Source organism: Diadema antillarum, unplaced genomic scaffold, assembly GCF_040938485.1.
Source record: "Diadema antillarum isolate AM-2024a unplaced genomic scaffold, OU_Dant_1.0 scf00000017, whole genome shotgun sequence".
Lineage (NCBI taxonomy): Eukaryota > Metazoa > Echinodermata > Echinoidea > Diadematoida > Diadematidae > Diadema > Diadema antillarum.
In genome coordinates this window covers 5176028-5248116 of record NW_027270906.1, presented here as the reverse complement: position 1 = coordinate 5248116, position 72089 = coordinate 5176028, and the positions used below count along the sequence as shown (strand labels likewise).

At 38.8% G+C, this 72089-nt stretch overlaps 4 protein-coding genes across 5 annotated transcripts in view; 2 read left to right on the top strand and 2 right to left on the bottom strand.

Annotated features, from left to right (window-relative positions):
• LOC139726843 (deoxynucleoside triphosphate triphosphohydrolase SAMHD1-like) overlaps window positions 1–4941 on the bottom strand; it is a 7646-nt gene extending 2705 nt beyond the window's left edge. The window contains exons 1-4 of the mRNA XM_071637839.1: window positions 4421–4941; window positions 3781–3988; window positions 682–783; window positions 58–168 (exon numbers count right to left, since the gene is read on the bottom strand). Coding sequence (XP_071493940.1) covers window positions 58–168; window positions 682–783; window positions 3781–3988; window positions 4421–4464 — 465 coding nt within the window. The 5' untranslated portion in view covers window positions 4465–4941. The remainder of the gene's footprint in view (window positions 1–57; window positions 169–681; window positions 784–3780; window positions 3989–4420) is intronic.
• A 2293-nt stretch (window positions 4942–7234) lies between these two features.
• LOC139726831 (deoxynucleoside triphosphate triphosphohydrolase SAMHD1-like) lies at window positions 7235–14858 on the bottom strand. Its single transcript, XM_071637829.1, has 5 exons — window positions 14702–14858; window positions 13580–13757; window positions 12767–12916; window positions 9697–9906; window positions 7235–7541 (listed from the first exon to the last, which is right to left on the bottom strand). Exons 1-5 carry the CDS (start codon window positions 14809–14811, stop codon window positions 7446–7448), a joined length of 744 nt encoding a protein of 247 aa, XP_071493930.1. The 5' UTR covers window positions 14812–14858; the 3' UTR covers window positions 7235–7445.
• Window positions 14859–41305: 26447 nt separating this feature from the next.
• Window positions 41306–46086, top strand: LOC139726814 (S-crystallin SL11-like). Of its 2 annotated transcripts, XM_071637811.1 has the most exons (5): window positions 41306–42649; window positions 44152–44247; window positions 44538–44642; window positions 44833–45037; window positions 45988–46086. In XM_071637811.1, exons 1-5 carry the CDS (start codon window positions 42439–42441, stop codon window positions 45995–45997), a joined length of 627 nt encoding a protein of 208 aa, XP_071493912.1. In that variant the 5' UTR covers window positions 41306–42438; the 3' UTR covers window positions 45998–46086. The 2 variants fall into 2 exon arrangements, with proteins under 2 accessions (XP_071493912.1, XP_071493919.1); XM_071637818.1 differs by lacking the exon at window positions 44538–44642.
• Window positions 46087–54857: 8771 nt separating this feature from the next.
• On the top strand, window positions 54858–67939 carry LOC139727383 (S-crystallin SL11-like). The gene is made up of 6 exons (XM_071638345.1): window positions 54858–54993; window positions 55423–55610; window positions 62101–62196; window positions 63390–63508; window positions 65751–65849; window positions 66866–67939. The coding sequence occupies exons 2-6, from the start codon at window positions 55472–55474 to the stop codon at window positions 67031–67033; spliced, it is 621 nt and encodes a 206-aa protein (XP_071494446.1). The 5' UTR covers window positions 54858–54993; window positions 55423–55471; the 3' UTR covers window positions 67034–67939.
• The last annotated feature ends 4150 nt before the right edge of the window (window positions 67940–72089 follow it).

Genomic DNA, 72089 nt, shown 5'->3' with positions numbered 1-72089 from the left:
TTGCCTGCGCTTTTTGCATGTCCCTATTATACAAACCGATATCCCTAACCCCTTTACCTTTTTCTCCGGCAAGCATTCGGCCTTGTCTCTGTCTGTGTGTGACTTCGTGTAGAATGGGATGTGCTCAAACGGGTTCTTTGTCTGCATGCCATATGTGAAGCTCGACACCTGTTGTAATATAAATTGATCGCAGTGCGCATAAGTTAAAATGTCTCTGTCTGGCAGAAAATACACATTCTACATAGAACATCAATGGGACATAATCATTGGTCAAATTTCCTGCGTCATAATGAGTGTACAGTAATGAATAAATGAAAATCTAAGTAATCGGTGGGGCACGGCATTATAATACCGGAGGACAACAGGAAGGGTGCCACATGTATATCAATTTAATTCAATTTAATTCAATCCATTTCATTTCAATTCAATTCAATTCAAACTATATTTTCACTTTTTTCAACATTTTCCTTGAATGTCAAAGTGGAAAAGAATAATGCAAAATTCAAATGAAACTTTTTACCACAAAATTGATTTCACTTTCTTTTTCTTATTCATCTTATTCCATATCATACTATAGAACGCATTAATATGCATTAGAAGAAACGCAGGATCATAACAGATGATAGAATTTGAAGAAAAAAGAAATGCCAAGAAGACGTTCGCAACATAAGGCATTTTTACCTCCACGACAAGGTTTTCTTTTTTCCAAATTCTTTCATCTGGAGATATGTCGTCGTCGTCTACTTCGATGAGTTTCTTTATTTCCGCTCTGTCTGTCAAGTACTGCATGGAGAAACATTATTGAACTGGTCAGTGGGATTTACGATCAACCGTACAATATACAAGTGTAGTGTAAAGGCCGTGTTACACCTTTCCGGGCAAGCTACGCGGGTTTGTTGCGAGGAGGAATTTTCCAGTACGCAGGAGAATTTTCCGGGGACGGACAAGAGTGTTTGCGAGTTTCGCACGTGTTTCTTACCTGCTGGACGCGTGCTACTTACCTTCTACTTGCGTGTATTCCGTGTTACCTGCCTGAGAGCTTTGAAACCGATCCGTTTTCTGTTGCGAGCGACTTACAGGTACTGAGAAGTACCTGCGTTGGAGTTGCCTGAGAGGTGCTGCCGGTAAGGGTCTCCTGCTGGTGTTCCGCGTGTACCTCTGCAAACGAACCCCCACGACTCACTCGGAACAAGTTTTGAGCATGCTCAAGGCCTTGTCATACCGTATCTGGGGAAGTTTTGCGGCTTGACTTGCGGGGAAACAAATTTGCTACCAGGAGCTCTCCGCAGTTGGTCTGCACCTGACAGTACCTATCTCGCCTGTAGTTGCCGGGAGGTACGCACGAAGCCCGATTTAACCGCAGCCAAGTTTTGAGCATGACCAAAACTTTTCCAGGTACTTCGCAGTCCTCGTATGCAGCCAAGATGATGACATTCTGTGGGACTTCTGTCATTCCTTCACAGGAATTCCTTCACTGAGTTGTCAGCCCCCACGCGCCTGGCACACAGGTCACACAGTATACCCGCAAATAGAATTTAAGTAGAACGCGTCCAGCAAGTAAGACACATGCACTGACTCGCCCAAATCCTTGTCCGCCCTCAGAAATTAGCCGGTATATGCTGGAAAATCCCTACACGCAACAAGCCCGCGTAGCCTGAAAGGCTAGAAAGGTGTGACAGGGCCTTAATGTTGAACAATGCATGGAAGCGTGCTTACGTGTTTGCTCGTTTTGTTTTTGGTGTGTGTGTGTGGGGGGGGGGGGGGGGTTCCACTATATGACACTGTGCATTGTAGGAGTTTTTCATCTTCCACCAACAGCACACATGAACAGTCAATACTGTGTATAATGCACACGCGTTAGTATGTTTGTGTTTTCTTCTTTCAGCAGTATATCAGTAATTAGAAATCAGCATTTGAACACTTTAATTCCATAAAAGGGGACTATCAATTAATAAGGTAATCAATGTCAGAATGCATGGTGTGCATACAACTTGATTACATCAAGACAGAGGGTGAATCCCCGCCTTTGGTTCACATATTTTACAAACTTGTCGGTTTTCTCAGTTACGTGAAGAAGAAAGAAAAGCGTTGCTATAGCCTTTATTTTGGCAACATACAATGATACACTCAAAAAAGTTTGCTCTGAGATAAAGAATCTTCATCCAGCATTTTGAATATAAAACAAATGTTGTGTTCTTCACAAACTTCGCTCTGTTAACTTTTTATACTTCCGCGCCAAGGGTGTATTTTTACAACTTGTCTGTCCGTTCGTCAGTTCTGCCTTATTTTCGTTGTATAGCGAAAAAAATAAATAAAATTATAATAATATTTATATACTGGCAGTATATTGGCAGATTTTCTGAGAAATGACTAAGGGTATGCTATTACACGCACTGATAGCACTTGGCCATAATAAGTCAAAGTCAAACGTTCTTGACCTTTGGTTGAAAAAAGAGAGAGAAAGATTAGCTGAAATGTCATCTGAGAATATCAAGTAGTAATACATGGACCGAAAGATAAAATGAGATTAACAGTATTCATGTACTTTTGGCATTAAAGTGTTAAATGGTGGTGAAAGGTCACGGTTAAGGTCGAAGGTCACTGAGCTTTTGCCAAACGTGTCAAAAATGTATCCAGCCATGGCTTCAGCCACGAATGACCAGTGGTGACGTCAGCTGGTGGACAGGATAAAAAATAAACTGAAAATTATCTATATAGTTGTAGGACGTCAAAGGTCAAACGTTCAAAATCATCTGTACTGCGGTTAAAAGAAAGTGTTTTTTTCCAGCCATAACTTCAGTCTAGAATGTCTAGCATTAATTTGAATAATCAGGAGGTTATAATTCTATATATCCGATTTGATAAGTAGAAATAGATCGGAAAATATGTCCCCAGCTCAAAGGGTTAAAGATTAATTATTGGTTAGTGGTAAAGATCAATGAACCTCATCAGAATAAAATGGAGGACCCAGTACTCATTGCAAGTGTAATCATAAGGATTGCCTCAAAAGCTGAGGCACCCTTGTAGATTGCGCAGCAGCCGATTTGCTTCAGCTTTTGACTGTCCGTTTTGTTTTCGTGCGTCATGCGTAGTCCGTTGTCTCTATGGCGGACGAAATACGTCATAAAAAAAGCACAACTATGCAAGTGTACAGCCACGGAAGAATGGATGTCAGGTTTTAATGCGTCTGTCAAATATACAGTTTCGTCTCCTATATACTTGATTTGATTTCTGCATTCCTTTTTGTTGCAAGAACATAACAAAAGCCAATTAAACAAAGTTATTGAGAAATATTTGGACAGTGAATATGCATGGAAACGGGTGAATGATTGACTTAAATGTACAGCACTGTTTTCTTGGTGATACAAAATAACTAAAACGAGCAGGTGTCATTATTTCATGCAACAAACAAAAGCAATATTTCACGTACCTGCTTTTCAAGAGACAAATCAAGCAAATGTAAATGGCATATGAGGTAGTATACCATACCATATTGGATTTAGATTCACTCAGAAAAAAAAGAGTATAACTTGTTCAAGACGGTGGTACATTATAGGTATAAAAGATAGAACTTGTTCAGGACAGTGGTACATTAGGCATAAAAAGGTGCACATTTAGCAGTAAACCTTCTGAGGGAGAATACCAAAAAATTGTTTGAATTCATTATTCACTTGGAGGTCCCACATTACAGAGGAAGAAAGAGAAGGAGCGCGCGCGCGCGAGAAAGAGAAAAAACAACAACAAACAGATAAAGACAAGGATAGAGCGGGGAGAGGATACCTCTGTCTGGGCATGAGGGAGCTCGATGATGCACTGGTAGAGCTTCCTCTCATGAATCCTCTTGACAATCTTGCGCGCGTCCCTCATGCCCCTGTCTTGGGACGCGGAACGGACAATTTCATTGATGACGCAGTCGGTAACCTGGGAAAATGCTTCCGGGTCTTTCACACTCTCCAGAAGGTTGTACGCTTTTCTGGCACCACTTGGACTGTGGATGCATAATAATTGGAATGAATAAGGTGTGTTACAGTCATCTCATATGTCTCAATGAAATAATATACATTCCGACTTTGTACTTTGTATTTGAGAGGAAATTGTCATGTCCGTAATTTCAACTGGCAAACTGAAGTAATGATTAATTTCATAATAATTCTACATAGGCAGTTATATTTAAAGCTGTTTATACTTTTTCCGTAAGTTCTTTTTTTTCAGCTACACACACAAAAACAACACCACACACACCCACGACGAAAAGAGATATTTGCACGGCTGGTATTCTTCATAAAAATTCTGATGATTTGCCCTTTAGCATAGTTTAATTTAAATTGCACAAGCACGCCCTACTGCTGAAAATTTCTGTCAAACACAGCTCGCCATCTATAATGACGGTGAACGGATATCTCTCTGTATCAACACTCACTCCTCTACGCCTTCAAATATGATATGCTCTGCCGCCGCCTCCATCGCGTCCTTGTACCTATAAAATAAAATATATAAAAATGTATAGTTTGTCCTGACATTTCCTTGTTTTTATATCTAAACATATCCATTTCAAGAATTATTGCGGGGGTACATCGAAAACTAATAGATGTCAAAATGACTACACATAAGTATAACACTCTGCAAATTAACATGATTGCTGTAAAGCAAGATGCACGTACATGGGTTAAGGAAACAACTCTCGTATGGTATTAATCATTAATCCCTGAAATACATAATGCATGGAAGTCTGTTGGGTTCGACAATGACGCCCGTGACGTCGGAGCTGGGAGCGGATTTCAAAGGCGGACGAGCAGACGCAGCCACATGTTGTGTACGCAAAAGCAGAAGTAAGGTCAGGGATCTTCTCCTTGTGGGCTTTTCGTTTCTGGCTCAGGCTCTTAAGGTGCTTTTCCTCAAACAGTCTAACACCCTTTTGGACAGCTGGACGCTAGGGGCCGTACAGCAGAGAGGTGATGACGAGTGCCTACAAGACTGCCAGCTAGGTGGAAAGTCTGATGCCCCGTTCACCCCACACACGTGTCCAAAGTCTGCCAAACGAAGCTTCTGATTGTGCAAGCCTCTTGGAGACTTCTTTGTCTCTGCAGACTAATGGTCAGTTCCAAGGCTTTTGCTGCTTCTTCAAAACAAGTGGCAAGTTCTTGCAGGTCTGGTTCATGCAATGCTGCAAGCTCACAATTGTCTGCAAACAGGAAGTCTCTCACAAGGGCCTCCAGGACTTTTTTTTTCTTTCTCCTTCAGACGTCTAAGGTTGAAGAATCGGCCGTTACGTCTGTAGCGAATAGTGACACCAGCGCATCACTTGGTCATTGCGCAAGAGAGCATGGTAGGAAACATGAGGCTGAAGAGTGGTGTGAGAGCAATCCAACAGCCTTGCTCACGCCATTAGGGACCGGGAAATGGTGGGAATGGATCAGAGACATCTCCGCTTTCCACAATGCAAGCTATCATATCATCATGAAATGACTGGATGATTCTGACGAGCTTTGTTGGGCAGTCCACCTTGGACAAGATAGCCCACAGGCCCTCCTGGCTGACCGCGTCAAAAGCCTTCGTCCTGCAGGTCCACAAGGAGGATGCAGAGGTTCTGGCTTTGTACACGGCACTTCTCATGTAGCTGCCGTTCTGCGAACACCATGTCTGTATAGTTGTTCCCGTGTTGTTCTGGGTTTCTGCCAGCGTTGGGGGTCATCAAGCGAGGCCAGGACTGCATGGGCGCTGTGGCATACCTTGGATGGCCTATTAGTTGATCTGGAAAGCACTGTTTAGCAGGTGGCTAAAGTGTTTACTCCAGTGCTTATGATGTTGCTCTACACAGTAAGCAAGGTTCCGTTGGCAGAGCGCACATGTGCCTTTGCAATCGGCGTATAGGGCCATAAACGTATTCCAGCCCGACAATGAATCTTTTAGAGTTATGCTCGTCGGGGTACTGCTTTAGTTCTACAGCCATGTTTTTCCATTATATTTGTGTTTTATCTGTCGCAGCTTAGTCTGCACCTTTCCTCTAATGTTCTTGAGGCGGTCAATCGTGCTTGACTTGTGAGTCTGTGTCGTTGAGCCACGCTGTGAAGGCTTCTTTCTTAATTCTCCTGGAAGAGGGTGGTGATCTCGTTGTTATCAGACCAGTCTTGGTGTGTCCGTTTCGTGTGGCGAAGGGTATGACTGGCAGAGTTACACGCATCCTTGAAGTTGGCCCAGGCTTTATCAAACTTTCTCTCTGCTGGCAGATGTGCAAGTGGGTTTGCAAGGTGTGGCAATGAGGGTCTCTTTTGTTTTTGGCTCATTGAATTTCTGGACGTCCAGTTTCTTTTTAACATCAGCTTTCCAGCATCTGTGTCTGCTGACGATGGAAAAGGCCAGTCTGCACCTCAACAGCAGGTGGTCTGTCCAGCAGTCAGCTCCCCTCATTGCCCTCTTGAGGCAAACATCCTGTGTGTCACGGCGCCTGGTGATCACGTAGTCAATCAGGCACCAGTGCTTGGATCTTGGGTGCGTCTAGGTAGCCTTTTGGATGTCGGGAAGTTGGTACAGGTAGGGTGTTGGTGATGATGAATCCCTGTTCAGCGCAGAAGTGAGTGGCAGTTGGCCTTTGGTGCTCTCATGGCCAATGCCATGTGGCCCGATGACATCTGGCCAAGACTGTATGGACATTTCTGTCTATACGGGCATTGAAGAAGCTTGTCCTCTTTAGGATCTGATCGTGTAACACTTTGGCTATAGGTATACTGATAGAACAGTTCTTTTTGCTCCAGAGAGTAATGGAGGGGACGTAAGCATCGATAAGTGTCAGGTGTCAATGTCAAAGCCAACTCCTGCTTTCCTGCGTTCATCCGATGACCAAAAGAAAGTGTATCCAGCCCCAGCCTCTCCCCTGTGATCTCCCCTGTGTCTGCGGGAGGATTTTTAGTTCTTCTTTCGTATTTCTTTCATGTTTCCACCGCGTGGTAGATGACCAGTCAGCTCCGGTATGCTGACGAGGCAAAATTTCTTTTAGGTCACCTTTTCTAGCTCCTTCCCCCTGAGGGAGAACAGTGCGCCATCGTGTCACTGCCGGCAACCAGAGATAGCGTATTGGTAGTGTCGCTACCCGGAAATCAGCAGATGACAGGTTCGAGTCCCGTGATACCTTTTTCTGACATGCTTGTTAAATTACAGATCAGCAGTTGCGATCTTACAAATTGAATTTGTAGAGGGAGACGAAATGAAGACAATTCACAACTCAATACCACTTTTGTATGCGTTTTTAGCATTCCATTAAAAGTAGCTACGACTATAATGAATGAGCTTCACTTTGAATACTTTTTAACCTGATACCAAGGTGGTTAAAAACTAACAACGTTCGATTTTCTCACAAAGCTTTTTGACACACTGCAGCTGATGACAAATATCATTTCTTTCTTTTGAAGCTATCCAGTGCCCAAGTTTCATTTGCACTCATAAATTTCTCACATGATCGCAACTGCAGTGCTGACTCGATGCTGGTAGGCAGAGTAGTGGAGACGACGCCTAGTGAGGAACATGTGGTTCAAATCGGCTGCAACCTGAGAAAAGAAAGTCAAAGAAAACCAGAAATGTTGTTATGGAAAGCGGAATCCCTCCGATAAAGCACATCATTCTCGTAATTGCAATTGTCAAGAAATTGAAATGACATGTTTGAAAGTTCAATGACAAAAATTCCTATATGTGTTGAGTGGTTATAATACATATACATTTACATTTCTTTAACCTACTTTACTTTGGATTGCAAAGTTGGTTCAGAGACCAATATTTTGGGATGATTTATGATTGCGCTGTTTAAAAAAAAAAAATTGTCGATGTTTGACCTCATGACCATATGATTATTAACAGAGAAGCCTACAGTTGATCGAACAACATAAGCGTCTAATCTCCACAAGCTTGACAAATTTCACAGAAACAGGGAATTAGCAAAATTGTACCATCTTCAGCTTTCAATTGTCTCTTATCACCCTTGACCCTTAACCCCTGAGCTTTGATCTTCCAATCATTGGCGGATCCAGGCGGGGGGCACGCCCCCCCCCCCCCCTGACTTTTTTGTTAATGCAAAAGAAATAAAAAGGCAAAATCGGGGCGCGTTTTACCCCTTTACGTTTGTAAAGGGGCACCCCTTTTCACTTGACTTTTAACATCGACCCCTTACTTATGGATAAATGGTGGAAATCTTCCCCTACGAAATAGTTGCGCGGTAATGCATGTAGGTGCACTGATTAATTTCAAATGTATGAAAACAATGTTATTTCAGGAAAAAATAGTGTAAATTTCATCATTTTCACCTGACCTTTGATCCTTGACCATGGGCTTATTAACTTCCAAAGGCAAACATTGCCATATAAGTTTGATAAGCGATTTCGAAAATATGCAGGAAAGAAAAAATAAGTTTTTATAACATTTCACTTCACCTTTTACCTTCTACCTTTGCCCCCATGACCAAAGGGGGAAGAGACTAGTATATAATAAAGTCATATGAAAATACCTTATGGCACTGCACAGATACTGAAGAAAAAATGAAGTTTCAGAAGTTGACCTCGACCTATGACCTTTGACATTTAGTACGTCTGCTTCATTCACTCGTAAATACATTATAATGCCAAGTTTCATTTGTATACCTGGGACGGTTCTTAGTTTACATCGTCCACGAAATCAATTAACCAGTCAAAAAACGAACGAAAGGTCGGACGGACAGTTACAGCTCGTTATTCCGAAGGATCCTTATTCCGAAGGCTCTTTAGTCCGAAGATTCGTTATTCCGAAGGTTCGTTATTCCGAATTTCATTTTCGGATTAACGAACCTCTAGGTATAGGGAATTTGTGTGTTTCGGATTAACGAACCTTCGGAATAACGAACAGCACCGGGACGGACAGCCCAAAAACACGATGCTTCCGTCGACACTTCGTGGTGGACGCATGGAAATGAGTATGTATTATTGTATAAACTACTAGTAGTACCTGCCTGCGGCTTGCACGTGTATTTTGTTTGATATAACTGGAGAGTAGTGTAAGAGAAGAGTCACGTCGTACAGAGTGTGTGATAACACTTTTATTTACCACCATGTAACAACGAAATACGTGGTCTTGTACAGACCTGACGTTTCGTAAAAACGATGAATGGTTTCAGAACTGTGGCAGTGATTGTGATTATGTTCTTGGGTGATCGTTACAAGCCGATAATACAGGGACTGCTAACAATGTACAAGTGGTTATTTCCAAGCCAGCTACAAACTGAGAAATTGTTACACAAGAACATGTTGTCTGAAACCGCGATTTATACATTGTATTGACAAAAATCGTGTACCATGACATTGGTTTCTCTTTGTGATTACTGCCACTAATCATTTCTTCGAATCACAATTGTTTACGTCATACATTACAGTATCTTCGTATCGGTTAACATCCTCATGCAGTTTCTCTGAGTGATTAGTTCATATATAATCTTTGGTAGTTTTGTATCAGTACATCCAGTGATTATTTCCAATTTAGTGTTATGTTAACAAATTGGAAACTGATTGCCACGTGTAGAGCAAGGCGAACAAGTAAACAACAGAGGGGAAAAAACAAATAAAGAAAAACAATTTAATCCACTGTGATAACAATAGCCTTCAATTCAATTGAATGAATAAACTATTGAATTATTGACATAATCTATTGATTTGTATGGGACAGAATGAATGAAACCATCACCTTATCTCTGTAGCAAAGCTCTTTTCTCACGCTTCCATCATTTTGCTCTACCTCGCAGACTTTCACGAAGGGAAGGATTCGCTGAAAGTCGAAGGATGAATTGATAGCAAGGAAGAGAGCGTCTCGAGCCAAGTAGTCCCATTTATCAACGTCGATTCCGTTGACGGTGTTGTTAACGATCTGATACAGGAAGAACTTCTTCTCTCGGATCTGTATAAACGGCAATTTATTTTCACTGTAACTTCTGAATTTGCTGAAACTACGCCAACCCTTTTCACTTTGTAGGGCAACTGCATGTGTCTATACAGACTGCATTTAGCTTATTAGACGTATACTATATCTGTGTGAAAAGCTGTTTATTTCATGATATTTGAATGTTTGCCATTCCTTTATCTTATCTATGTCTGTTCATCTTCCAGTGCAATTTGAACATTACATTTAATGGATTTATCACGGTAAAAATGTAACTACTATTATATTATTAACGATATTCGCATTATATATACACCCAGCAAAAAAAGAAAGAAAGAAAGAAAACACTTTTTCAAGTTTATATTTCTCATAGAATATTTGACTACTATTTAATATACAAATTACCGTATGAAAGGTAATTTAAATGACTATCAACTTGGTAGGTCAATAAAAGGGAAATATTATGCATGAGCGAACACCTTTGTTTATGACTTTAAAACCAAAAAAGTAAAAATTGCAAAATTGAACAAGTTGTTAATCATGAGTAAGTGCTCTTCTAATAATGTAACAAAAAGAACAAAAGACAAATTTGACACAATATTAAGCATGAATTAACATGATCTCTCTCTCTCTCTCTCTCTCTATATATATATATATATATATATATACACACTCAGCAAAAAAAGAAAGTAAACACTTTTTCAAGTTAATATTTTTCATAGAATATTTTGATGGAAGTCATTGTGTCTTATAACATATTAAAGGTTATTTAATTAGCTATCAACCCGGTAAGTTTATACAAAGTGAAACTTTACGCATGAGTGAACACATTCGCTTTTGTTCAGTTCAGTTCAGTTCAGTTTTTATTTCTGCATTTCAAAATCGATACAAATCAACAAATCAACAAAATACTTACATAGTCATTTACACAGCTAATATTCGTAACGTTTTGATCTTACATACATTTTCTTTTTTTCAAGAACGAATATCATATATGAAAGGAAGCAATAGGAAATGATAAAAATGTTCTCCAAGGCAAAAAAGTAAAAATTGCAAAAACTGACATATTGAAATTTATTTGCAAATGCCTGCCAAGATAGCAATTATATCAAAAGACCAATTTAACGCAATGAGAGACATGAATGAAAAAGCAGAAATAAGTTTCCGTTCCTTCGTTTCTCTGTATATTCTAAAACGAAAACATAGTGGGGAAACTGAAGGTGGAACATAACAGATATTCTAACTTTAAATGACATAGGGAGTAAGCCTTAAAGGTGATAAATTCGATGGAATTTCTTCATTTCACCTTTTGATTAAGGAATGTAAGACTGCATAAAACAAATTAGGGAACCAAATATTATTTTGAATTTTCTTAATTTGGAATAACGCATCAAATCTAACTTTCTTTCTTACCATTGCCTTTTCTCTTTTGACTATGGATTTGACAAAAGATTTTTCAATTTCTTCCATTATTTTTTGTCTTTCCTTATCTTTGGAGGGTTACAGACACATTATAGAGATCATAGGTTCAGTTTTGCAAATTAATTTGCATTCTTATTGTGTTTAATTAAATTTATTGTCTTTTGTTCTCAATGTTATATGGAAGAGCATACACGCTTGAATAACAACTTGTCCATTTTTGCAATTTTTACTTTTGTGCCTTGGAAGAGAAAAACAAATGTGTTCACTCATGCGTAAAGTTTCCCTTTTTATTGACCTACTATATTCATAGCCAATTAAATTACCTTTAACATGACATATAAAACACCATTATTAGCCAAATAGTCCACGAGAAAGATCAACTCGAAAAAGTGTTTACTTTCTTTTTTTTGCTGAGTGTATATATATTTTTTTTTCTTAGTCCAAAAGATCAATTAGGGCTTTAAATAATGGGGGAAAATGAAGAATCTTCTGTCGAATCCAAATTCAAATGAAAAGAGAGAATAAGCACTATTAACAAAAGGAATTTGAATTGATTTCTCAAATTAGGAAAACTATGATTAATATTTGCTTCTTGAATTTTTCTCATAAATTCTTGAATTAATAGATTAAAAGAACTAAATAAAAACATCATGTTCATTTAATAATCTTTGTGCCCTTACTCCCTATGCTATTTGAAATTTGAGTTGAAAGAGAATTCATATTCTTCCCCTTTATTTTCCAATTTTGATTTTGTTTGACGTCATAAAGAGATAAAGAGAATGAAAGGTTATTTTTTTCTATTTCATTCACATCTCTCATTGTGTTTACCTGGTCTTTTATCATTGTTATCTTGATGGGCATTTACAAATAAAAGACAACATGCCATTTTTTGCATATTTTACTTTTGGGCGTTGGAGGTCAAAATCGAATATGTTCACTCATGAGTAGACTTTCCCTTTGTAATGACCTACTAGGTTGATAGCCAATTAAATTACCTTTAATATGGTATGTAGTACATTGATTTTTATCAAAATCTCTTATGAAATATAAGAACTCTAAAAGTGTTTATTTTCTTCTTTCTTTCTTTCTTTTTTTTTTTTTTGCTAAGGGTATATAAATTATGCACAGAGGGCTACAGGTCAATACTCGGTATAACAAATGATGGGAAATACACTTCTGGAACTTAACCAAGTTGTATAAAGTAAAGGGTTATTTTCATGGATAGTCATTGCGGCAGGAGGGGAGACATGCCAGTCCACTTTGCAGCAGTCAATATTGCTTTTGTCTAATCCAGGGCTATTGTTCTCTTTCTCTCGAAAAAAAACAAACAAGCAAACAGGCAAGCAAATAAAGATGGAGGTTTCATTTCAGGATTCACAGGTATATTTCCATCATGAAAAGCTATTCATGGTTATCTATAATAGACATCGACGGAATAAATGAATAGCATCTTTACCAGTTTCCCGTCAGGGCGTCTGCTCTTTCCGAGAATGAGTTCACAAATAAATTCCCGTTCATTCTCGTAAACGCCGACCTCGTCCAATTTTCCCTCCAGTCCATTTCTCGTGATCAGGTGTTTAAACATCTTCACAGACTGCTCCTCATGCTTTGAAGTGCATAAGATAAGAAAAAAAAAGTTACTCCTTTTTATCCTTGTAGTGCATTTTTTTTACGTTTTTGTCTATCCCTGTCCTAGCTAGATCACCGTTATAAAGTGAGGTCATATTTTAGATGTGGCGTGTTGCTTGAAAATATCAGTAAATTTGATGCTTTCATTTCCTACAAGCTTGTCTTTCACGTGGGTCCCTCTTTCCATTAACGCAATTATTTTTATTTTGAATGAACTCAATTATTTTGAACAATCAGTTCCACAATGTATGTATTTTTTGTAACATATTGTACGATTTGTTTTCATTGAATTTGTACAACAAACATTTGTTATTAAAAATCAAGTTTCATTTGAATTGAAAAAAAAAAAATTAATTTCCATTCCCACTTCACATTCACATGTGAGTTTGCTTGATTTTTTAAAGGTGCTAAGCAATCCTGCTAAATAAAGCAAGTACAGTAAAATAAACCTGTTACAAGAAAAGTTGAAGTCCCATTAAATATTACGAATCAGCCCAGTTAAGTTACTTACACTATATACTATGATTGTAATATAATTACAAAATATGTTTTAAAAAGCCTAAAAGTAAAAGATAGATCCACAAAGATAGTTCTTATGAGCCCTTCTCCATACGAGAAATCTTCAGCGAGTCATACACACCTTCCATGGATCCCCATCCTGTTTGGGGATTATTTCAGCAAATATGTGCGAGAATGGCCCATGGCCTAGATCGTGGCAGAGAGCGGCAATTTCCACGCAACGGGTCTCTGTTTCGATAATCTCTACTTTGTCTTGAAGCTTTAGACTGTTGACGAGTTTTCGCGCCAGAAAGCACACTCTGGAAGAGAAAAGTAGGCCTACGTAAAAAGGTTTACGTTGCAAACTTTTTCTTCCCGCTTCGTATACACCACATGCAGAGCTTTTATTGTCATCATCATGTATTTTACCCGACCAGATAAAGAGATAAGGATACATAATTATTATCAACATTACAAACATGAAACAAGCCATAGAATGAACATTACAAATGGATACATTGCACTGCATGTAACACAAAATAAATAACTAATCTTAATTATGTACCAAGGTGATGGCTTTTAACGCGCTCATATGAAATGATGCCCAGTTTTTTGTTTTGTTATTACTAAAAAGTACTTTTTGCATGTAAAGGAATGTGTGTTATGCTACGAATAGTTAAAGTTTGTATATACGAAATACTGATATACAAAGTCAGCTGGTCTCTATTTGACTCGCGGTCGGACAGGTCTCATATTTTGTATAGTACAGATATGAATATGTGTCAGAATTAACTTTCTTATCTTTCATGATACACAATTTCGGAGACTCTCTTACACGATCGCTTTATGCGTCAAGTTTCTTATTTCATGACGTAGCATGAAATCAAAGCAGTTTCGGATGAAAGATACCGAATAGATAATTCAAAATTTGCCCTGCTAATTCGCTATGGAAAATCATTTAACCTCCCTGATTTTCTTTGTGGATGGTAAGAAGATTGTTTAAATCCAAGCATTTTGGCTCTTTTCAGTTGTTCATGAATATGCCTATTTGTAATCAAGTACCCTTATTCGGCTTTTGAATGTTAAATGAACCATCATCCGTTGTTGGTTGTAATCTTGATGTACTGACCATAATTTGACATGAGCATACACAGAAAAGGAAGTTCGTTAGACTTAACAGTAAAGTGTTACGAGTCACCCCACGTCTTCTTCATCAGATATAGGGAAGAAAATGTATGAAGAATATTGGTCTGAGCAGCCTTACCCCAAGCAGTGTTCGAATCTACTGTGCCCTGCACTTGGGTAGACGTAGCTCACGGTGCCGAGTTGTTTGATGAATCGCAGCCGCTGGAACTCGGGTGTGTCGATTATCATCTGACAATAGGGAGGCAGTTGTATGTTCCCATACACGGGGTCGTTAATAACCTGTCAAGTGAGATATGCATGTGTTAGTAATAACAAATGAAAAGCCTTGAAATCGCTAATTTAAAAAAAAAATCCAAAGGCTGGCCGTAGGGGACATTGGGACATTTCATGTACATAAACATTTGAAAATGTTGACAAGGTTTTTATGAATTGGCCAACCTGTAATTGATGAGATCGTGAGAGGCCATTGAGACGGTCACATTTTGTTATTCACGAGGTTCGTTATTCCGAAAGTTCGTTTATCCGAAAATGAAATATAGTTCGTTATTCCGAAGGATCATTTATCCGAAAATTTAAAAAGAAGAAGAAAGTTTGTCATAATATTACTTATGTGAGGAAATCTGCTGTCGTCGCCACACAAACTTGATAATGATTTTGACAAAAGCGATTTTGTTCTTTTTTGTTTTCAATATGAGCTTACTCGATGAATTGTCAGGATCATAATCAATTCATATGACATTTTGTTATCAGGAGGACGTCAAATAATTTGATGAGACTTTATTCTCATACTTGTTGCAACTTATAGATTTGACTACGCCACGGAGCTTCCTTTTAAAGGAAGAAAAATACCGAAGTGACTGCACTATTGTCCCCCTGCGCAGCCAGTCTTCCAATAGACATTGCAATTGCTGAAGGGTTCTTACGATTAAAACTGCCACAAATTTGGTTGTTACTGTCATTGAGGACAAACCAAAACAATTAATGTTCATTGGAATACAGCAAATGAGCGATGGTTTACCTGAAATCATTCTCATGTTCACAGTTTAACGGATGTCCTCATAGGAAATGGTCCATAAGCAGATAAGGTTAATAAGGCCCACAAAGTATCAGTGTAACAGGGTGTTGGGCATGCTCCTTTTGTTTTTGTTGCGCACCCTCCATATCCATAATCATACCGTTGTACATAGATTGTATGACATTAATTTGTAATCGTATGCCTGTGGAATCATCGACCTTACCAAATTCATTAAACTGATATAATACACAAACGTTTTAACATGAAGCAGATGACTGGGTTTTCCCCAGCCTCGTTAGACTCGAGACATCGATCGTCAGCCAGGGCCTGTTTTTACACAGGGTACGGTCTAAGGGTACGGTGAATCGTACGGTCAATCTTCATGAGACAGGCCCCAATACAAGCCACCGGTTTGTATTATGTAGTATGTAGGCCTATACGGTTTCATGGATGCATTCATTAATAGACCCCCACCTCTAATAGATATTATCTATTCATTCATTGTTTAATATACACATGTAAATACTGCTATGTGATATTGATAATGGCTTAAATATTGGTCGCAACTAGACATATTAATAAGACTCATTGTATGAAGAACAAACAAAGAAAGTATAGCCAACATTATTTAATCTAGCTTACATACTAATGAAAAGGCAAAATTTATTTATGAGACCACCAAAAACAATGTTTATGAAAACCGGAATAAAGCAGTGATTTAAGGTTTCCTCGAAAGCATGGGTAATTCTCATGTTCACAGTTGAACGGATGTCTGGAAGAATGATCCAGGCTAATTTCCGCTTAAGACTAAGACCCACAAAAGATAATAAAAGAAAAAAAATGATTTCCTTAAGGAATGATCCGGGTTAATTTCCGCTATAGGGATTATGGCCCATAATGGATAAGCATCAAAGGACGGGGAACGTTTCTTTTTTCTTTTTCTTTTTTTGTTGCGCATCCGCCAAAAGCTTGAATTTATTTAAGGACACAAATTGGTAACCGTACAATGATTTTGTCTGTGGAATTATCGACCTCGCCACTTTCATCAGACTGATTTGAAATTTTTATGTAGCCAGACATGAGGCATGCAGGCGACTGGGTTTTCCCCCAGTCTCGGTAGAGTCAATGCGAGACATCACTCTGTGATCCATGCATGACACAAGCCACTGGTACGTGTGTATAATGTATGTATGTTTTCTTGTATACATTCATAAGCAGGGTCCGTGGAACGTTCTGACTGTCTGTGTGTGTGTGTGTGTGTGTGTGTGTGTGTGTGTGGATGGGAGGGGGGGGGGGGGGGGGGGGAGTTGGAGGAGGAGGGTAGATGATGGGCGTCGATGGTGCCTCGAGCCCCCTTCCTGTCAGCTTCGACTTAGGAGGAATCTCTTTCCGGATCCCGTATGGGAGAGTCATGGGTTTTGTGTGATTTTTTTTAAGAATCGATTTTTTTTTTCACTGTTTTTTTTCTAAATAATATGTATAATAAGAGAGAGCAAAGCTTGTATTGGAAAAATCTGAAGTGGACTCACTCGTGGTACAGCCTTCAATCATGTTTAACGCTTTCCAAGTTGTTCCTGTTCAAAGTCGTTCTAAAATCATAACTGTTTTGGTATATTCCATTTGCAGCCGTTTCATTATCTAGGCTCTCACCAAGCTGTTTATTCTGTACATCTACTGGTGATTTCGAAATATTACAATGGTATTTAATGAATACAAAAAGGGTTTCACAGTTTCACAAGTGTTAAAACCTTAAATCCATACTGGAATGTCCATCTTCCCCCACCCCCAACCCCCCCCCCCAAAAAAAAAAAAAAATGAAAAAATGAAAAAATAAATAAATAAATAACTGTCTCTAGAAAATCCATTGCATGGTGTTTGGGGGAATCGTTCCCTCATGAATGTGGCCATTTCTCCAAATGTTTCCGAAGTAAGAAGTACACAAGGGGACAATCTTTCCAAATCTGAGCCATCAAGGCAGTAGGCCTACTACTCATAGATATAAATGCAATCAAGGGAGGTGATATTCAAGTCAAAAACCTTTCAGAAGTCAAAAATTATTTTCATTTTTTATTTTTCATTTCATTTGATTTTATTTCGAGGGAAGAAACATAATGTATTGTGTCTGCCTCGTGAAAAGAAAAGAGAAAGGTTTTATTAGGCCATGGGGTGAAGCTGAAAAAGAGGCTTAGAAAATGGGTTTCGTTCCAGCAACACTGGCACTACTTTCTGAATGCGGAAATGTGATGTTTTGTACATCCTAAATATACTGTAAAAAGTTCTCCTCGAAATATCCTGTAGTTTTTGCGAAAATCCATATTTTATAAACTGCGACCAGCAGCCCAATACACATATCGTAATGGGGCTGTGAACTGTAGCATACAGGATCATGACGGAAGTTTTATCGTGGACAAATATCAACTTAAAATCGGGGAAAAATCTTCAATTTGAAGACTTATTGATAAATCTGAAGTATTGATAACAGAGTTCGTGCAAGGTTTGCTTCTGCAAATAGTTCCTTTCTGTTCAAATTGATGACTAAATGTGACTTGGTCGAGAGGAAACTGGGAGAACTACGCTGAATTGACGGTCAGCGCAGGCGCACACATCACTGCGCACAAATTTCGAATCCATTGACAGGATATTAAGCTGTCTGTGTGTGCATGCGCTGGCCGTCAATTCAGTGTAGTTCTCCCAGTTTCCTCTCGACCGAGTCACATTTAGTCATCAATTTGAACAGAAAGGAACTATTTGCAGAAGCAACCCTTGCACGAACTCTGTTATCAATACTTCAAATTTATTAATAAGTCTTCAAATTGAAGATTTTTTCCCGATTTTAAGTTGATATTTGTCCGCGATAAAACTTCCGTCATGATCCTGTATGCTACAGTTCACAGCCCCATGACGCTATGCGTATGGGGCTGCTGGCCGCAGTTATGCGTATGGGGCTGCTAGCCGCAGTATAGTTCCCATGGTGTTTCTAAGCTGAAATACATATACACATTTGTAAAGCACTGCTTTTAGCCATATACCTAGAAAAAAGTGAAGTTTTGGTTTAATAGTTGCATTATATCTCATGTTTCAGCTTTTCCTGATGCTGGCTATGCAAAGGAAGACAAGAGCAAAGTGGTTCGAGACCATAAGAGAGAGAGCACTGACTGACCGTCAGAGGTCAAGGCAAATGCCTTATATTCTGTTCAAAGACATGTTATTAATCAAATGACTAATCATTCAAGGCAAAAAAAAAAAGGAAAAAATTCAGTGCGTTTGTTTGTGTGTGTGTCCGCGTGCATGTGGGAGAATCTTCTTGTACACACACACACACACACACCCTCACATGCACACACACATACGCACACACATAGTTATGAAGATTCAATATACCCAAGTGTATTAAAATATTATTCTACATGCCTTGGCCATTTATCACATCAGCATCATAAAAAAGATGATCATAAACATGAACACACACAATGATATAATACATGTATTGATCAGTGCATTACACATACACAGGTGCATAAAAACGCTGACATATATACACTCACACGCACACATACAAACTCATTTACACACATGAGACATTACTATTAAACAGATCATATTGTTTATCAGTAAACATGTTTTTCTTTTCTTCTTCTTCTTCTTCTTAAGAAGCTTTAATATACTTAGATCACATAGCAATCACGTTGTTCATGAAATATCATACAGTACTTTAGAAAATTTAATCTTCATAAAATTTCTTGAAGTTTTCATTGCTATCATTAGGTTACAGCATGGTGGGACACTACCTCCTTTCATGTAAGATAGCTCAAAATGATAATCAGTCAAATTTTCTAGTTTTAATAAATTTCCTGGAACATTCCATGGTCCAAATATCCTTGAAAGGGTGTAAAAGTTTTGAAAAATGCCAATATATAAAATAAAGGCAAAATTATAGTTTACCCATTCATGAGTGAAAACTGTTGGATTCTGTATTGGAGGCAATGTGTACCTGAAAATCTTGGAGAGAATAAAACAGGTTTGGCATTAAAAATTATGATAACATTGCAATTAACTTCCAATATCAGAGGATCTGTGCAAACCTGACTAAACTTATGCACAATTTTCATTTGGCTGGTGTGTATTAGTTTTAGCAAACTGATTTTGTACTCACACCTACATTGTACTGACCTTTCTACATGAACATTCTGTTTCAGTATTAATAATATTTACATATTCTTTTTCCCAGAGTGGGAGAAACAAATTTTAATTGTAGTCATTCAGTTTTATGAAAAAAACCACACTTAGGAAAACATCTTTGTTCTTAGAATTCAACCCTAATCAAATCATCATAGTGGGCAGAAATGTTTGCTGAAGGGCGAACAATCACATACTGAGGCAAGGAGTCAAAACATGTTGCATAAACATTGGCATTCAAAATACAGGAAGCAATCTGTATTACAAAGACATTTTATCATGCACAACTTTGGTAAGATGTCAATTCTTGAATATCAATCACATTGACCAAAGCACTGGTGCATATACAGTACATTCTGTTGTTTCTGAACTTTGCACTGAAGTTCTTTGTGTATGTGTGTGAATGTTTCAGTGGTGTATATATATTGCTCCATTATATCAAGGACAACTTATAGTAACATGACAATGTTTTCATGCTTCAATATCAATCATAATAACCTATTTCCCTTGGCAAGTAATGAGCAGGTTGACTCTGTTGCAAATGATGCATTTTACAGGCAACACAGCAGAACCTGAAGAGCTTCCAGAAGAAAATCTTGATCTTGATGTGAGCGTCTTAGGGGAGGAAACAGATGCTCCTGCTGAGGGACCAGGCTCCTCCTTCAGCTTTCGTTTCCTAGCGAGATTCAGGCGTTTGCTATCTATAAACCTCTTGTAGCACGTTTCATGAAATCCTATTCAATAAAATGGAGAAATGAACAGCAATGATTAGCCGTTGGATTTTGTTAGGGGGAAAAAAAGGCTAAACGCTAGAGGGAGGGGTTGAACATTACACTCAATATATCATTAAATGTACGGTAGACTATTGACTGCCAATATTTGAATCTTGTAATTACCAATAGGCCCTAGTACTATGCCAGGTAATCATTAACACCTCATGATCATTGTCATCATCAACTACTTCAACTTGTACTTGCAGTCCAATTACTGATTTTAAATTACATCTACAGCTTTCAGCACCTGATCACATGCAATATCAATTATCATAATTATGAATACAACTGCCTTATCATCATTAATACTAGTAATCCTTGGCCTTTCACTATCGCCACCACCCACTGCTTTATAGTTTGGCACAACATAATGGTAATCATATGTTTTAGGGAGTTTAATTGTTGAAATTATGTTCTTGTCATTGTTGGTTTTTTAGACCCATTTATATCAAATATTAATAAGTTACTGTAATGAGATGCTAAATGTGTGTTTTGAGCAACGGCGTAGCCAGGATTTCATCTTAGGGGGGGCGGTTAGTCTGCGAAGGAGCGAAGCGACCGAGCCCGAGCGAGCGGAGCGAGCGAGGGGGGGAGGGTGTGGGAGGGGGGTGTCCCCCCTCCCACGGTAAGAACTTTTTGCATTTTGATGTTGTAAATGGTGCAATTTGATGCATGTTTTTGCGCGTTTTATCGACGTGAAACAGTCCCACTTGTTTATGGTAGCAGTTTATTTTGATGTAGATTATTATTGAACAATTTGCCTATAAAATGGTATAATTTAGATACACTTCTTGTATTAATTCTTTTCACTGAATACCACGAACGCGACTGAACCCGAGCGAGCGGAGCGAGCGAGGGGGTAGGGGAGGGTGTGGGAGGGTGGTGTCCCCCCTCCCACGGTAAGAACTTTTTTGCATTTTGATGTTGCAAATGGTGCAATTTGATGCATGTTTTTGCGCGTTTTATCGACGTGAAACAGTCCCACTTGTTTAAGGCATATAGCAGTATATTTTAGTGTAGATTATTATTGAAGAATTTGCCTATAAAATGGTATGATTTAAATACACTTCTTGTATTAAGTCTTTTCATTGAATATCATGAAGGCAACTGAACCCTAGCGAGCGGAGCGAGCGAGGAGGGAGGGGAGGGTGTGGGAGGGGGGTGTCCCCCCTCCCACGGTAAGAACTTTTTGCATTTTGATGTTGTAAATGGTGCAATTTGATGCATGTTTTTGCGCGTTTTATCGACGTGAAACAGTCCCACTTGTTTAAGGTAGCAGTATATTTTAGTGTAGATTATTATGAAACAATTTGCCCATAAAATGGTGTAATTTAAACACACTTCTTGTATTAATTCTTTTCACTGAATATCATGAACGCGACTGAACCCGGGCGAGCGGAGCGAGCGACGGGGAAGGGGAGGGTGTGGGAGGGGGGTGTCCCCCCTCCCACGGTAAGAACTTTTTGCATTTTGATGTTGCAAATGGTGCAATTTGATGCATGTTTTTGCGCGTTTTATCGACGTGAAACAGTCCCACTTGTTTAAGGTAGCAGTATATTTTAGTGTAGATTATTATGAAACAATTTGCCCATAAAATGGTGTAATTTAAACACACTTCTTGTATTAATTCTTTTCACTGAATATCATGAACGCGACTGAACCCGGGCGAGCGGAGCGAGCGACGGGGAAGGGGAGGGTGTGGGAGGGGGGTGTCCCCCCTCCCACGGTAAGAACTTTTTGCATTTTGATGTTGTGAATGATGCAATTTGATGCATGTTTTTTGCGCGTTTTATCGACGTGAAACAGTCCCACATGTTTATGGTAGCAGTTTATTTTAGTGTAGATTATTATTGAACAATTTGCCTATAAAATGGTATAATTTAGATACACTTCTTGTATTAATTCGTTTCACTGAATATCATGAACGCGACTGAACCCGAGCGAGCAGAGCGAGCGGTGGGGTAGGGGAGGGTGTTGGAGGGGGGATGTCCCCCCTCCCACGGTAAGAACTTTTTGCATTTTGTTGTTGCAAATGGTGCAATTTGATGCATGTTTTTGCGCGTTTTATCGACGTGAAACAGTCCCACTTGTTTAAGGTATATAGCAGTATATTTTAGTGTAGATTATTATTGAAGAATTTGCCTATAAAATGGTGTAATTTAAACACACTTCTTGTATTAATTCTTTTCACTGAATATCATGAACGCGACTGAACCCGGGCGAGCGGAGCGAGCGAGGGGGAGGGGAGGGTGTGGGAGGGGGGTGTCCCCCCTCCCACGACGGTAAGAACTTTTTGCATTTTGATATTGCAAATGGTGCAATTTGATGCATGTTTTTGCTCGTTTTATCGACGTGAAACAGTCCCACTTGTTTAAAGTAGCAGTATATTTTAGTGTAGATTATTATGAAACAATTTGCCTTTAAAATGGTGAAATCTAAATGCACTTCTTGTATTAATTCTTTTCACTGAATATCATGAACGCGACTGAACCCGAGCGAGTGGAGCGAGCGAGGGGGGAGGGGAGGGTGTGGGAGGGGGGTGTCCCCCCTCCCACGGTGAGAACTTTTTGCATTTTGACGTTGCAAATGGTGCAATTTGATGCATGTTTTTGCGTGTTTCAACGAGTTGAAACAGTCCCACTTGTTTAAGGTTGCAGTATATTTTAGTGTAGATTATTATTGAACAATTTGCCTATAAAATGGTATAATTTAAATACACTAGTCTTCTTGTATTAATTCTTACACTGAATATCATGAACGCTGTCTGTTCAGCAATCAAGCAGAAAAAGCATGCACACGAGGGTGTAGATAGGGGCATATCCCCTGCCACACGAAGGTGATTTTGCGTTTTCAGACCTGAAATTCAGCGATCTGGTGCAAAGTTTTGGTGCAATACTTTTTCATCGAATTGTTAAAATCACGGAATTTAGCTCTTATTCCAAATGTGCACCATCTGTGTGTATGTATAAAGTCTAGTGAGGTAGAGCTTAGGGGAAGGGGGATTCCCCCTCCCGCTCGCGGAGCTTATTGCGTTTTTATAATTGAAATAAAGCGATCTGGGTATAGCCACAGTCTACTTCTATGCATGGCGGGGGGGGGGGGGGCGAGCAGGGAGAAGGCGTTGCATATGGCGAGTGTTATCTCCACCCTTCCCTTCCGATGGAGCTTTTGCCTTTTTAAGGTTGAAATTGAGATATCTCGTATACGCATATTTGATGGAATCAACATTTGGGAAATCACACACACACAAAAAAAAAAAAATGGGGGGGGGGGCTGAGGGAGGAAAGGGTCGATTAAAAGGGGGAATTCCCCTTATACATGAAGGAACCTTGAGTTTTCGGAATATAAGTGATAAGTCTTGTGCACTCAGAATTATTCATAATTTTTTGTAAATCTAAAAAGTGTACTTAGCTAGGGAAAGAGGCACAGAGGGGGAGGGTTTGGGAGGGGGATACCCCCTCCCAAGCACGAGAGATTTTGCATATTTTGAATTGAAATTCAACGATCTGGTGCACACTTTGAGTGAAATATTCCAAAAAAAAATATCTTATTTGATGAAAGGTTGCAAAGGAGACCCGCTTCATGTGCATGCATACAGTATACACGCATTTTTTTTTTCCGCCTCCCAAATCCCCGGTCCAAATCTTAGGGGGGGGGGGGGGGCGACCGCCCCCATCGCCCCCCCCCCCCTGGCTACGCCAGTGTACAACACTTTGCCTATAAATGGTATAATTCAAATAAACTTCTAGTAATAATTCTTACACTGATGTCATGAACGCGACCGAGCCCGAGCAAGGGGGAGGCTGTGGGAGGGGGTTGTTCCCCCTATAAATGGATTATGGCATGACGGTGTGAAACGACAAATTACGGGCAGCAATATCAGGAGAATGGCATAACGATTACATGCGAGCGAGCGGAGCGAGCGAGCTTGAAAATTTTGACATTTTACAGTCCAAAAACTGCCGTTTGTAGCCATATTTTTTTTCTGCTTTGGAAATTGGGGGGGGGGGTGCATCGGCCGCACCTGCTGGCAATTACTGGCAGCAATATCAGGAGAGCATAACGATTACATGTGAGCGTGCGGAGCGAGCGAGCTTGAAAATTTTACATTTTACAGTCCAAAAACTGCCGTTCTTAGCCATATTTTTTTTTTCGCGTTGGAAATTAGGGGGGGGGGGGGCGCACCGGGCGGAACTGCTGGCAATTACTGGCAGCAACATTAGGTGAATTGCAGAACGATTCAATGCGAGCGAGCGAAGAGAGCGAGCTTGAAAATTTTGACATTTTACAGTAAAAAAAAAAAAAAACCTGCCGTTTGTAGCTATTTTTTTTTTTCGCTTTGGAAATCAAGGGGGGGGGGGGGCGCGCACCGGGCGCAACTGCTGCCTGGCAGTAACATCAGAGAAGAATTGCATAAAGATTAAATGCGAGCGAGCTTGAAAATTTTGACATTTTACAGTCCAAAAACTGTCGTTTGAAGCTATATCTTTTTTGCTTTCGAAATTAAGGGGGGCGCACCGGGCGCAACTGCTGGCAATTACTGGCAGCAATTATATCAGGAGAATTTAAATGCGAGCGAGCGGAGCGAGCGAGCTTGAAAATTGTGACATTTTACAGTCCCCAAACTGCCGTTTGTAGCTATATTTTTTCGCTTTGGAAATTAAGGGGGGGGGGGGGCGCACCGGGCGCAACTGCCGGCAATTACTGGCAGTAACTTCAGGAGAATGGCATTACGACTAAATTTTACAGTCCAAAAACTGCCGTTTGAAGCTATATCTTTTTTTTTTTTTTGCTCTCGAAGTTAAGGGGAGGGGGTGCACCGGGCGGAACTGCTGGCAATTACTGGCAGCAATATCAGGAGAATTTTAATGCGAGCGAGCGGAGCGAGCGAGCTTGAAAATTTTGACATTTTACAGTCCAAATACTGCCGTTTGAAGCTATATTTTTTCGCTTTGGAAATTAAGGGGGGGGGGAGGAACGCCCGGTGCGCCCCTCCCCCTGGATCCGCCACTCGTAGCCAAGGGTGTCGGTTTATGTTCATGACTGGGGGAGGTATGACCAGCGAGGTGGCGTCGAAGTGACCAAGCGGGGGAAGGATGTCCAAAATCTGCACTTTAGAGCATCTCCTAATAAATGTGCGTGTTTGATTGTGTGTGTGTTTTGCATGGAAAAGTTAGGAATTAGCCAAGGTCAAGTCTTTTCATTGGCAATGCAAGATATTTTTATATAGACTAGTATGTAAAGCAACACTGCAAAATCAATGGTCTAGCTTTGATACAACGAAGCGTATACAAGGTACAAAGGTGTAAATTCTACATCACATTGCGCAACATTGTAGCGACTCTTTTTACCGTTCGGATGTTCTGATCTAAGTACGCACTGGGCACATCCTGCTTATAATTATGCAGAATGCCAACCAGGAATCACGCTGAATCACAATCTTTTGTCGGCTCCGGGCTTTTTGAACAAAGTTTCACAATACATATACCTATTTAATAATGTTTAAAAGAAATCATAGAAAAATATCTTATTTCTTGATCACGCTTTCATTCAAAAGCAGTTTACTAACCCTTGAATTACTATTTTGGTAAGTCTTTTTTTTAACCAGAGGATGGGGGGGGGGGGTACCCCCGCCCCCCGTGCGCCCCCCCCCCCCCCCCCCCCCCCCCCCTCCGTTGTACAGATTTCTAACAAAAAAGCAAGAAAATCTCTTCATCGCGGGAATTATGATTATGTGGGGTGGGGCAAATGGTGCGCTTACCTTCCAATATTTTTTTATGCATGGGGCAACAATTTTTTTTTCTTTCAAAAGCAACAAAATCTTCTAATTTCGGGAATTCTTAATTATGTGAGGGGTGAGGGGGGGGGGGGGCAAAATCATAATATGCTTGCCCCTCCAATATTTTTATGGGGGCAACTTTTTTTTTCTGTCAAAAAAAAGGTAAGAAAATCTTCTTGTCTCTGGAATTATGGAGGGGGAGGGGTGGGCACAATGATATGCTTGCCCCTCCATTTCTTTTTTTTTTAATGAGGCTAAGGCTCGCTCTTGAGCTGGCAATATGGATTGGTCAGAAGTAACGTAAATAGACCCTACATACTTGTAAGTAGCACACGTACATGCAAACGTGTACGTGCTCCGTACCGTAGGGATGTACAGTACGTTCGATAAATAGTAAACACTGTATAGAATACTAGTAGATAATTATGTATAAAATCAGCGCTGCCAGAACCAGGGGTGCGAATTGTTTTTGCCCACGATATATATATATATATATATATATATATATATATTTTTTTTTTTTTTTTTTTTTTTTGTCCCTGGTGCAAAATTGAAGAAAAAAAAAGAAAATAATAATCATTTAGCGTCCGGCGTTGAGGTCGCTGGCGAACTGAAGTTTTTTTTTTTTTTTTTTTTTTTAAGGATCTGAAGGGGGGTGCGTTCGCACCCAACGCACCCCCCCTGGTGACGCCCATGCCATAGGTGCCTAGGTCTAGTAATTGGCCCATACCAATTTAATCAGTTTCGGAGGACACAAAAATGCAAGTTAAATATAACTTTGAATGTAAAATTGTCTGTCACTTTTATTTTATTTATTTATTTATTTTTATTATTATTATTTTTTTTGGGGGGGGGGTTAGTCAAAAAAAAATTGACTGAAGACAAAGTTAGAGGTACACTTCTTTGCAAAGATAGTTCTGGTTTGTAATTAAGCTACACATGGGGAAAAACAAACAAACAAACAAACAAACAAACAAACAAATAGCACCATGAAGGCCAGAATTGTGTGAATTGTTCTGTTGTGATCTGTAGCTTTCTTACAGGCCTGTACTACCTCCCCATTCCCTTCTGAAACAATTTTGCCCCCTGTTTCCAGATATCATGTTTGATTCACTCCTGCATGTGCATAGTAGATCTGCAGCTTTAAAGAATGACCTTCTGATCTTGGTCACTCTTGCTCCCAGTTTGCTGGAGTTGCTAGTAAATGTATGATACAAAATTACTGGAAATATCATGTGTATAAAGGCATAAGAAAATAGTGCACATCAATATGTCTTAAAAATTTTTACACTGTTTCCATATATGCCTGCCTTTTTTGTTCTTCCAGGAAGGACTGTTTTAACTACTCATATGTGGTCGACACAGAACATCCGCAGTCACAGCCCTTCATCCTTCTTATTGGAGAAAGCAAATTATACCCTCTTCAGGCACATGTATCTGCAGTTGTGGAGCACAGGGCACAGTCCTCAAGGCATTGTGGGTACAGCTGATCTTGTCTTCAAGTTGATCTTCGTTCTAAATCGCAACTACTGGCCACATTGCATGGCGGTGAGACCATTTTAAAAGGGACTCCTGTACAAACAAGGAGGATTTGAAACTTTGGCATCCATCCCTTATTTTCTAAATTTGCCGAGTCAACCATAATGCAACCATTTATGTATCATCTCCACCCTACCCATATCAAGTCTGCATAATAAAACAGCATTTGCTTGAGAAGTACATACAATGTTATGGGGAAATAAGCACTGACCCATTAATTGTGATCTCCTCATAACAGTGACCATATTATTTCACAAGCCATTTGCCATTTGGATATTGTTGTATTTTGACTGTACACCTGTACCATGTATGCATGATAAGGTACCTTTATATTGATATTATTAGTGGTTAATGCTTCTCTGAAACATGTACATATATTCACTTTTCAAGGAGTTAGTTTTACTTATGATAATGTAGACAAGTATCGAATACAGTATGTGAAAAGCTGCTAATTCCAGTACACACCACACCCACACATAATGTGTACAAGTTGACAAGGGATGTATAGATCGCACCAAACTGTGACATTGCCATGGAGACTAGTTCTAAATGACCTCACCTGGCCTGAATATCTGTCAACAGTATTGTTGCTAACCATGATGATGCTTGCACCTGGTTCCAACCCAAGTTACAACGACTCTCTTGCTTTTTCAGGAGTTGACCTAGAACTTGGCATATGTGGCCACTATTACAGGTAAATGTGGCATGTAATTAATGTGTTGCCATGGTAATGAAAAAATCTATAGTAAATTTAACCAAGATATTGTGGATCAAACTACTTTCAGTCTTTATAATGTGAATGGTAATTTGAAAACACAAGATATAATTGTCTTCAACTGGCATCCTTCATGTATCACTTGAGTAGTGAAGATGTACCCCACGCAATTTCATCTATGTTCGTAAGAAGTGATCAAGTTCTTCATGATTATCATACAAGGCAGGCTATTGTGTATCACTTCGCAGTTAGAACTCAACTCAGGAGAAATGTGATAGCATAATACATGTACAGGTCCACAACACAAGAATTCTTTGCATTGCTCCCAGGTAGGCCAGTAGCCAACATACTACACGTCACTGTATTAAAAAATGTGATGAAATTCCACCTTTTCACTATGTACCTACATAGTACCTGTCACATGTTTGTATTTGACGTTGGAGTATGGATGCAATATTGTATTATGTTGCATGACAATGAGTAAAATGATTAGCAGTAGACCAAGCACTTTATAGTGTACCTGAAGCATGTTACTACAGATTTTTGAAAGCTTCAAGTTTATCTTGAAACCCAAATCTATGAATGTTGACATGGCATCGAATATTATTTTCATTACATGTATAATCTTGAATACTCGGTTTGTACCTTCCTTGCATTAAATTAGTATTTGATGTCAGATAACTCATAACAGGTCATTGCATTATATGCGTAATATGTTGCTGTTCTGTTTGCTACTTGATTTTGTTATCTGACTAGCTAAATTGAACCATGTAAGCACCTAGGTGCCCATTTTTGTTGTATTCCTTTGTTTATCCTGATTTTCTTGTGTTTGTGTTTGTAACTTCAATACATGTCCATATCATTGAAAGTCTCAAGCCTCATCCACCCTTATGTATCCGCTCTTTCTTGCTCACTTCATTGGATGAACTCTGTACTGCTCTTTTCTCTCAATCCTATTCTCTCCTATGTTTTTCCTGTCCTACGTGTACATGCGTATCAGAGTAATTGCCCCAGAGGGCAATTACCCCCTGACTAAATACTGGTTAGTGGTGAGGTAAGAGTAAAGATGAGGGTTAGGATTAGGTCAAGGGTTAGGAGTTTGGGTTAGGGTTAGGATTAGGTTCAGGATTAGGATTAGAACCAGGGGAAGGGTCCGGGGTAATTGCCCAGGGGGTAATTGCCCTAGACCCATGGCATGTACATGTAATACAAGTACTTTTTGTGTCTTATTGATTAGAAAGATTGGTCCTTATGAGGTTTGAAAGTGAAATGTAAACAACTTATTTGTTTTATGTTGTAAAGTATGTAATTCTGCTGGGAATTTGCACTGAATTAATTCTTCTTTTTTTCAGATGTAGGAGATGAGAATAATATGCTTACGATATAGAAAATTGGTCCAAGATACAAATTACATTGGTGTTAATTATCATACATGTACTTCAATCATTCTTAAAATCCAGTACCATACTACCATTACTGTATTGTTTTGACAACTCATGTCTATCCATTCAGATTTACAAAGTGGCTCATACAGTGTCAGATCTTGTGAATTTTCATTTTACATGTGAATGTGCTATATTACTTCCCTTCGCAAATGTCAACAGTATTATGTATACACTGTACTTTATTTCTGCAACAGACTGCCATATTAGATCACATCAAATGAGATTTTATGTTGGAACAATTGTCCTGAATTAGTGTCTCAAGTGCTAAATTTGACATGTGTGGTTTGTATTAGTGTATGTACATTGTTTGATGTGTATTTCGAGTGATGTTTGTCATTTACCGACATAAGTTTGTTAAAAAAAAAATTCCTGTTAACTAATGTTTTCATTCGGTGGTTAAATTTCGAAGAAAAGATTTAGTGCAAGGCCACAAAACTTGCTTAAGATAAAACCGACCTCAGTTGGCTTTTGGTAATCACTTTACCCAACAGTTGTGTGGTTCACTTGGAAATCGACTGTCTGTTAAAATGCTATCCAGATTTCTGAAAGCGTAGATTTGATGGTGTAATGCAGATGTATGAATTCGAAATCCAAACTGACATCGCGCGCGCGTGTGTGTGTGTGTAGTTTTTGTTTTTGTTTGTTTGTTTTTTCTAAGAGGATGCAAAACGGCCATTAATTTCTTCCCCAAGCATAATATAAAACACATGTTGTGGAGAGTGAAAATGCTACTCTTGTTTTTCCATAGCTGGGAGTACAGTATGTGGGCGAGTTTATTATGGGCCGTTTGTGGATTACATTATACTCTACATACGTAGATCTAGTAGGTTTGAGTAGGAGAGTGAATGGTAGGCATATTCCCTAAAACATCCCCTCACCTTTGTAACTATGACACTTCCAAAAAGAGCATGAACTGTGACAGAAATCAAATCAAACATTAACATTTCATCCATATAGAGTTCATCGGTAATAATGATAATAATAATACAGTATACATTGAATGTGCCAATTCCACATGACTAACATGCTCAAGGCGCAGTAGGAAAAGTGAGTTATGAAGTACAAAATTACACAAACATGCACATGAAAATGAATGACACAATCATGATGATCTAAATATATGTATATATATATATATATATATATATATATATATATATATATATCATAATACCGTTATACTATTCTATGGTAAAAGATTGGAATGACAAGTATAGAAGTATGTTGCTGGTTTTTCTCGTTTTTTAAGAGCTCATCTTTCATACAGTTGACTACTTTGCCGACACCAGAAAAAAAAATACTAATCATTTTCTCGTTAACATGAAACAAGATAAGATATCATTACTTTGGATGCTGACTAATTTTGTATAAAAAGAAAACAAAATAAAAAAAACCCCAATAAAACAAAAACAAGGAAAATGTGACTTTCGCAGATCATATTTGAGATATTGAGGTGTTGGATGTACACATTTTATGTACCGCCTTCTCAGTATTTATGGCAGTGGTCCGATGCAATAATTTCTGCGTGCATACCAATATCAGTAACACAAGGAATATTTTGCAGTTTCATTGAACAGTCTGTGTTGAAAGTGTTCTTTTTTTTAAGCAAAAAGTTGAAAAGCTGAGATTTCAGTACTGATTGTCCAATAGTCTTCTTGCATGTTACGCATCCTTGATTTCCTTTATTGTTTGTTTCGTTTTGGAAAAGTGATTTTGTAAATTCTCAGACCCATGGGGAATGTATTCACGGTATACATGTGCATGATAATTATGTAATTGATTACTAGTAAACTGCAGGTGCCCAAGGGCAACAATCTAATTTGCATATTACGCGCGGCAAACCGCTCCAGTGTGCACAGCGTGCCGCTGCGGCAAAGTTTAGCGGCAAACCGCCGCCGCTGCCGCTGCCGCAAAACCGCTCCAATGTGAACGGCCCTTAAACCGTCTACAGTTATGGTTTATTGAGAAAATGCAGATATCTCCTTATATTTTAGGCTTTATTGTGAAAATTTTATATGGTATAGGATTTTTTGTGATACAACAGACCTCGGCATATGCATCAAATGTAATATCTTGAAAATTTTTGAAATCACCCCTCCTAAAGGTAAACTGGACCTTTAACTTGAGTTTTTGGATGATAACTGCTCATTGACGTATCATTGAAAAAAAAGCGAAGTGTTTGAGTGTATATCATTGGTTGTTGTATATTACACCGTTAAGTTAAATCACCAAAGCTGTTTGATTCGGGTTTTGTTGAATTATTGATACACCACATATTAAGCCGGAATTATGCCACATTTGTATCATGTATTGCAGTAATCTATAATGTTCGGTGGAAATATAGAAACTAAATTGTGAAATTGTAACAGTTTCTAATAAAGTAACTGTGACAATGTTTTACAAGTAGCCCCATGAATACTTGGTGTATCGTGCAGGCCTGTTCCCGAGCCTCGGGAAACTGATGAACTATTGCGGGATTGGACTTTTGTTCCCGAAAGACATGGCCAAATTTCTCCGAGACATCACGCTGAAGGCAGTCGCCCTCCGCCAGTCATCGGCGGATACAGCTAAGGGCAATGTAATTGTTGATTATATCATATATATATATATATATATATATATATATATATATATCTACACCCACACACACACACACACACACATATATATATATATATATATATATATATATATACAGCAATAATGTCACAACAGAGAAATGCATTAAATGCCAATCTTGATTTTAATGAATAATCCGAATTTTCGAGGATCCTTCCTTCATCAGGGATGACAGCTAGCTAGCTGTCATCCCTGATGAAGAGGAAGGATCCTCGAAAATTCGGATTATTCATTAAAATCAAGATTGGCATTTAATGCATTTCTCTGTTGTGACATTATTGCTATTTCTAGTACTGCCAATACGCGGAGCAACTACAATATATATATATATATGTATATAATATATATATATATATATATATATATATATATGTATATATATATATATATATATATATATGTATATATATATATATATATATATATATATATATATATGTATATATATATCTATATACATGTATATATATTTTTTTCCCCAACATTGAAACATCCATCTGCCCCATTTTTTAATTTCCCCCTTCATTTTCACTGCCGTGCATGCCAATGTATTTATGCCACAATATTCTTGCTCTGTTGTCGTTAATGTCACCTTATGTAATGTTGCTGTGTATTTTTCTTTTTGGTTGTCGTTTAGCTTTTATTTTGCCTTGTTTTGTCTTATTCTGCTCAAGTGCTTGCAAATTGGTTGTGTTTTGTTTATGCCTCAAGCCCTTGAAAAAGACATGTAACAAGGTCGAAAGTTCGGCAGCAATATAAGGCAAAGTGAGGCAAATATAATCTCTCTCTCTCTCTCTGAAAAATGATGGATTTAGCGCCTTTTGGAAGCAATCTCTTCATAAATATATAAACTACTAGTGACATTTCATTATTATTGTCATTATAGGCATTATTATCATTATTATATAATTATTATTATTTTCATCATCATCATCATTTTGCAGAGAGTCGACTTCTTGCAGGTGATGGTCGAAGCCATGAATCAGGCGACCTCTGATCAACCCGTCGGAAACGATGACGGAGAGGATCTCCATGCCGATCACGAACACAAACGTGATGTTGCTTATCAGTCGAAGAAACGCACAAAGAATGCCTATCTGACGGAAAAGGAGCTGATTGGTCAAGTACGTGGTCGGATTGGGAAGGGGTAGTTTGCAGACACAAAACCTTGTCGGTCGTGAAGTAGTCTATGATAAGGCATCTCTTTCATAAACAATTCCTCCTAGATACTGTACCTACCTCAACAATGAAGCTACAGTACAGTGATACAGGGTCTATATGGGAATTAGACAGAAAGATCCGTCTATTCGGAGGAGTCTACGATTGCTTGTTTGTTTGTTTGTTTTTCACGTTATCTATCTCCTCCGTTATAGGAGGGGATCCGTGAATCCAGACGCAGTCTCCGCGGGACATATCCCCTACGACCAGATACAGACCGATCTTTCGGTCAATATGGGAATGTGCCAGAGGTACATGCAGAACATGACACAAATCGGGTGGCAGCGATAAGCGTAATGTCTCCTACACCTACCAATACTAAGAGATCTAAACACCCGGTCTCGCCGGTAGCGTGGGGATGCCCAGGGGCGTCACCAGCTTTTTTTCAAGGGGGGTGCGTTTTGACACTAAAGGGCTTTTTACACTTGTAAATTTTTGCTTAGTCCCGTACCAACGGTGGGGCTAAGGGGGGGGGGGGGGGGGGGGGGGGCTTAGCCCCACCGTTGGTACGGGACTATCCTTAGCCCACTTTCTGTTTACACTCGTTTTTGCCAAAGTGAGCTAGCCCCACCGATAGTCCGGTACTATCTGGCCCTGCAAAATAGCAGGGTTAGCACCGCAATTGCGGTGCTAATGTTAGGGTGGGATTTCACGGAGCACGCGAACGATTTGCGAAGTACGCGAATGACCAAATCCAACATTCGGAAAAGTTTTTCTCCGAATGTTTTCCGACTATGAAGCCGAAAATTATTCTTGCGCAATTTGTGCGAAGTTTCCACGACGTATGTGCGAATGTCGTGTGTATCATTGCTAAAGTACAGCATGTTACGTACACGAAAAATGCCAACAACGAAAAGTTTTCAATAATCATAGGAGAAAATGTACCCAAGAAGAGGTGGAAGCTGTCTTGAGTTGAATTTTTTTCTTTCCTCTATTTCTCCTTTCTTTTTCTCTCATTTCTCTATCGTGTGCTTGCCTACATTTTTTTTTCCCAGGACTTATCTCCACTAGTAAAGCATTTGATCTTTCTTCCTTTCTTTTTTTGCAGTTCCTCCCACACAAAATCTCTATAATTCAAATGAAATTTTTCATACTTTAGATTAATTTTAAGTGTATTCTGCAATTTTTTTTTGTATATCAAACATTTCTTTCTCTTTGCTAGTCTTTATTTTTTTTTGTTACTATAACTGTTAATAATTGTTTGATGTTTAGATGTATGCTACGATTTTTATTTGTAGAAAACGTATAGGTCATACATCCCCCAAACGTGCGCTAAACGTTCGCGAGAATGTCTCAAAAGGTACGCGAACAGTTTGCGATTATATACGTCGTAAAATGATCGGAAAAACTTCGCAGATTTCGCGTAACATACGCGAGACATTCTCCAAAGTTTCGGAGTCTGTTTGGGGTTTCACGAACATTTTGCGAACATCGCGCGTGTCTTGCGAAGGTCTTGCGCATATGACGAGGCTTTGAAGACACTTTCAAGAACAATTCACGAGCAAATAAAAAAAAAATCAAATAAAAAATTTCAAACTCTTTTGAAATTCTCGCCGAAGTAAAAACGACATTCGCGAACAATTGACGACGCTTCCGAACCCTCACGTTCGTTTGGCGATCTTTTCCAGACTAAAAAACGAATGCTGGATTTTGCCATTCGCGTCCTTCGCAATTCGTTCGCGTGCTCCGTGAAATCCCACCCTTAGAAATGCGAGTGTAAAAAGGTCAGTTTTCTCCTTAGCCCCGGACAAGAGATAGTGCAGGACTAATTGAGCAGTGTAAAAAGCTGAAAAAAAAATTGGTACGGGACTAACGATAGTCCTGGGTCAGAGAAAGTCCGGGGTTAAGAAACATAAGTGTAAAAAGCCCTTAAATGTAACGAGATTTTTTGGACAGACATTTGGAATATAGGAAGCTCTCAATCACTAGACTTTTACTGTTTTTTGAGGGAAAGCAAGCGGGGAAAGGGCACCGGCGCAGCTAGGATTTCATCTTGGGGGGGGGGGGGGGGGTTAAGTATGCGAGGGAGCGAGCAAGGGGGGGGGGGGGTGTGGAAGTGCCTGTTGTCCCCCCTCCTCCCACGGTTAGAACTAAAATTGCATTTTGATGCATGTTTTGCTTGTTTTATCGACTTGAATCAGTCCCACTTGTTTAAGGTATCAGTACATTTTGAAGTAAATTGTTATACAACACCAACGGCGTAGCCAGGATTTCATCTTAGGGGGGGCGGTTAGTCTGCGAAGGAGCGAAGCGACCGAGCCCGAGCGAGCGGAGCGAGCGAGGGGGGGAGGGTGAGGGAGGGGGGTGTCCCCCCTCCCACGGTAAGAACTTTTTGCATTTTGATGTTGTAAATGGTGCAATTTGATGCATGTTTTTGCGCGTTTTATCGACGTGAAACAGTCCCACTTGTTTATGGTAGCAGTTTATTTTGATGTAGATTATTATTGAACAATTTGCCTATAAAATGGTATAATTTAGATACACTTCTTGTATTAATTCTTTTCACTGAATACCACGAACGCGACTGAACCCGAGCGAGCGGAGCGAGCGAGGGGGTAGGGGAGGGTGTGGGAGGGTGGTGTCCCCCCTCCCACGGTAAGAACTTTTTTGCATTTTGATGTTGCAAATGGTGCAATTTGATGCATGTTTTTGCGCGTTTTATCGACGTGAAACAGTCCCACTTGTTTAAGGCATATAGCAGTATATTTTAGTGTAGATTATTATTGAAGAATTTGCCTATAAAATGGTATGATTTAAATACACTTCTTGTATTAAGTCTTTTCATTGAATATCATGAAGGCAACTGAACCCTAGCGAGCGGAGCGAGCGAGGGGGGAGGGGAGGGTGTGGGAGGGGGGTGTCCCCCCTCCCACGGTAAGAACTTTTTGCATTTTGATGTTGTAAATGGTGCAATTTGATGCATGTTTTTGCGCGTTTTATCGACGTGAAACAGTCCCACTTGTTTAAGGCATATAGCAGTATATTTTAGTGTAGATTATTATTGAAACAATTTGCCCATAAAATGGTGTAATTTAAACACACTTCTTGTATTAATTCTTTTCACTGAATATCATGAACGCGACTGAACCCGGGCGAGCGGAGCGAGCGAGGGGGAAGGGGAGGGTGTGGGAGGGGGGTGTCCCCCCTCCCACGGTAAGAACTTTTTGCATTTTGATGTTGCAAATGGTGCAATTTGATGCATGTTTTTGCGCGTTTTATCGACGTGAAACAGTCCCACTTGTTTAAGGTAGCAGTATATTTTAGTGTAGATTATTATGAAACAATTTGCCCATAAAATGGTGTAATTTAAACACACTTCTTGTATTAATTCTTTTCACTGAATATCATGAACGCGACTGAACCCGGGCGAGCGGAGCGAGCGACGGGGAAGGGGAGGGTGTGGGAGGGGGGTGTCCCCCCTCCCACGGTAAGAACTTTTTGCATTTTGATGTTGTGAATGATGCAATTTGATGCATGTTTTTTGCGCGTTTTATCGACGTGAAACAGTCCCACATGTTTATGGTAGCAGTTTATTTTAGTGTAGATTATTATTGAACAATTTGCCTATAAAATGGTATAATTTAGATACACTTCTTGTATTAATTCGTTTCACTGAATATCATGAACGCGACTGAACCCGAGCGAGCAGAGCGAGCGGTGGGGTAGGGGAGGGTGTGGGAGGGGGGATGTCCCCCCTCCCACGGTAAGAACTTTTTGCATTTTGTTGTTGCAAATGGTGCAATTTGATGCATGTTTTTGCGCGTTTTATCGACGTGAAACAGTCCCACTTGTTTAAGGTATATAGCAGTATATTTTAGTGTAGATTATTATTGAAGAATTTGCCTATAAAATGGTGTAATTTAAACACACTTCTTGTATTAAGTCTTTTCACTGAATATCATGAACGCGACTGAACCCGGGCGAGCGGAGCGAGCGAGGGGGAGGGGAGGATGTGGGAGGGGGGTGTCCCCCCTCCCACGACGGTAAGAACTTTTTGCATTTTGATATTGCAAATGGTGCAATTTGATGCATGTTTTTGCTCGTTTTATCGACGTGAAACAGTCCCACTTGTTTAAAGTAGCAGTATATTTTAGTGTAGATTATCATGAAACAATTTGCCTTTAAAATGGTGAAATCTAAATGCACTTCTTGTATTAATTCTTTTCACTGAATATCATGAACGCGACTGAACCCGAGCGAGCGGAGCGAGCGAGGGGGGAGGGGAGGGTGTGGGAGGGGGGTGTCCCCCCTCCGACGGTGAGAACTTTTTGCATTTTGACGTTGCAAATGGTGCAATTTGATGCATGTTTTTGCGTGTTTCAACGAGTTGAAACAGTCCCACTTGTTTAAGGTTGCAGTATATCTTAGTGTAGATTATTATTGAACAATTTGCCTATAAAATGGTATAATTTAAATACACTAGTCTTCTTGTATTAATTCTTACACTGAATATCATGAACGCTGTCTGTTCAGCAATCAAGCAGAAAAAGCATGCACACGAGGGTGTAGATAGGGGCATATCCCCTGCCACACGAAGGTGATTTTGCGTTTTCAGACCTGAAATTCAGCGATCTGGTGCAAAGTTTTGGTGCAATACTTTTTCATCGAAGTGTTAAAATCACGGAATTTAGCTCTTATTCCAAATGAGCACCATCTGTGTGTATGTATAAAGTCTAGTGAGGTAGAGCTTAGGGGAAGGGGGATTCCCCCTCCCGCTCGCGGAGCTTATTGCGTTTTTATAATTGAAATAAAGCGATCTGGGTATAGCCACAGTCTACTTCTATGCATGGCGGGGGGGGGGGGCGAGCAGGGAGAAGGCGTTGGCGAGTGTTATCTCCACCCTTCCCTTCCGATGGAGCTTTTGCCTTTTTAAGGTTGAAATTGAGATATCTCGTATACGCATATTTGATGGAATCAACATTTGGGAAATCACACACACAAAAAAAAAAAAAAAAAAAATGGGGGGGGGGGGCTGAGGGAGGAAAGGGTCGATTAAAAGGGGAAATTCCCCTTATACATGAAGGAACCTTGAGTTTTCGGAATATAAGTGATAAGTCTTGTGCACTCAGAATTATTCATAATTTTTTGTAAATCTAAAAAGTGTACTTAGCTAGGGAAAGAGGCACAGAGGGGGAGGGTTTGGGAGGGGGATACCCCCTCCCAAGCACGAGAGATTTTGCATATTTTGAATTGAAATTCAACGATCTGGTGCACACTTTGAGTGAAATATTCCAAAAAAAAAATATCTTATTTGATGAAAGGTTGCAAAGGAGACCCGCTTCATGTGCATGCATACAGTATACACGCATTTTTTTTTTCCGCCTCCCAAATCCCCGGTCCAAATCTTAGGGGGTGCGACCGCCCCCATCGCCCCCCCCCCCCCCGGCTACGCCAGTGTCTACCTGCACAGTTCGGTTTCACATTCTCTCCTCCCTCTGCAACGAGGGCTTTACAAACATTGGAAATCTTTGGTATCTTGGCGGAGGGATATGAAGCAGTCTGGATCTGTGACGTCATTACTTGATGGGTTGCATGTCCATTACTGCGGAAGAGCTGTATTGCTGATCATGTACGTGCCAAGAGAGGGAACGAGAAATGAAAAGTAAACATTGAATGTACGCTGTATGGTTCTATTTACAGATCACTAATCAAACTAGAGAAGCGCTCTGAGAGCGCAGACCTCCGCCAAGCATGCAAATCATTTTTACCACTGATCTTGTTCTTCCGTAGAGATATCAGTAATTTCCACCCGTACGTACTGCATTGCTAGCCTTTGTTACGTCATAAACCCTCAGCTGCACGGCGCGCCTCACCCCAGCAGCAGACAGTGCGCGCAGGCAAACCTCAAATATGCGCGGCCTGAACTCCCAAGTTCATTGACCCTACCTGCCAAAATGTCAAAAATCCTTCATAAATTCCCCCAAAATTCTCGGATCACTGCCAAAAGTTAATCGTTTGGTACTTGTGTCATTCTCAACCTTTCCTGCAAGTTTCATCCCAATCCGTTCACTACTTTTTGAGTTATTTTGCACACAGACAAACTAACTAACTAACTAGAAAAGCACTCTGAGAGCGCAGACCTCGGCCAATAACGAACTAACGAACAAACCAACGGTGACGAAAACATAACCTCCTCCCTTGGCGGAGGTAACTAACGAACTAACTAACGAACAAACCAAAGGTAACGAAAACATAACCTCCTCCCATGGCGGAGGTAATTATGGTTACAGACAAAGTGAACCATGAGCCTTAGGTAAACAGTTAAAGCAAAAGTAAACAGACAAAATGTTGATAAAGGTCTCGTGAACTCGTCTGATTGAACACACGCATAATATAGGGCTCGACATTATTGATGACCCGGGGTCATTAAAAATTGGTGTCGGGCCACCAAATTTATCTCTTTGTATCCCGATAGGGCAACTAAGATTTAAAATGGTTCGCTATGTTTCGGGTTATTTCAGGTCACAACATTACTTTTTTCGGGCCACCAAAATTTCAAATTTAAAGTTTTTAGTGGCCCGAACGGCCAGCAGTGAAAAAAAAGTTCATTCATTCATTCATTTCATTTTATTCTGTTTCCAGTGCAAAGTGTACATATACGCATACATAATAACACAATATCAATATTATGTAGTATCGAAGAAAACGTCGAACCCTGCCTAATATTGTGTATAAAGTACCCCAACATTTAGTGTTTCATATTCTTATTCTGAATATTGTTAAAAGGGATGGAATAGTTTTGGTGCAGAAGAGGAATGGCCTTTTAACTTTTAGCTAGATGTCAAGAAATCACTCATAAAATCAAGTACAGAGCATATCATTCTAAGAGGAATTCAAAGTATATTTGAGTAAGTTTTTGGAATCGTTGAGACATCCAAAAACAAAATAAAACAAAGAGATCATAATAAAAGGTGGGTCCCACCCTTTATTATGATCACTCTGTTTTGAATATCTCAGCCGTTTCCACACCAATTTTCATCAAATAAATGTTGAACTCTTCTTGGAATCACATGCTCTTTCATATTTCATAAGAGGTTTCTCGTTATCTCATCAAAGAATGTTAGAAAGCGAAACCTGAAGCTAGGTCTCAAGCAAAACTATACGATCCCTTGAAGAGTGAAATCTGAAATGAGTTCATAGCCATTTTCAAACGTTCGATTTTCTTTCCGATATCTTTGATTGGCTGACTTCAACTCTGAATCTGTATTTATATAATTTCATGTATTATTCTACAAAGGGCATCAAATTTGCATCAGGCCTTTGGCTTTCTCTGTGAACTCCCCCTTACATTTTACGTTGTACATATTTCCGTTTTTCTTTGAATAATTATCAATCACTTGGATTGAATTGATTTGAATTGAACTGAATATCCATTGTGGGGTTTTCAAGAAAATGAGAACGCGAAAGGTTCATGCCTAGTTTGATACGGATCGAGTTATCTACCAGTGGTACGTATTTGTACAATGCCGGCCCGACAGCCTTTGTACATTTCCCGTCAAAAATGAACGTTTGTAATACATTTTACGTCGATGCCATTTTTTGAGATTTGTACATTTCCCGGCATTTGTACAAATCCCGGCTCCACAGACCTACACCACTTGTCTGAGCAGGCTGTACACTTAACCTTCTACATTGTTATAAAGTGCAAACGCGCACGAACGCTGCTGTACAGAACCTGATAATACAATTCGACAAACAATCTGGTGCGTATAATACAGGAATGAATATTGAGATCCAGAGCGGAAAGTAAATATAGTCGAGTCATGATGCCCTATGGACCGACATTGACTGACCTATTTGCCCAGGGTCGCCTTGCCTGCATATGAATGGTCCGCTTGAGCATGTAACTCAAAACCTTGCAAGTCGTATATAGTCAGTGTGTTAACATAGGCAGCACTCGACGATGGAAAACTGATTATCATAATATATCAGTCATTGCGCTGTACTGGCCTGCTGGTGTTAGCTCAATCTGGCAAGTGACAGTGCTCCGTTAATATCTTTGCGTTGCATTATACTTCATGATTGCTTCTCGCTTATTCTTCGCTTTTCTTCGTTTGATACATGGAATATATTAATAATCTTTGGTAGAGAAATCATAAGGGTAAAGTTAAAAACAAACCTTTCACACCCTTACAAAGTGCTGTGGTACCACAGGATCAGTACTACATGATATACCACAGGAATATTCCTGTGGTATTTGGGGACATTACCACAGGACAGTTACCACAGGATCACCACACACTTTATAGGGTTCTAACTCAGAATTACCACACAATATAACTGCAGAAATACCACAGGAAATACCATACCATAAATGCGTCAGTAGTATCACTTAACATGCACCCAGCTTGAAAACTTTTTACAAATCAAAATAATGAAATCAGTCGGATTGAACTGCAATCAACTACTAGTACATTGATTTAATCAACAAGAAATACACACACACAAAAAAGTAATTGTAGCTCATGAAATAAGCAAATACTACTAGTCGCTGATTCAATTCTGTAGCTCCTCAACTGCATAATTATCAATCTCTATTTCCTATTCCCTCCCTCTCCTTTTTCTCTCATTTTTCGATGTGTTTCATCGTCTTTGCTCATCAGTCCATAAACCTCCTACTATCAAAAGACAAGAAAGGCGAGAAAGATGCCGTCCTACTAGTTGTCTATTTCAACTCGCGAGGTCGAGTGGAAATCGCCCGGCTCCTGTTCGTCCTGAAGGGCGTCGAGTTCGACGATGTGCGCTTGGAATCACTCGCCGCGTTTGCCGAATCCGACTACAGAAAGAGTGAGTGTCCTTTGAGTGGTCGAACGACTTTGGTGGATTGAGAGGAGGGCTGGGTGTGTGTGTGTGTGGAGGGGGGGGGGGGGTAAAACAACATACGGAAAGACTTCCATATGCACCACCGTCTTAAAATTAATCTGTTATTGTACAGTCTAACTCGGAAACCAACCCAAGCCCTAACCCCAATCCTTTCTCTGAACCTGTGTAAGACTCCGGAGTCCGTGCATGTTACTTGTTACACAGACTGTCTAATGGGATACATGGTCCGCGTACCCTGAGATTGTAATCAGGCTTTAGATATTAAAAGATTACACTCACAATGTTTGTTTATCTTGAAAAAAAAAATAAAAAAATGAAAAATACGGGCATATAAACGAACCTTCAGAACTAAGAGACTTATTTCTTTTTCGGATTAACGAATCTTCGGATTAATGAACTATACACACCTCGCCCTCCATCTCTGCAAAGTGGATTCGATCAGACAGTCCCGTGTTTCCTCGTCAAAGGACAAGTTCAACTTCATAGACATGTGGGTTGAGTGAATGCAGCAATATTAGTAGAGGCACATCAGTGAGAGTTTGAGGAAAATCGGACAAACCGTTCAAAAGTTATGAATATTTGAAGTTTCTACTCAGTCAAGACTGGATGAGAAGACTACTATAGCTTGTGATGTCACATGTGTACAACGATGTAAAGAAAGAATAAAGAAAATTCAACATATTTTCACTTTTCTCGCATAACAAATGAACACTTGACTTCTCTCTTTCAGAAGGCAGGGGGAATAATATTACCCTTGATATATGTCAGTAACAAGTCGAAGAAATGTGCACTTTATTCAAAAAGTGAAGTTTTGTGAAATTCTCTTTATATTTTCTTTATATCTTTGTACGCATATGACATCATACACTGTAGTAGTCTTCTCATCCAGCAGTGACTGCCCAGATACTTTAAAAATTCATACTTTTGAACGGATTGTCCGATTTTCCCCAAACTTTCACTGATGTGTTCTACTAATATTGCTGCATTCACTCAATCCATAGTATATGAAGGTGGACTTGTCCTTTAATTCTAAAACCTGTCTTATTCTACCATCGTGCTACCACCATGGAAACCTTCAAAGATTTTATGAGTACCTGTTGTTCTTGTTCTTGTTATTCTTGCCAGGAACTGTCTGGTCTTTGCATTAGCCTGCCATCTGTAGCTAAACCGGTGAATGGAGGCCTAATTGAACACAAAATGTTTCCAATTCATTCAAGAGTCGACCCTTCGTTTCATTTTGAAAACCAAGCCAGCTGTTTATTCTCATCCTTTACATACAACCAACATTATTTTGTCTCGACACATCAGAATGGATGCTAAAAATGTCAGATGTTGCAAGGTTGGGCGTGCTAATGCAAGCTTTCAGATGTCCTGAAATACTTATTAAAAATGTGCATAATCTTGCATATCATTAAGGTTGAGTGATACGATGGTCAGTTTTTGTCTCACAATCTACACGCCGACAGAATCCCCGCTAGGCCAGTTACCAATTCTGGAGGTTGAGGGCCAACCAATCCTGCCGCAGAGCAGGGCTATTCAGCGCTACCTCGCCCGAGAATTTGGTGAGATACACCTCTGAGGTGTTTTAGTTGTTTCTTTGTATGTTTCCTTTGTTTTTTAAATTGTTGCTTGTCTACATTACCTCTACAAATCTGCCCCTAATCAATCGTGAGTCTTGTGTGAAAGCGTGATCCACAAATGAATGCACAGCAGTGCGTGTTCTAATGGAAAAAAGTGTGTGTGTGTGTGTGTGTGTGTAAATGTATGCAAAAGTTTACTCACTCCTTGTTCATTAAATATCCATTATTTGACTAATTTATTCGTTCGTTCGTTGTTGGTTGGTCGTCCACAGCTTGTCCACAGCTTGTATCCGCGTGCGACAACAAGGGCGATGGTTGCTGGACAAAAAGCAGCCTCTTCCCACCAACAACTCAACAACAACTCAATCCTGCAACAGGTGGCGACTTCTTGATATTTATATAGGGCCTACGCCTGTTTACTATCAGCAACTTATTCGAGAACGAAATGAAACTTCGCTATTTCAGAATTTCCGTAATATTCAATCGATTTTGATCAGACTTTTCATTGCTGTGCTTGCAAAATCTTACTTTTTAAACGGTGCTGTGTCGTTATTAATTGCATTGCAGGTCTCTATGGCAGCAACAACAAGGATGCAACTCTCATCGACATGGTGGCCGAGACATGCGACGAGTTTCACGAAGCAAGGTATAGGTTCCTCTTCTACGAGCCCGACGAGGCGAAGAAGGTATCACAGAGCTCTGTGGACATCACGATATTCATACATCTTATCACGCATCAAGCATATCGCTCTGCGGCACCTATTTCGAACTGGTATTGATATACCATGATTCTTAATATCTTTGCTCAAAATTTCATTTTCCCTCTTTCATTCTTTTTTCTCCCTACAATATTTATCATGACTTATGTTTTAATGCTTAGTTTTCGTTTATCCCTGAAAACTACACCAATTTGGATGCCTTATTGAACTGTTTATTCATATGAAGAGATTACCTAGCTGTTTTGCCATGAATCTTTAACTAAAACAAATCACTTAACCGTTGATTACTCTAGTAAAATGCATTGCAAAAACACAGACCTTGCATTCCCCTACTCCAATTCAAACAAAAGTCCCTGACCACAAGTTTTCGACATTTTATGATATGACACGGTATTAGAATGCCTTAGTTTCAATGTTACAAAAGAAAATAAAATAAAGATAACTGACGTTTATGAAGATGAATTTCCGATGGTACTCCACTCTCGAGCATTTCAAGTTCCGTTTCTTGAAGAATATTTTTTATGAATTTTGATAAAAAACCAAATATTCCTTCAAGTTGTTGCCAAGAAGTGGCGAGGCAATTGATATCATCCGTGCTTCCCTAAATCTGTGAAAATTTTGTCCATGTTTTTTCTTGATTTCATGGTACTGTCGTATGACAAATTATCATAACGTTTCCATCTAGAACGGATGATATGAGTGAAATTGATAAAAACATTCATAACTTTTAACGGTATGTTTGATTTTCCTCAACCTTTCACTGAATGGTTCAGCATTTTTTCTGTATTTACATTTTAAGCCACACGCTCTTCTGCAGCTAAAAAACAAAACAAAACCGAAACAATATGAAATAAAACAAAAATCAAGCAAACAAAAACAAAGAACAACCAACCAACAACCTTCCACAGAATTTTGAGAAGAAAAGGATTGTGTAAACCTTGGGAATATTAAATACCTTGAAATGATTTAGAAATTATCATTGTTTCCACTCCACCACCCCTAGGCCGAGTTGAAGAAGAAATTCGTCGAAGAGACCACTTCTCGGATCCTTTCATTCCTGGAGAAGATGCTGGGTTCCACCGACTACTTCGCCGGAGACAAGGTAACAAACTTACTCAAAATTACTCATCATCAGCTCCTAAAAGAGATACCAACGATATTAAACTCCGAAGAATCGTTGATCCGAGAACGAAAAAAAAGTCGTTATTTCGAATGTTCACTAGTACAAGATTGAAATAAGCTTTAAAACAAAAAACAAATGGAAAGAAGGTGCGTACTGTAACGGGCTTTTGGAAACACGAACCTTATTTCACTTCCCGATTAACGAACCTCCGGATTTTTCAGGTTAACGTATCTTCGGAATAGCGAACTTTACTTCATTATCGGCGATCCAAACCTTCCGAATAACGTATACTCCAAATAACTAAGTGTAACAAGATATTAGTGGTATTTGATATATCTAAAACATTTAACACACTTGATATTGACACAAGCCTGATTTCAACCATACCTGCCCGTCATTTAATAATGTAGCTTATGTTTCTAAACTGGTCTGTTGTGACAAAGAAACGAAAATATGTTGTAAAAGATGTGAATTACTTTGAAAAGTGACATCCTGTATATTGTTCAATGCTTGTCTTGATTCTAGGCGATGATATTAAGTTGGTCCCATGTCCAGGGACCTACATTGCATTTCAGAGGTGACATTATCATCCACTCTTGGTATTAGTACTTGCAATATAATAGTCATTTCCACTGAAAACCATACCGTTATGATGATGATAAATAATGATCTTGCATAGTTATGTCCGCGATCGATCGGGTAATAATTGCTTGTCAACCGACTATATAGTCCATTTTCCCTCTTCATTTCGATATTACTTTGACCTCGCATCTGCAGCCATCCTATATACGCTGATGTCAACGTCTTCAACCTCATCGACGTCGGGATGGACAATCTTGGAGAAGACATCTTCTCTAAATATTCCAAACTCCTGGAGCTGAAACAGCGCGTCTCAGAAATCCCCAACAGAAAGGCCTATCTGGACAACGACGCAAATGCCAAAACTGACCATCTCCTTGCCAGCTTGCCTTGCGTTGTAGCAGATTCCACAAAGGGGAACTTCTGTAACCGTTTTCAAATTTATGCCATATAATGATGGCCCGAGGCCCCGAGCAATGACGGAGATATGACGTTTAGCATTCAGATTCGCGTAGTACAGTACTGTCATGTCCATCTTCGTTTAGATTCGCAGCAATATTTAGATGTAAACGAGAAATATGAATAACATGACAGATTATAGTTATAATGATACATATTTAAAACTATGTGCAGAATTTTATGGAGTTGTACTGTTGGAAAATTTATCATTGATTGACGTAGACTATCCCAGGTCATGAGACAGCAGAAGCAAGGGCAAGATTTGGGTTTGCACTCTTATTAGCAAAAAAATGTTGCTGAGAACGTCTGTACAAGAAAATTGACGAGGGAGAAGTATTGTTCACACCTATCAACATTGGAACGATACAGGAAGTTAACGAGCGACCTCTATCCTGATGTGCAACCTGACAAAGAGGGCGGACTCTGAAATAGTAATGTCATTATGGCGTGTTTGACGACATCGCGAAAATGAATCTCATTGAGAAGATTTTGTACACAAATAACTATGAAAAGAGAAGAAACTTCAATATCCCATGGGACCAACAACAACACGTAAAAAAAAAAATGGAGAGAGCAAATTATGTAAATTATATCCTGTTTCACAGACTTGATAAATCGGCCCAGCACCTTCTTCATTTTTCCGCGGCCCACGTTATTTAGGCCTGGTGAGAGCCAGGTAAGCCTTTGTTGATGAAAACAAAAATGATAATGTGCATACAAACTTCTTTCGAATGTTTATATTCATTTCAGAATGAACTCAAAGAAGCACGTGGCCAGGTTCCTCTCGATGGCACGGAGGATAATGTTTGCCTGTAGCAAAATATAATCTTGGTAATATGCCAAGGGAATGACGTAGTCTTTATAGAATCTGAAGACCTTTTCAATCGTTATATTAGTGTGTTTTCTTTACATTGTTCTCCTTCTGGACAATTTCAAATTGCTGTCGAGTTCCAAGCCACACAAGACAGCGCATGCAATTGACCAAAAACTTGCCAGAATCACATCTTATGAAGGGATTTTCTGATGTACTCAATTTTTACCTATTTTTCAGTATTTTCAGTATTTTCTGTTCTTCCATTTTTAATTGGCTGAATATACATTAGGGGAACATTTTCAACTGTCAATGCAAAGCATTATTCACGAAGCCTTGACCATTCCCATTTCGTCTCTTAAAAGAAGAACCCCGGATGATTTTCAGACTCTTACATTTGAAAATCTATAAATTGGTTATACTATAAGTACAGAGTGACCTAGTCATTTTGGTGTCTCTTAGTTGTCAAACCACCACTTCAGATCAACATGTGTCCTTTAAACGGATTGAAATTTCATCCCATTCCAGGGGTCCACTTCGGTTCCAACTCCCTCCTGCCTCTCCAGCAAAGGATTTGCAAACATGAATGACAATAATATTGTTGGAAACCTTTGGTACTTTGGCAGAGGGCCAGCAGTTTGGATTAGTGATGTCACTTATTGATTGGTTGCACGTCCACTATTCCGGAAGGATTTTATTGCTGATTGTGAACATGACTAAAGAGAGGATAAGAATGATGTGAAAAAAACCCCAACAACAACATTGCATGTTGGATATGTAGTTCTATTTGCAGGGCATGCACTTATGAAATGTAACAGACAAAGTAAACCAGAAGCTTACACAAACAGCAAAATCGTAAGAGTTTGTTCGCAAAAACCGATAAGTCCATTTCTAAAGATTTTGAAGTACGGTCTCTGTCATAAACTACAAAATAATACCTTTTAAATGATATATTGGTCACTACATATAAAGGTAAATTTTTGAAGTTATGGTCAAAAGAAGCAAAATTTTTCTTATTATTCTCTTTATTTTTCTTGACCTTTAATCGCAAATATCTCCATTTGGCAAATATGGACTTATCGGTTTTTGCGAACAAACTCTTTTACCTGTCAACGGCGTTCGCAGACAAAAGTGTAGATAAATGTCTCGTGAACTCCTCTGACGTGTCTGATCGAATACAATGTCTCCCCAAAAGTTAGTGTTTCGTGTTCTTATTCTGTATATTGTTTAAAAGTAAAATGTAATGTGAACTTTATATGCATTTATTTCAACGTAAAGAATAAAAATGATTATGTCCGATTTCCTGTCCGATATCTTTATACCTGTCGTGTGAACACGCCCATTCAGTTCGATAAAAGAAGAATAAAACAAAAACAAAGGAAGTGACAAGCATGATGAAAATTATCATTTTCACTCGAATCATCCTTAGCTCCAATCAAAAGTACATTATTTGTTCAAATTTATTTGTATTGTGCGACGGATATGTTTTGTGTGTCACTCCTGCACACACCTAGCTCCCGTTGTAGCGCTTGGCTGGGTCAGCTGGGCTGGGCTAGCTTCGCTCGCCCTTATTCGCTCTTCCCTAGACACACTAAGAAAAGTAGTAGGTTCAACTTTGTACCTAAAAGATCATGCAGGCCGATGTCATACGGCAAGCACCTTTACTGGTGCGAGTTTGCACCTTTCAGACCGGAGAGGTGCAAAGCTGCACCTTCAGTGGTTCACCCATTGTGACACTGGTCTAAAAGGTGCAAAGTTGAACCTATTTTTCTTAAAGCGTACAGCGAGAGGGCCTTGTCAAAAGGCTAGCTCTGCATGGGTGCTGTTCGTTTTTCCGAAGGTTTGTTATTCCGAAGGTTCGTTAATCCGAAACACACAAATTCCCTATACCTAGAGGTCCGTTAATCCGAAAATGAAAAAGGGTTCGTTAATCCGAAAATTTGTGGCGTTATTCCGAAGGTTCGTTATTCCGAAGATTTGTTCATCCGAAAATTAAATTTGGAAAAACGAACCTTCGGAATAACGAGCTGTAACCGCTCTGCATTAGCACCCGCTGTGTCACTGATGATAGGTCTACAATGGAGGGAGGATAACACACTCGTAGCAGCGGAGTACTTACACACTCTAATGCATTCGTCCATGTGTCACAGACTCTTCTTCGATATAGAGACTCAGTATGGTCTGTCATTGCTGACACGCCCTTTTAACAGATTTCCCCAATCCCATATCGTCCAATCAGAGGAGCAAATGACTGTGACCACACCCCTTTGACAAAATCCGTTGTCTTAATTGGTCCTTCGAAACAAGCAGTTTCCCTAATTTTCCATCACATGACCGAACTATGGGTGTGGTTGGCATTCCTAGTCAAATGAAACCTTCCAAAATGCCGGATCTCAAGCAAAATAATGACATAGTATACTTGCTGCTATTTGAGGCAAACGAGGACGTACAAAACAACAGGAGCGACCACAATATAAAACAAACTCCCAAACAAACAAACAAACAAAGATACTCAGTATGTGTTTCCTCCCCTGGGAATGATCTGAAGCCTCACATTCTTCTCTCTTCTGTAACTTAAAAAGAATCACAGCTCCGCATTCTAGGTGCCTTTAGAAAACGAGAGTAAAGCTAATTAAGCAAGTAGAAGTTGAAATCCTACACAAATCAAGAATGTACACATCAACATTTCATGCGTTTGGAATAATCTAGAGTGATATTAGGCACCAGTTCAATATGCGTATAATATGTGGAGATGAAACATATTGATTGTCATTATATACCTCACTTATACTCTTCGATTGGCTTTAGAAAGAATTGCCGAATATCTACTGTAGAAGAATATGTTGTCATGGTAGTGAAAGAAATAACTTTTCATTTTTTTTTTATGTATTGAAAAACAAACGATTCGAATTCAGTCAAGATTCTTCTGTTAGCAATTTAGAGGCTTGCCAAGTGATGACGTTAATATTAAATTTTCTTGTAATTCGCCTATGTGGCTGTGATCGACATCACTGATCTTGAAAACGTGAAATTTGAAATTCACTAATTTTTCGTAATAATGCTTGTTTGATTGTATTTTAAAACGGATTTTCCTTGAACATTTTTAAAGCAGGACTGCGAGAAAACACCTTATTTGCGGAATGTCCCTCAACAATTCCCTTCCTCCTCGCCTTTTTGTCTTGTTTTGTTAAGTTTCATTTTCGAGTGAATGCAACCATCGACAGCTCTGGACGAAACTCCCTTCGCTGTTTATGGAAGTCACTCTGAACAACGACACATGTATGGGTTCTAAGGCATTCCAATTGAATGTTTAGCATTCCTCTACGGCTTAAAGTCATGCTCGATGCCATTATAGCCCGAGACTACATTTGGAGATGAAGAAATAGTTTCACAGTCATCAGATTGCAAGCTATAATTCACAGTAACATTTTGAATGAAATACTAGGTTTTGTTAAGAAAAGTGTCAAGATATACACCGTGTATTTCGTTTGTCCTTGTCATGTTCATATCAAAAAGAAATGAAAATCAGCTCCTCGTAAGAATGTAATATTTTTCCATGATGCCCTCATCATACTCACATTATTTGCGTATCTTTGTTTAGTAATCAATTAGTAATGATTAGTAAAGAATGATAGGGTGCATTTCTATACAGCAGCTGTTTATTTGTACTTGAAGGGCATATTTCTGTGTAATAATGTACTATTTGACATTGTGTCTATTTTATTATCATTATATAGTTACTAGTTTGGTATTGACATATTAGTAGCTGATTCGAGGTACATGCACTGGTCGGGGAGGAAGGCTTCGAGCCTCGGTGATTAAGTTTGCCTTTTCCTCCCATGGCATAACCGGCGGTATGCACCCAGAATCACCACATTCTGTATATCATGTTATATGAATTTCTATTTGTACTTTATGTTGAAATGCTAAATAAATTAAATGTAATGATAAAAGTTGCATGCTATATGCATAAAACTGTATAACTGCGCTGCAATATGATACTCCTATATCTGTTTGTTTTCTCATTGAAATCACAAATGACATAAATACAATTTCATAAAAATCAACGTATTTCAATTTACACAATGTTACAATAATTTATACTATATATATATATATATATATATATATATATATATATATATCTTATCTTTATAAAAAACAAAGGGCATGTTGACATTTATACTATATATATATATATATATATATATATATATATATATATGTCTTATATTGAAAGAAATTGGACTGAGGCGGGACGTTGCCAATTTCTTTCAATATATATGCAACCAACAATGAGGCACCGCGCACGTTCGGGACCAAGGGAACTATCTTCCACACTATATATATATGTATACATACACACATATTCCTTTATCTTTATATATATAAATATATAAAGATGAAGGAAAGAGAAACTAGCAAACAGCAGCTGTATACTGAAGTGCTTGGGTATGTCAATTCCTTCGACAAGGGCATTTGCATGAGTGAACATTGCCCGATTTCAACGTCTTTGAAATCATGATCTTTCATGGGTAGAGACGCCTTATGAATATATCATCTATTTACAGAAGGGTAATAATCACCAACCTGCCTGGGGACCTTCAGAGAGGATAAAAGCGAGAGAGAGGCATAGAACAGAGAGGTACAGAATAGAAATCTAAAGTAATCAGCTTAAAACACCAGAGAAGCTTGAAAAAAACCCGATTCGCTTTGGATATATAACCTCTAATTTAGCTCGTCCAATAACGTATTATTAAGAGAATACCAGAACTTTGGAAGTGCACGTAAAATGCCGTGTTCCCTTATAGCAGGGAGGTGGGAACACCACCCCCCTTCTTATCGTAGCCTTTGATCTTCAAGATGGAACTCTCAAAAAACTCCTCAGTAAACGAGAATGAGAGGTGGTTCTGAAGGTCAATAAGGAGAATGGTATCCCCCTTTATACCCTCTTGATGTCAAATATTGCAATCGCATTCAGTTTGGTTGAAGAAGCGCCAGTAAGAAAACATAATCGAAATTCAGACAGGCTGTTAAGTTTTCTAATGCTGTGCAGAGTGCCACCTGAGCTTCCGTGTTTACTCTATTAGTGACTTACAATATTCATACACGAGCGGCATTCTCTGTTAGCGATGTTATTATGCGAATATCAGAAACTTTAGGGCCTAAGGTATACCTAAGATATAATGGAGATTGGTACGATAATGCACTACTTTCAGCAACGTTGCTGTGTCATGTTTTATTTGTTTCGCTCTCCTGTAGTTCTACCACCCGATAAGGAGAGAAAGCATTACAGCGGAACAACAGATGTCTGTCGTCTATAGCGTTAACACCAAACTGTTGGCCGGCCAGATCCTCGGTATAACAACAGCAATTTTCTTGATGTAAACGAGGTCATCTTAGTCACAGAACGGCGTCGTTGCAATCCTCATTGTAAATACAACAGTGCCGCGTACAAACAGCGAGACGGTCAAAATTCATATCATTTCACACACACACACACACACAAACACACACACACACACAAAGTCAGAAACACAAGTATGATTGCAAAGTGTCTTTAATATTCAAATCAACACGTGAAATATGAAATGATTTGCAACAAATTTTTAACAAAGTCATCTATGCAAAATCAATTAACATTGTATTCTAACGTGCAATTAGTATGAATTGTGCAGGCTGTGATTTGCAGGGGCTGCTAAAAGCTGACATAACAAAGATTACATAACTACTGAACAGACGCGTGGTAGCTACGCAAACATGGCAGCCTTTTCCGTGGCGTCACAATAAAAGCCCAGCCCAAGGTAAACTCTTCTTTGTGTTAGCTCAGAATTTTTTCCGTTGAAGTGCTAAGCTTTGGGATTTGTGAATACTACACTCACATTCAGAGTGTCGGGAGACTGTAAAAGTTGGCCAGAGTGTATAACTATGACAAAAACCCTACAACTTGAAACTGACATAATAATTATGTTAAGGATAGTAATTATCAATTCCCCCTGCTTTCTGAAAGCGGTTAGTCAAATGCTCTTTCATTATGCTAGAAAAGTTAAATCATGTCTAATTTTCTTTATATTTTCTTTATAATTGGAGCCCACACATGATGCCATAAACTCAAGTAGTCTCCTCATCCAGCGGTTTCAACACAAAACTTTAAAAATTCATGACTTTTGCATCGATTGTCCGATTTCCTCAAACTTTCACTGATTATTTTCTACTAATGTTGCTGCTTTCATTCAGTCCACATTTCTCTTTGGGTTTTGTTTCCTTTAACGTTTGTCTTTAAGTACGCCAGCGGCGTTACGGCGAGACTAACATCTCTTCAAGATGTCAGGACTAACGTGTGGCTTCTTTTTAACATTTTTATACCTGCACATATTGTGTATATATGAATGCTTGTTATTTTCCAATTTTTATCTGAAGAATGATATAAAACGAATGAATGAATGAATGAATGAATGAATGAATGAATGAATGAATGAAAAATGAATTCAATTCTTTCCAGTATCATAGATTATTATACAGACTGATGTCCACTTATAAAAGCGAGTCCCTATTTGAAACTTGAAGCCTTCAGTTTGTACACCCGCGCCATCGCCAGTTTCTGCCCATTCCATTCTACGCTCGGATGGACAGTGTCCTACACTACTTTTTGCTTTGAGCAGGTTGTGCAGTTTACCATCAACATTGTTATACTGTGCAAACGCCTTACGTTTGGTGTACAGATAGATATTACCATTCGACAAACAATCTTGGTGCGTGTAAAACAAAAATAAATACACGGAGAGCGGCAAGGAAAAATAGCTCCGTCATGATGGCCTATGCACCGACCTATTTGTCCAGGGTCGCCTTGCTTGCATATGAATGGTTCGCTTGAGCACGTTGAAACCCTAGAAGGGGTAGAGTCAGCGTATTATGGTAGGCATCGCGTCTCGTCTTCTCAGGTAGACCCTCCTATATGGTAAAGGTTTGGCTCGCTGGCGGAACACTGTTGTACCAGTCACTGCGCTGTACGGGCCTCCTGCTGTTCGTCCAATCTGGTAAGTGACAGTGGTTCTTTCGTTTTTGAGAAAACTCGCTGTCTTGCAATATGCTTTATGATTGCTTTTGCGTACCCTTCTTTCTGTGTTTGAGACATGAAAAGTGATTATAATCTTTGTAGAGAATTCATAAGGGTAAAGGTAAAAAAAAAAGAAGCTTTTAAATGAAATGTTTCACCACGCCCAAAGCTGCATCCGTGGGACGTTGAATCAGTATAGGGTAATTATGCGTAGGTTGCTAGGAGATAGAAATGGGCGTGTGAATAACATCAGAGCTACACCGCGTATATTTAGATGGTGCATATTAGCTCAATGAGCAAATGAAATTAAAGTGGCTGATTTAATTACATTTTTGTTTTCTTATCAATCTCCCCTTCCCTCCCTTTCCCTCCCTTTTCCCCCTTTCCTCTTTCTCTTCTTTTTTTTCAGACCATAAATCTCCTCCTATCTTCTAGAAAAGACGAGAAACGTGAGAAAGATGCCGTCCTACAGATTGGTTTATTTCGACGCGCGAGGTCGAGTGGAGATCGCCCGGCTCCTCTTCGCCCTAAAAGGCGTCGAGTTCGACGATGTGCGCTATGAATTCACCGCCTTTGCTGAATCCGAAGACAAGAAGAGTGAGTGTCCTTCCAACGACGTTATTGGCGGATTGAGATAGAGTGAGGGGGGGGGGTGATAGAACAACACAAAGAAATAGTGCCATATCCCCACCCCCCCCCCAAAAAAAAAAAAAAAAATGATTTGTTATTGTGCAGTCTAACCCGGAAACCAAGCCAAGTCCTAACCCTCATCCTTTCTCTGTACCTGTAGGACACCGGAGTCAGTGTAACCCCAGGACACTATGTGGTCCGCGTACCGTGAGATTATTTGTGAACAGATTCTGAATACTAAAAGGATCACACACACACACACACACACACACACACACACACACACACACATACAGACGTATGACGTAATACTATGATTTATTATTAGTTATATCATTTCAAGTCCTACCAATTTGTTTTTGTTTTTAATTATAAAAAGGGATAGAGATAGAGCTTGCATGTGAAACTCTGTAGCCCAAGATTAATCCATAACTAATTGCAAATTTTCATGACTTATTGCTCTGATACTAATTAATTTTCTATAAAGGCTTCCATCAAGCTAATGATTTTGACCGCACATTATATGGCTTTCCTTTACTGTCGATCTTCAGCTCGCTGATCGTTTTATTAGAATAAAGATCAGTTGGACACGAAAGTGTGAAGCTTTAAGACTTTGAAAGCGCAAAAACGATTAATGCCATCATATTCTGCTATAAATTATACTGCTGTTGTGGCCAGAGGAGACAGGAGAACAGACTGTCAATCCGAGTTATATACGTGGTATCGAGTCCCTAGGCTGCCGTGGCTGTGCCCCTATAGGCAAGGCACGTCATCCTCATTGCTTCTTGTGAATGATGTTCGTTATTCCGAAGGTTCGCTAATCCGAAAATGAAATAAATTTCGTTATTCCAAAGGATCTTCATTCCGAAAAATACAATTCCCTATATCTACATGTTCGTAAATGAGAAAAGGGATAAATAGGGTTCATTAACCAAGCATTTTTTGCTTCATTCAGAAGGTTCGTTATTTCGAAAGTTTGTCCGGAAATGAAAAACAGCTTCGTTATTCCGTTCATCCGAAAATGAAAGGAAGGTGCGTACAAGCGAACCTTTGGAATTAGACGAACCTTATTTCGTTTTTGGATTAACGAACCTTCAAATAAACGAACTGTATAATTCTATTAAACCACCTCGCGCTTCATCTGTGCAAGGGGACTTCGACCACTAGGTGCCGTGTTTGCTTGTTAGTATTGTATTCAATGCCTCCTAAGCAGCCATTAAAAGATATCATAAAAAGTACAAATACCAACCGTCCATACTTAGACGCTGGATAAACACTGCGTCCAGGTATTCATATTCGTCAACAGTGCAGCCGTCGTATCGTCACACGATAGGCCTTTTTCCCCTTGGGGAGAAGCAGTTCTTCCAACAACAACAACAACAAAAAAAGAATTTTTCAACTTCAAAAAATACACCATGAAATAAAATTTCGATCAAGATTAATCTGTAAAAGTGTCAAAGAATCGCCGGTTTGCCTATGTAGTTCTGATCTTAAAACTTACCTAACTCTTCAGTGGCGTATCTAGGGAAAACGGCGCCCGGGGCAAGCGCGAAAGTTGCGCACCTAATTTCTGAAAAAGTGTTCAACCCCAACCCCATCCCGGTAGGGACTTTGAAAAAGTCCACATGATATGCTTTTTCAAGCACCTAAAAGGGGTCTTTTGAGGGTGACTTAAATGAAATAAATGTTGCTAAATTTTGGCGAGCGAGCGCAGTGAGCGAGCCGAAAATTTTTGTATTTCAGCTTACAAAAACATGGAATTCTTTTCATTTTTTGCTTATCAAATCTTACAATTCTAATCTAGATATAGTGACGGCCTTATAGATAACGATCTATACCAACAAACTAAGGACTTGACAAAATACTCTAAATTAGCATGCGCGAGTGAGCCGAAATTTGTATATTTCTGCTTCATCATCACGTTTTATTCTCATCTTTTTTTTTGGGGGGGGGGATAAATTTTGGCGAGCGAGCTCAGCGAGCGAGCCGAAAATGTTTGTATTTCATCTTACAAAACATGGAATTTTTGTCATTTTTTGCTTATTAAATCTTACTATTCTAATCTAGATTATAATGACGGCCTTATAGATAACGATTTATACCAACAAACTAAGGACTTGACAAAATACTCTAAATTAATATGCGCAAGTGAGCCGAAATTTGTATATTTCCGCGTCATCATCACGTTTTGTTCTTATCTTCTTCTTTTTTGGATAAACTTTGGCGAGCGAGCCGAAAATTTTTGTATTTCAGCTTACAAAACATGGAATTCTTGTCATTTCTTGCTTATTAAATCTTACAATTCTAATCAAGATATATTGACGGCCTTATAACGATTTATACCAATAAACTAAGGACTTGAAAAAATACTCTAAATTAGTATGCGCGAGTGAGCCGAAATTTGTATTTTTCTGCGTCATCATCACGTTTTGTTCTTATCCTTTTTTGATAAATTTTGGCGAGCGAGCGTAGCGAGCGAGCCGAAAATTTTTGTATTTCAGCTTATAAAACATGGAATTCTTGTCATTTTTTTTGCTTATTAAATCTTACGATTCTAATCAAGATATAGTGACGACCTTATAGATAACGATTCATACCAACAAACTGAGGACTTGAAAAATACTCTTAATTAGTATGCGCGAGTGAGCCGAAATTTGTATATTTCTGCGTCATCGTCACGTTTTGTTCTTATCTCTCTTTTTTTTGGATAAATTTTGGCGAGCGAGCGCAGCGAGCGAGCCGAAAATGTTTGTATTTCAGCTTATAAAACATGGAATTCTTGTCTTTTTTTTTTTTGCTTATTAAATCTTACGATTCTAATCAAGATATAGTGACGGCCTTATTTTTGTATTTCAGCTTACAAAACATGGAATTCGGAATTCTTGTGTGAACACAATAAACATTGCTATCTGTCTGCGTCATCATCATGTTTTGTTTTATCTTGTTTGATTTTGTTTTCTGCCCCCCCCCCCCCCCCCCCTTCTCCCTTCCCCCCGTCCGGGCGAGGTTTTTTTTCCCTTTTTCTTCTTCTTCTTTTTCTTTTTTCTTTCTTGTCTTCTTCTTCTTCTTTTTTTTTTCGTTTTTTCGTTTTTTGCGCTCCCAAGGAGTGGCGCCCGGAGCACGTGCCCCCCTTGCCCCCCCCCCTAGATACGCCACTGTAACTCTTACCATCAGTACTTACCAGGTATTCTTGTAAGTGTAAGTTCTCTCACAAAGTAAACTCTCCCAACTGAAAAGGGATCCAAACGGAAACCATAAAAATCCTCCTTATGCAGTATAGTCTGGGTGCCAAAGGCTGAACCTTGTTTTACCGTCCACCCAATGTTTTTTGATGGTTTTACCCTATTTCGGGGGTGCTGAATCCGAATCTGCATGATGCAACTCTTGCATCCTTGAGGATTTTGAGATATTCAAGATGGCCGCCAAAATGGCCGCCAAAACCGGAAATTCCCATGTATTTCCTTCTAAATGGTGAGAAATTGAAAACAATTGATGGTTCCAAGCTATTTCCAGGATGCTGAATCCGAATCTGGCTGATGCGACTGTATAACTTCCATGTTCTGGACCCCATGGAAGACCAGCGATGCCATGTTGGCATCGCTGAATATGGGCCATCCAGCCGTTGTTGTTTTTATACGGAAAATAAGATTAATCAATCAATCAAATTATGGCCTGCTGGTATTTGGTGTTGAAATTTGTCTTGTATTCTTATGAGTCTCGCCGCGTACTCTTATGAAACTTGTGTCATATTCTGATTACGTCACTACAAATGGTTGCATCCATGACCACTATAGTAGATATCAATATAAGGGTAATTTCAAAAGCACTCTGCGTGATTATGATATTCATAAGTACTGGACTATCAACTATTACCTTACATGTTGTCGTTTGTTTGTTTGTTTGTTTTTTACTGCGCGTTACCTGTGATTTTTCCATCCCCTCATGGCATGTCAAAGGAAAGGTTCTCTTTGTTACAGTGCTTTGGCTGCCATGTTTGTTTGCTTTTTGTCTTTGTTTTTGTTTTTCTCTCCTGAACATGTGACATTTTGTAGATACGAGGTTTGTCGCCCCATATTGTATATATATATATATATATACTTGTCTTCAACAATGTCATCTAGACCACCAATATAAACCAATTAACCAATGTGAGTGTTCATGAATGAAACGATTAAAACTGTTCATGGATTAAAACAGGTAATGTTGGGAATCTCAGTAAACTTCTCTACATCACTACCACAGTATGATCGAGATGGGTATGTCTTGTCCACTGATTGTTAGTGTCCAAAACATATCCATGATATGTAGATGAAACAGTGTAATCTTTCAAATATTCAACCTCATCTGTAGTCTTGCAGGATTCATTCCTGGCACAGCTGTATCTTACAAACTCCAAGATATCCGGTAAAGCTGGTTTCACTGTACAGCAAGTTCAAACTGGGATGTACAATATGCGTTCGTTTATCAGCAGAGTATGGTTGGGTTTAGATTTTGCCATTGACGAAAACCTGAAATAGGGTAAAACTATCAATTGTTATCAATTTATCACCATTCTGGCGAGCATTTTGGCGGCTATCTTGAATATCTCCAAACTCTCAATGATGCAACGGTGGTATCGTCCAGATTCGCATTCAGCACAGTGATCGAAATAGGGTAGAATCATCAATAAAATTGTTCTCAATTGCGAAACATTAAAATTGAAATACGTGGAAAGTGGTTTAGGCGGCCATTTTGAAATCGGAATGGGATAGAACCATCAATTGTTCTCAATTTTGAACTATTGACAAAGAAATACGTGAGAATTTCCGGTTTTGGCGGCCATTTTGGTGGCCATCTTGAATATCTCAAAATCCTCAAGGATGCAGGAGATGCATCATCCAGATTCGGATTCAGCACCCTCCAAACAGGGCAAAACCATCAAATGTTTTCAATTTCTTACCATTTAGAAGGAAATACATCGGAATTTCTGGTTTTAATTGGCGGTCATTCGGCGGCCACTTTGGCGGCCATCTTGAATATCTCGAAACCCTCAAGGATGCAAGAGTTGCATCATCCAGATTCGGATTCAACACCATCAAAATAGGGTAAAACCATCAATTGTTTTCAATTTCTCACCATTTAAAAGGATATACATGGGAATTTCCTGTTTTGGCGGCCATTTTGGCGGCCATCTTGAATATCTCAAAATCCTCAAGGATGCAAGAGTTGCATCATCCAGATTTGGATTCAGCACCCTCGAAATAGGGTAAAACCATCAAAACGTTCTTAATTTTTCACCATTGACAATAAAATTCGTGAGAATGTCCGGTTTTGGCGGCCATTTTGACGGCCATCTTGAATATCTCAAAATCCTCAAGGATGCAGGAGATGCATCATCCTGATTCGGATTCAGCACCCTCCAAACAGGGTAAAACCATCAATTGTTTTCAATTTCTCACCATTTAAAAGGAAATACATGGGAATTTCCGGTTTTGGCGGCCATTTTGGCGACCATCTTGAATATCTCAAAATCCTCAAGGATGCAAGACTTGAATCATCCAGATTCGGATTCAGCACCCTCGAAATAGGGTAAAAGCGTCAATTGTTTTCAATTTCTCAACATTTAGAAGGGAATATAGGAATTTCCGGTTTGGGCGGCCATTTTGGCGGCCATCTTGAATGTCTCAAAACCCTCAAGGATGCAAGAGTTGCATCATCCATATTCGGATTCAGCACCGTCGAAATAGGGCAAAACCATCAAAAAACATTGAGTGGACGGTAAAACAAGGTTAGGCCCAAAAAGTGGCTTTGGCACTCAGACTAGTACATTTTGTAATGCTCCCCATGCACTGAGTGATTGTACACTACGTATTCTTTCTTTGTGTGGCCCTTAAAAGGGCCTACCCACACTGGAAACTGCCTACAAACGTATGTATTTGTCGGCGGTCTATCACAAAATGCTATAGTCGGTCCTGCTGAACTAACATGCTGGATTACTTAATTGTGCTAGTCCAGCATGTGACAGACTAGTTTTCAGTGGCCTGGGAACCTTCAGAGATTTCATGAGTGTCAGTTGTTCTTGGTCTTGCATGCCAGGAACTGTGTGGTCTTGAAATGAGCCTGCCACGTATCGCTAAACCGACGAATGTAGGTCTTTTTGCCAACAAGTGTTTCCAATTTATTGGTAATTGGTTTATGAATCATTGTTATGAGCCATTGGTTTCATTTCGAAAACCAAGTTATGATTTATAAGGCCTATACAACCATCATCATCTTGTCTTGATACATCAGAATGAATGCTTAATTACTGGTATGTCAGATGTTCCTAGGTGGGACAAGCTCCTGCAAACTATCCGTCTTGGGATACTTTTTTTAACGGAAATGTGAGTGAACGTGATGTCAGACAACATCGTCAAAATTGATTGATAGGCCTACATACAATGGTCAGTTTTTGTTTTTCAATCCATTATGCCGACAGAAGCCCCGCTAGGCCAGGTACCCATCCTGGAAGTGGAGGGACAGCCAATCATGCTGCAGAGCCGGGCTATTCAGCGCTACCTCGCCCGGGAATTCGGTGAGATACACCCCTGAGGTGCTTTAGTTTCTTTGTGGGTTTCCTTGTTTGATGTGATGTTTGTCTGTATGTAACCTGCACAAATCTGTTCCTATTGATTCATCGTAAATAGGTAAGTGGAATCGTGACCCACAAAGTGAAGGCAATGTCCAATGTTAACGCTTGTTCTTAATATGCATAGAGTATCTATACGTACCTACGTGTTCGTGTGTGTGTGTGTGTGTGTGTGTGTGTGTGTGTTTGCGTGTGTTTACAAAAGTGAGTTGAATAAATATTTACTCACTTCTTTTCTTAATTTATTAATTCTTTCATTCATTTATTCCTTCGATCGCTTGTTGCTTGGCCGTCAACCGTCCGTGCGGCTGATCTGCGCGTTGCAAGAGCGGTCGTTGGGCAAAGGACAAGACGTCTATCAAACTCCTAGTTCCCACCAACTATGGCGGATCTCTTCATATCATATAGAAACTGTTTACTGTTAGCATCTTTTATTACCGAATGAAATAAAAATTCACAATATCCGAACTTCCCTTATTCTTATGTAATTTTTATTGTTATCGTTATTATTATTATTATTATTGTTATTGTTATTATAATTATTATCATTAGTATATCATTATTATCATTATTGCTGATAGGCTTGTAAGATTTTACACTTTCTTTTTAGAGTAACTGTTATAAGGGATGGTATAGTATTGGTTGAGGTGAGGATTCAGCTTTTAGTTTTCTTGCGAGACTCGAAACCACCATGACCACTTTATGAAATATTAAAGAGCATACAATTCTAACAGGAATTCAAAGTTCATTTGATGAAAGTCGGTTTTGAAATGACTGAGATATCCAAAAACAAAGTTAAACAAAGCGATCCAAATAATGGGTCCCGTATTTTATTAGGATCGCTTTGTTTTAGGTTTATATCTCAGCCATTTCAAAACCAATTTTTATCAAATAAACTCTGAATTCCTCTGATGATTCTTTGCCTTTCATAATTCAAAAGAGATTTCTCCTTATCTCCAAAATCACCGTAAAAACAAAAACAAAACAACAACAACAACAACAACAACAACAACAACACCAACAAAAAAAAAAACCCCGTTGGAAACCTGAGGCCCCATCTCAACCGAATGCCATCCCTTTAAGTGGTCCGGAATTCTCTTTCGTAACGGGGCTACTTCATTATTGATTGCATTACACAGATTTCTATGGCAGCAACAACCAGCAGTCAACCTTCATTGACATCGTGGCCGAGACCTGCGACGAGTTTCACGAGGGGACGTATAGATTCCTCTTCTACGAGACGGACGAGACGAAGAAGGTATCATGGAGCTGTAAAGATGGGGTCATCCCACTAGACCGACACCCACGAGTCATACAGCCCACGAGCTCGACATTGAAGACAGGTCCACGAGTCATACAGCTCACGAGTCATACAGCACATGAGTTCGACACTATACTGCTATAGGTGAAAACAGCCCACGAGTTCGACAGATACAACACGGGGCTTATTGTGTCGGTCTCGTGAGTCTTGTTAGCTTATATAGTGTTGAACTAATGGGCTGTATGACTCGTGAGCTGTATAACTCATGGGCTGCATGACTTGTGAGCTGTATGACTCGTGGGCTGTATGTTTCGTGGGTGTCGGTCTCGTGACGTGCACCCGTAGAGATGACACTATGATATACATCACGATATTCATAATATTCACGTATCAATCATTTTGCTCCGCGGCGCATATAAATGCGAAGAAGTAGTGATATATATCTGGATTCTCTTTGCTTAAAATTTCACTTCTCAATTTTCATTCTTTTCTCCCTACAATGTTTAACCAAGGAGGTACTAGGCGAGCCTAGTACCTCCTTGGTTTAACATAAAGTAAGTTTTAATGCTCATTTGTGCTTTGACTTTGTCCCTGTTGATTACATATCATATTTCGGTACCTTTCCGAACTGTTTATCATGGGGAGTGACAGTCTTTTTTTTTTTTTAAATCGTGAATCTTAAAAAGAAAGGAATCACCTCTCCGTTGATTACTCTTGTATTCAGGTATCACGACTTTGCCAAAGAAATCTTGCACTCCTAGACTGCAGCTCAAAGAAAGTTCCTTTACCACAGGTTTCTGACGTGTAATGAGACACGTTTGGACTTTATGTAAACTTAATATAGCTTGGACTCAATGAAACTTGAAATGAAAAAAGTTTTAATGAGGAAAATTGAACTTTATGAAGATGAGTATTCGATGGTACTCCACTCTCAAGCTTCAATGGTGTTGTTTCTTGAAAGAAAAAGTTTTGATACATTTTCGATGAAAAGTAAGTATTCCTCCAAGCTGTTACTAGAAGACTGGCCAGGCAAGTGTTATCCATGCTTCCTTGAAATTTGTGTGAAATTCTGTTTATATTTTCTTGATTTGATAAGACTATTGTATCATATGGGCGTCGCTACGTTTTTCAAAAGTGAGAGGGTCGACTTTACGGGAAAAGGAATGTAGACTAGTTTTCAGGTTGGAGGGGGTACATTTTGCTGCCACTAGTCTATCAAAATCTGCTGGCAAGAAAAACAAAATAATGAATCGTAATATTGTTGGCTGCCAATTCATCCCAAAAATCTACTTACAATAAATAAATAAATAAATACATAAGAAAATAAAAAAGATAAGTCTTCATAGTTTTGGCTGCCACTTCTCTACCACCATCGCGTGAGAAGCAAAACACAAACCAATAAAAACAAAACAAAACAAAACAAAAACAAAATCAAAAGTAAGTCTACATATTTTTTTCTTTTTTTCTGCAAATGAGGGGCAAAAAGTCAGACCATATATATAAATATATATATATATATATATATATATATATATATAAGAGTTTGTTCGCAAAAACCGATAAGTCCAAATTTGCCAAATGGAGATATTTGCGATTAAAGTTCAAGAAAAATAGAGAGAATAATAAGAAAATTTTTGCTTCTTTTGACCATAACTTCAAAAATGTACTTTTATATGTAGTGACCAATATATCATTTAAAAGGTATTATTTTGTACTTTATGACAGAGACCATAATTCAAAATCTTCAAAAATGGACTTATCGGTTTTTGCGAACAAACTCTTTATATATATATATATATATATATATATATATATATATATATAACCTTCTCAAAAAAGTGGGGGCGCGAGCCCACTTCCCCCCCCCCCCCCCTCCCTGTATGTATTAACATGGCAAATTATCTTGACGTCTCCGTCTAGAAAGGATGACGCTGGAAATTCATATATAGACAGTCGTAACTTCTTAACAGCATGTCTTATTTTCATCAAACTTTCACCGAGTGGTTCTGTACTCTTTCTAATTTTACTTTTTAAGCTAGAGGCACTTCTCTATAGCAAGCAAACAAAATAAAAACACACACAAACACAATAACAAAGACAAAACAAAACAAGAACAAATAACAACAAACCAGCAACCTTGACCTTACGCTGAAAGTTGAGAAGAACACGTAAACCTTGGAAGTGTTTATACCTTGAAATAATGTTGAGCTTCTCGCTTTTTCCACTCCACCACCCCTAGGCCGAGTTGAAGAAGAAATTCGTCGAAGAGACCACGCCTCGGATCCTTTCATTCCTGGAGAAGATGCTGGGTTCTACCGACTACTTCGTCGGAGACAAGGTAAAAATTACTCATCGTCAGCTCCCCCAAAAAAGAGATACCAACGATATCAAACTCCCAAGATTCGTTAATCCGAAAAAAAGAAGATTTGTCATTCCAAATGTTCTCTGATTAGACATGTTCGAGACTGAAATAAGCTTCGCTTATGTGAGAAATGAAGAAAAAAAAAAACGAACTTTCAAAAATACATACGAGCCTTACTTTATTTTCAGATTAACGAATCTTGAGAATAACGAATCTTATGTCATTTTCGGTAATACGGAACTTCGCAATAACGAACCTTCCAAATAACGAACTGTAAACGGCATTATTGGCATCTAATACATTTAGGACGTTTAACACATTTAACGACACCAGCCGTGCTTCAGCCATACCTGCCCCTCTTTATACCCTACCTTATATTTTTACACTGGTCTGTTTTGATGTGAATTATTTTGAAAAAGAACGTCTCGAGGTAGATTTTTACCGTATTCTTTGTTCAATGACCATTAGCTTGCTTGAGAATATTGAACTGTTGGATTGTATTCCAGGGGTAACAGTATCTACTCTTGGTGTTAGTATTTGCATTGTAATTGTCACTTCCACTGAAAACCATACCATAATGACGATGAATATATAGAATGTGTTGTCGCACATTGAATTTTATGTTCAGCAATCGATCGGGTATATACATATATATATATATATATATATATATATATATATATATATATATATATATATATATATATGTATACCCGATCGATTGCGGTACATAAAATTTGATATACGAGATATATATATACAGATATATATATATGACATAATATGCTTGTCAACCGGCTCAGTCCATGTTCCCTCGGCCGTTCCACGGTAAAAGGGTCTATCTTGAGAAATGTTTCTTCGGAGAAAGACGGGTTTAAAGTTTGGTGTATTTGTATGTCTGCCTCTTGTGTTTGTAAAGAGAATGGCTTGTGAGTGTTATGTATTATGAAATTATGAAAAATTTCGATATTTCTTTGACCTCACATCTGTAGCCATCACTTGCTGATGTCAACGTCCTCAACCTCGTTGACGTCGGGAAGGACCATCTCGGCGAAGAAGTCTTCGCCAAACATCCAAAACTCTTGGAGCTGAGTAAGCGCGTCTCAGCAATTCCAAGCGTCAAGGCCTATCTGGACAAACGACCCAAATGTCAGTACTGAGCTTCTCCTTCACGCACCTGATGGGTTGCCATGGCAGCAGACTTCTACAAATGTCCACAAAGATTTTTAGAAATCAACGGTCACATATCCCCTGTAAGGATGAATAGAATGCTCAGCAATAGTTGAACACAATACTAATCTTTCTATTTGCTTCTAGAGAGTTCAAAAAAATATCTACACAAAGGGGAGGATATTATTATATCAAAATGAAGACTGATTCAAGATATTGTAATACATTAATGAAGCCTATATGTGCAGAACGTTATAGATTTGTATCCTCTGTGGTTGATACTATTCTAGATGATAGGGCAGCAGAGGCACAGGCAAGATCAGCGTTGCATCATATATGTTGGTTATCGCTCATAGGGTAGGTCATAAAAAGCTAACGAAGTCTAACCAAGAGATACATGCACTATGTTATGTATGAAGGGTAGACTATACAGTCATGAAATCACAGTTCCATCATGGAGTGTCGGAGGTCATCCCAAAAGGAGCAATATTAAGACTGTGAAATATATAAGTCTATTGTCTTGTTCTACTCCTGTATAACGGTCAGTCCGAATTGTTTATTATTTCCCACCCAATCAAGACAGCACATGGAATTTATCAAAACTTCAAATATTCATAATTTTTAAAGCGATTTTCTAATATACTAATGCGTTTACCGGCTGATTCCCAGCATTTTGTTCATTTCATCGGCTGGAGTTACACTTATCTTGAGGAAATTTTTACTATAAGTTCATACGTTATAAGTTAATATAAGTTCTTCATCTTCCTTTTTTCCCATCTCCTTGAGCGCATGCAATATGTCTTGTATGCTGTTGAATGCGTATGTTCTGATGATAATAATCTGCTGCAACTCTATTCAATAAAAAAAAAAAGAAATGTGAAATATTGTGAGCCTGTTCATTTTGAGTCAACTCACAGTCTCCTCTTTTATCCCTCCTTCCAAGTAATGACCTGATCTTGATAGAGCCTACTGAAAGACCAAATGAAAGCGAAATGTCAAACCGACTTTAAGTTGACTTTCTCAGAGCAATACCAAGCATGCATGCGGAGTGGTAATATTTTCCTTAAAATCAAACGTCAAAATGGGTCATTAGTCATATCTTCCTAATTTCTTATCCGATTTTTGTTATTTTTGTATCGTTCTGTAGGATTTTTCTTTCTTTCATTCGAAGCTTATTTATTTTTGGGGGTGGATTTCCTCTTTAACTCTACATCACCGAATAGCATGGTAAAGAGATAGCATCAACACCAACCATGTAATATTGAAATTTCTCACATTATTACAGTACCGCGCATATATCTTTTTGGTGGCAACACCTGGAAGGCCTATATACTCTGTAACTTTGATGGGATTCATTGTGATGTAGTAAATTTACGTGATAAAATCCAGGTTAGACCTCTAACAGCACTCCAGTGGCTTTTGACAGAGAATCTCTCAATTCTTTCATAAAAACAAACAAACAAACAAAAACACCGCAAAAATAGGACAACGTAATGTGGATGCAAATTTAGATCTTTTATTTACAAAGAGTGGAGCCAATTAACATCAGAAAAATATCAAAGATCAATCGCATTTATACAACAACGAAACAATCCGAAAAGTCAAATATTGTATTGACACTGTCCAAGTAGGTCCCTATATATGACAGAAGCTCTAGTGTCCACACTTGGCATGCAGCACTATAGACAATATACACAATTAGATGAAATCCTACCGAATAAATAACGACCTGTATTAGTGTTAGCTCTACAATGACGCAATTATTACAAAGATTCATATCAAACAACATATGTACTTGAATTCATCATCTATTGCTTTACTATATGGACGTTTAGGTGATTCGGCAGTATATTGAAAAACACATGTATACGTAAATTCCACAAACTGAAGCTACAAATCCAAACACAAATTGAAAAGTTTTATCTTTGTACAACACTAAATTATACGCGATTACTGTGCATATTTCGAAACATGAATCAGCAAACAGCAAAGTGGGGAAAACACCCCATTCTCTCGACATTGAACAAGGACGAGAGAATACATCATACAACATACGAATAACGAGAATAGAGAGATATTTCAGGAGACAGTCAACACGATTTAAAGTATTTTACAATGGGGAATACAATGCCTCACGCGTTACGTCATCAGTTGAAGCGGTTAATAGCACTCGGAGATAGAATGATACACGGCTTTTAGCGGCCAAGTCGTCAGGCGTTAGTCCACAAACACGGTATATCTAGCACACCCCAATAGCCTTTCCACAAAATGATGAGACAAAAGTATGCTTTATACCACCCTGCCCGTATGATATTACAAAATGCGTACAACATTCTTCTTCAGCACACCACCACTTTACGTCACTTAATTATGCGAAGTGTTTACAAACAGGTTACTACGGACAAAAGCTATAAGAGGACATGTCAAGTGATTTCGTTCCTTGGAGAAAAGGATCACTCTTGGGAAGAAAATGCTGTAAAAGAAAGGTGATCTTCACAGAATTTACTAAAAGCAAGGAACTTCTATTTGAAGCTCCTTCCTCGAAGGCAGTGCCTATGTAGAGGGCAAGAAAAGGAACAGAAAAAAAGATAATTGCCAAACTGGCTTCCACAGTGTATATTTACATATATACACACATGACTGATGACACAAGACATTTGCATTTTGCGAAGAAAATTACAATATATTATGAAAGAATACTAACAGGTAGTTTCTTTGTACAGTGTTTGAGTCTGAAGATCGCGATCGGGAACTGCAAGATTTAAAATTGGCGTAAAGTAGACGTCTTCAATTCATGACCACAGGAGAATTAACATTTAAACTCATATTCGTTTAATGTTTGCGTTTGAATGTAATTCCCAGAAAGATATTCATGTTGCACTTTAAAATAAAAAAATACATGCAAGAACAAAGAAAAAATATACCAACAACGATGACGTCATCAAAAGTTGGTGTAAACGAAATCGTAAACTTGCCGAAAGGTAATGCCCCTTTTTTCGTGTGCTAAATTCTGCACGAGGTCTATTAATGATATGAAACATAATAATGTGATATAATATTCTCACTTTATAACGAAAAATGAACATCTTAAGGTCAGTCTCCACGTTACATCACGTCCAAAAAATGACAATCCGATGCACAGATGAGCTGAAGGATATTAACACAAGACAGAGCACATTATTCCACTGCACTATGCTATAAAGACTTTATTATTAGAAGATGATAGTTACACTCCCTTTGGCACTAGACTTTGGACAAGACACCTGTTAATATTTTCAAAGTTTTCTCACAAAAGCCACGATAATTCTGCAGCTAGCATGCATTATGAACATTAAAATACTTTGATTTCCTATAAACCAAAATCTATGCGGTACAACCAGATGATTACAAATAAGTTATGGAAAGATCATTTCTTCATATATTTTCTTCAAGACTAATAAATGCTGGGTGGAAAGAATGCATAAGTATGTTTTGTACTATGAATGAAAGATGTAAATAAACCATTACATTAGGTGGAGAATAAAATGTCCTTTCACAATGAACAATAAACTGAATTAATCAAGACATACTGTGCACTTTCGTACCACTAAATAAGCTGTACAGAGACTCATTCAATATCATGTAGAACATCCATGCTTACTTCATCAAATTCAAGCAATTTGTAGAAAATTGTAAAAGGGCTCTAAAGATACTGACCATTGGTTCCAAACTGACGACATATATGTTGAATGAAGTCTTTCAATCATCTCACATCAATTATACAATGTTCTAGTCTAATGTACAATGTTCTCATTCTATTCTCACAAAAAAATTCACATCATATTCAAGAATGTTTCACTCTATTTGTACAAAGTTCTTGTTCTATTCTTACAAAAAATTTACTTCATTTCTATGTTCTCACTTCAATGCCACAAATTTGTCACTCAATTTTTTAAACTATTCTCACTTCACTCGGTAATATTCTCAATCATATTTTACAATTTTCTCACTTCAATCCAACATATTCTAACTCAATTTTTAGCACAATATAGCAGACCTCAACTCGTTACAATGTTCTCACTGCAAATTTCATAAATTCTTCCAATTCATTTTCAAACATTGTTTTCATTCCATTTTAACAAAGACCTCACTTTGTGTCAGCGCTGTGTACTACATTACATTATCCATTCATTTTGTTCATTTCATTCTACAATGGTTGTGCCCATAAAATAGTTCATAGAAATCATTCCCTCAAAACAAGGATCCCTACCTCCTCATATCCATTTCATTTCTCAAGAAGTTTTCGGCAGACAGAGTATATATAATGATTTAACTTGGGTGAAATATCACAGAAAAAATTGTGGCCATTAACCCTACCTTACCTGGGCTATTTAGCGAGCTTGAATTCCGGGGGGGGGGGGGCATTATGGCCCCCCCCCCCCCTTCAGATCTCGGCCGTTGATCGCGCGATCGCCGCAAAATTTTGCATGAACATAAAGCCGGATGTAGTCTACAAGACTGTTAAGTTAAATTTTCCAAAAATGTGCATTTTCTATGTTAAATTAATTATTATGCAAATATATGCAAAAAACCGAATTTTCGTCTGTAATTGGCTTATAAAAGCTTATGGAATGCTGATTTTTGGTGTAAATATTACTAGTGACATTCCAAACATTTGTGCGTAAAAAAAGAATTCAGTATCAAAATTAATTTCTGATGTTTTTTATTGTTTTTTCAATTTTTTTATGTACTTCTTCGTTTTTTCGAACTTTTGTTTTTGTTGTTTTTTTCAGCAGAATTTGTCATACACATTTTTTGAAGCATAATTATACTAAAATAAATTGATTTAAGCCATTAAAATTAAAAATATGAATCTTTATGTGAATTAATTGAAAAAACACAATTTGTATTGACTTTGTGCACAAAATCACGTTTTTGAGCAATTTTGGGGTTGACGAAAATTTTTTGAAGGGGCGTGGCTTCGGAACGGTATGCCCGGGCGCGACAAATTTGGTCTCGAAAGTTGCGCGAGACTTGAAAGTAAAAAGTCAGCGAGCGGCGCGGTCA

What these genes read in the sequence shown, in the direction of transcription:
- LOC139726831 (XM_071637829.1), bottom strand. Translation starts at nt 14,811, where the DNA reads ATGATAATCGACACACCCGAGTTCCAGCGGCTGCGATTCATCAAACAA. An exon ending in AGGATGGGGATCCATGGAAG is followed by an intron (nt 12,917 to 13,579) that starts GTGTGTATGACT and finishes TGCACTTCAAAG; the next exon opens with CATGAGGAGCAGTCTGTGAA. An exon ending in GACGCCCTGACGGGAAACTG is followed by an intron (nt 9,907 to 12,766) that starts GTAAAGATGCTA and finishes CCGTTTATACAG; the next exon opens with ATCCGAGAGAAGAAGTTCTT.
- LOC139726814 (XM_071637811.1), top strand. Translation starts at nt 42,439, where the DNA reads ATGTGTTTCATCGTCTTTGCTCATCAGTCCATAAACCTCCTACTATCA. An exon ending in CGAATCCGACTACAGAAAGA is followed by an intron (nt 42,650 to 44,151) that starts GTGAGTGTCCTT and finishes ACACGCCGACAG; the next exon opens with AATCCCCGCTAGGCCAGTTA. An exon ending in ACAACTCAATCCTGCAACAG is followed by an intron (nt 44,643 to 44,832) that starts GTGGCGACTTCT and finishes ATTGCATTGCAG; the next exon opens with GTCTCTATGGCAGCAACAAC.
- LOC139727383 (XM_071638345.1), top strand. Translation starts at nt 55,472, where the DNA reads ATGCCGTCCTACAGATTGGTTTATTTCGACGCGCGAGGTCGAGTGGAG. An exon ending in TGAATCCGAAGACAAGAAGA is followed by an intron (nt 55,611 to 62,100) that starts GTGAGTGTCCTT and finishes TTATGCCGACAG; the next exon opens with AAGCCCCGCTAGGCCAGGTA. An exon ending in ACTACTTCGTCGGAGACAAG is followed by an intron (nt 65,850 to 66,865) that starts GTAAAAATTACT and finishes TCACATCTGTAG; the next exon opens with CCATCACTTGCTGATGTCAA.